Raw genomic sequence first — 61,673 nt, forward strand, 5'->3', positions numbered from 1 at the left:
CAAAAGTGGAAGCTGGGATTGCACCACCAAAAAATGTGCGGGAACCTGCACTATATATGGGAGTGGTCACTACAGCACATTTGATCAGCAGACATATGGGTTTCATGGAGATTGTGCCTATGTTGCTGTTAAGGTAACCAAGCATGTTAAAATCATTGGAATGACAGGCTGTGTCCAAAATCACTCCATGCTTCACTCACTCACTAATACCTGCCTACACTACTCAGTAGTGAGCAGTAAATGGAGATTTAAGATTTTGAGATTTTAGATTTATTAATTTTTTTTAGATTAAATTTCATATGTCTACTTACCAGCATTTTGCATCATCACTGACAGCTGTCAAGGTGGTCAACTCTAACTTTTGCATACAGTTTTCGGACACTTAAAAAATTTGCAGACACTAAATTTACATCAGTGCACTATGTAGCAGAAGTGGGAACAAGTCATTTTTTTTTGCAAGTACCAAGTGTTTGCACTGAAGTCCCTAATTAAGTTCCAAGCACTCTTCACAAAGTGTAATGCCAATATCAAATTTACACAAACCATGAATGCTTTTTTAAAAAATTGCATTTATTTGTTAAAACAAGTTTGCTAGAAATACTCAGATGTTAAGCCAATGTTAGCTAAGCATTAGCTCGCTAACTGTGTTAACTATGTTAATATTAATCTTAACTTACTGCTGTTTGTGCAACTTCAAATGGAAAACAAAGTTTGAAGTTCTTGCAAATTTGTTTGGAAATTTTAAGATAAGATGTTAATTTTCAATGTATGAAACAACAAATGTCAGTCTGGTGATTCTCCAGCAGCAACTTAAACAAAACATAAAATAAATAAGTTAAGACTAAAAAACACTAAAACCAATTCAAAGTGGCCAGTCCATGTATGTGTGCATGTTACTGCTCTCTGCGGTCAGTCTTTTTCCAACTAGTGCTTAGTAATACAAGTTTAGTTCTTCATGGTTCTTTCCTGGACCTTCATTGGGTGCAGTCATATTGGTTCAAATTAAGTGAATTTGTGACTTGAGTCTCAAATTCATCTCTGAAAGTCACAGATTTGACTAAACAAAATTCTAATTTTAAAAATCAGAAGTTGAAAGTCAATGTTCAGTATTTTTATGTACATCCACTTAAAGATGATCACTAGTCTTAATAAGAAATCTGAATGCAAAATGCAGCTAACTTTATGCTCTGGATCTCCTGGTCATCAGTAACACTTTTATTTCATGGTCTAGCTTTTTTTTGTTTTTTTTTCTTTAAATATTGTGGATTAGTAAAGGCCAAGCTGAAGTTTGATTTAATCACTGGTCTCTGACCACAATAACAGAGGCATGCAAAATGTTTAATGAATCCCTCTCTTCACAGAACAATTGTGGCAGTAAAACTGCACAGAAATACTTTGGAGTCATCACAGAAAATGTACCATGTGGATCTACAGGCACCACATGCTCCAAAACTGTCCGAATCCAACTGGGGGTAAGACCTTATACCGACATCCATTATGCGTTTTAACCTGAAATATTGAACAAACTCAAATAAATTAGCTGCAGTTTTTACATTACAATGAAAGCATAAAAAATCTCTCCATCATTACAGCGGATGGAAGTCAAACTATCAAAGGGTAAATATGAAGAGGTGGAGCTGGGAGGTGGTGCTGAGATTCAGTACACAATAAGGAAGGTTGGCTTGTATTGGGTGATAGAATCTGCCGTTGGTCTGGATGTGATGTGGGATGGCAAAACAACTGTTCGCATCCTCCTGAAACCAGAACACAACGTGAGTGACAGTAATTGTTCAAATGAAGATGACTGAAATCTGTTCCATCAAGAGTTTAATACAATGTACCATTATTTTTATCTGTAGTCAAGCTGTCTTAGTCACAAATATAAGACTCTGAGACAACAAAATTATATATGTACAGTGTCTTAAAGGTTCCATTTTGTAAAAAGTCAGATTTCCATGTCTTTTTTAATATAAGCAGGTGTAGGTGATTTATAAATACTGCAAAAGTATCAAAACCACAAGAGAAAAACAATCAGGTCTTCCATGGAGATGTGATCCCACAACTATGCTATATAGACTGAATCACAATGTTTATTTACAATAACTTTAATGCAGAAAACCCTTGTGTTACATACATGATATCTTAGGGCACGAAGCAAACACTGCAATAATTGATTTGTTTTTAGGAATCCAAAAAAGGGCCAACAAAATAATCAGTCTCAGTTTAAGTGTAAACTATGTATAGAATATTTCGTCCACTTTACCTTGCCGTCAGATAGCCTTTTCCTAAAAGCAACTGAAGTTGCTCTATCAAAGGAACCTGACTCTGTTGACAAAAACAGTAATTTTACTAAGCAGAACACTGAGGCTGCTGGGCTACTGCAGTCTCATTTGGTTAGTGCTGATGGAGCAATTATATTAAATATAACTAACATTTACACTGATATTGATTTTTCTATATGGCTAAAATATGTCTTGCAGCAGCTTCAGCACAGCACTCCTTAGCTTCTGTGCCTTAAGATTTAGTTTTTCAAAGATGATATCAAAGCATCAAATTACATAAAATAAGCACAGGAGAAAAGTCAGATATGTTGGACCAAGATATGAAACAGTTAACTTTAAATGGTACAGTTATGACTTAAAATGACAACAGAAATAAACAAATCTCTGATTTTACATATCTCTGCCATTTAAATTAGTTGTCAGTTGTCTACTGGGAAAGGATTATTCCTGTTAGTGCAACATCACTGTAATTAGTTCAATATTGATCATTTCAAACTTGAAACAAAAATTCTAAATGGGTTCATTTGTATTTCCTGTTGGCTTGTTTTGCAGTAAATGTGAAGGACATCAGCTGACAGGAAGTAAACATGGAGTCAGACTATTGCCTGGTAATACATTTCCAGTGAAACAGATAAAAGGATAGAGAGCGCTGCTAAAGGAAATACTGACCAGCCAGTGCAGACTAGGCTTGTTTTCGGCAGGAAGGCTAATAAAGAAAGGCTCTAAAATTGAGCATTTCAGACAGAGGGTGAATACAGGTATAATCAGGCAGACAGTGTGGGGAAGATAAAGTGTTGATTTAACATTTAAGCATGTTAACATGTTCTAGTAAAAACGCAAACAACATGTATAAACCAGAAAATTAGCATAATATGGGACCTTTAACGTCACTGAAAACATGTTTTTAATATTTATTACAATAGTCATTATATATGAAGTAAATTTTGTCTTTGTCAACATGAGACAACCATATTTATAACTGGGAAAAAACATGTTTCTTGTACTGCCAAAAAGTATTTATATGGAATTACCCTGACTGATTGTAATTTCATTTTTTAAACAAAGTTTAAAAAAAACAAAGTTTTTTTAAACAAAGTTTAAAAAATGACTTTTTAAACTTTGTTTAAAAAATGACCAACAAATCTACCTTCTACCTTCTCTCTTTTGGTCTTACAGGGAGAAGTTTGTGGCCTGTGTGGAAATTTCGATGGTGATGGAAAGAACGACTACACAACTCAGGGTCAGCTGGTGGTGAGCAATCCATTAGAATTTGCAAACAGCTGGAAAGTGTCGAAGGAGTGCCCAGATGTGGATAAAAATGCTGACCCTTGTGGAGCAAGACCCAATCGACATCACTGGGCAAAAGAGATATGCAACATTATATATGGAGATAAATTCGCTCGGTGCCGCCTTAATGTAATGACACATTTCAATTCATTATTATTTAAATATTGTTGGTTAAAAAACACATTTAACTTAAAAAAATAATGTGTAATATATTTTGATAACTGAACAGGTAGAACCTGATCTATTTTATGACAACTGTGTGAGAGACTCATGTGCCTGCGACTCTGGAGGAGACTGCGAGTGTTTCTGCTCTGCAGTCGCAGCTTACGCTCAGGCTTGTAATGAGGCTTCTGTCTGCGTTGAATGGAGGACTCCAGAAATCTGTCGTAAGTTAACACATTTACCTCCATATCACACTGAGTTTTTTTAGGCTTTTTGGCATTTAGCACCCAATGTTTCTTATGAGCCCAGCATTTAGACATTTAGAGATTTATCATGCTACGTATGTAAGTATGGTTTGCTATTCGTTTATTTATTTGCACGACATCTATTCCACCCTGTTTATTTTTTATAACGAGTTTAACTTTAAAACGGAACCAAATGCGATTGAAGTATATTATCTTATATTATATTATATTATTGTAATGTATATTATAGAGATTATATGGGCATCATTACATCTGTTGAAGTTGAAGTTTGAGGTCTCTTTCACTATATGACACATCTATTTTTTATTCGATTTGTATTTTTGTTCAGTATATTGATCTTTTATTTATTATATGTTATTCCATTTGATCTTTGATGCATTCAGCTTTTACCCTTGTACTGCTGCAACACTTGAAATTCCCCTCTGGGGATCAATAAAGGATGTCTTATCTTAACATTTCCTTGATTTAAAACATAACAAACCCTGTATCTTTCCTGCCTAGCTATCTTTTGTGATTACTACAACGGCCCAGATGAATGCACATGGCACTACAACCCTTGTCACAAACCTTGCTACAAGACTTGTTTGAATCCCAATGGAACTTGTAGCGAAACTTTACCCAACCTGGAAGGTAAGAGGTTAACTCACCCTCACTATGTTCACATGCATAAAAAAAAAAGTTTTGCATGTATTCCAGGAAAGATAATATTCCTACTGATCTGTTTACATAGCTAATGAGAATGAATGTTCCACCAACACTTACAGCAAATCTGCATGCTCTGATTAATTAAACAGTGGAACGACTGTAACAGGCTATCACTTTGCTTCTTTGCCTGAAAATATGATTTATTTCTGAGCTTTCTTACCGGTCTGAGACTAGTTGGGCTGTGTGAACACAGCTTCTCTGTCATTCCTTTGTTGACCTTCTTAAAAAGATAGATGATGAGATATAACGGCAAATTCAAAAGCTTGCTGATGTCCAAGTCTTTTATAATGTTTATATATCCTTTATTTAACCAGGTAAAAGACTCATTGAGATTTAAAATCTCTTTTTCAAGAGTGACCTGGCCCAGAGGGCAGCTTTAAACAAGGTGCCCTCTGGGCCAGGTCACTTTTTTAAGTAGTGTGTGTGTGTGTGTGTGTGTGTGTGTGTGTGTGTGTGTGTGTGTGTGTTTCATCCTCTTGTTACAAATGTTGCCTTTTTTTCATTTCTGGCATGCATCTCTACCCCTGCCTTGCAAATTGTTGAGAGTAGGTCTAGCTGCAGCTGGAGCAGCTATGTGACCCCCTGTACCTACACAGTAGTCCACAATCAACCCCCATCTCCCCTTGGTCCAGAAATAAAGCCCTGACAAAAATGCTAGTTAGCTAGCCACAAAGTGTTACATCAAAAACAACAACAATGGCACAACATGGTAATAACAATTTGGTGCTGTTGCTACCTCCCGTGGCAGATTAAAGGCGAGACAACTCTGCCCCCCTATTTCCGCGAACATACCTTACAAACGGAGCAGGGAGACAACATAACCACGCAGTATACCTGCATTGAACAAGTAGTGGAAAAAGGGCTATTGTCTCAAGTGTTGGTGAGTTGGTTTGTGTACAATGTCTCCATGACAACGCACAGAGCTGAGCAAAAACAGGCAAGAGGGTGTGTGTTGCAAACTGTCATAAAAACCCCAGCAGAGACAAATATTCTTAATGTGCTGTATAAATGCTTAAACAATGCTATTAAACCCCAAATGATAATGGTATATCCCACATGCCTTCATCAGGAAATGCTAAAATAGGTTAAAGGCAGAACTTGAAAATTCAAACAGGATATGTTGTTACATGACTTGCATCAAATGCAGACTACTGTCATATTTGGAACAAAAAGGGAATTTTAGTGTACATCTAAACATACCCAATGTTTCACCTTACTTCTTATTAATGTACTACTTAAAATCTTAAATGTTGCACTGATCCAATTTGTCATACTATACTGTACCTGGCAACACAACTGAAAGACCACTTGGCTAGCTTCAGTATCCAAGATTTAAAAACAAAAAAAAGACAAAAAGAAAATAAAAGCTTTTGCTGCCAAAAAGTAATGTATTGTATTTTATGCTTTGATTTGTACAGGCTGTTACCCTAAATGCCCTGAAGATAAACCCATATTTAATAATAAGACCGGGTTGTGTGTGGAGACGTGTGGCTGCCTTTACAACGGCACTCTGTACGATGAAAATGAAGTTATTTACAATGTGTCTGACAATATGGGAAAGTGCTACTATGCAATATGCAAGGAAAACTCAACAATAATATATGGAGATTACATTTGCTCCACAACATCAAAACCAACAACTACTCCAAAAACGACTACACCGGTAACCACAACAACTACACCCACGACTACAACTGAAACACCAACTACAACCACAACTACAACTGAAATACCAACTACAACCACAACTACAACTGAAATACCAACCACAACTACACCCACCACTACAACTGAAACATCAACTACACCCACCACTACAACTGAAACACCAACTACAACCACAACTACAACTGAAATACCAACCACAACTACACCCACCACTACAACTGAAACATCAACTACACCCATGACTACAACTGAAACTCCAACCACAACTACACCCACCACTACAACTGAAACACCAACCACAACTACACCCACCACTACAACTGAAACACCAACCACTACACCTACGACAACACCCACTACTACAACTAAAACACCAACCACAACTCCAACAGCTGGATCCACTACACCTTGTATTCGAAGGTGTGAGTGGACAGAGTGGTTTGATGTACATGACCCACGAGTGGACCAAAGTGACTGGGAAACATACGAAAACATAACGAAGCATAATAAAACAATATGTAAAGACCCCTGGTACCTTGAGTGTAGAGCAGCAGATTATCCTGACAAAGACTTCAATGACTTTGTGAGTCAAACTGGCCAAATTGTTGCTTGTGAACTGGAATTTGGTTTAATATGTAAAAAAGAAAACCAGTTAAGACCTCCACGAAAGTGCTTCAACTATGAGATCAGAGTATGTTGCGAGGAAGTGATATGTCAAACCACAACTACACCCACGATTACAACTGAAACATCAACCACAACAACTACACCCACTACAACTGAAACACCAACCACAACTACAACCACTGCCACAACTGAAACACCAACTACAACCACTACAACTGAAACACCAATCACAACCACGACCACTACAACAATTGAAACACCAACCACAACTACACCTAAGACGACAACCACTACTATAACTGAAACACCGACCACAACTACAACAGCTGGATCCACTACACCTTGTATTCGAAGGTGCGGGTGGACAGAGTGGTTTGATGTACATGACCCACGAGTGGACCAAAGTGACTGGGAAACATATGAGAACATAACAAAGCACAATAAAACAATATGTAAAGACCCCTGGTACCTTGAGTGTAGAGCAGCAGATTATCCTGACAAAGACTTCAATGACTTTGTGAGTCAAACTGGCCAAATTGTTGCTTGTGAACTGGAATTTGGTTTAATATGTAAAAAAGAAAACCAGTTAAGACCTCCACGAAAGTGCTTCAACTATGAGATCAGAGTATGTTGCGAAGAAGTGATATGTCAAACCACAACTACACCCACGATTACAACTGAAACACCAACCACAACAACTACACTCACAACTACAACTGAAACACCAACCACAACTACTCCCACAGCTACAACTGAAACACCAACTACAACCACAACTACAACTGAGACACCAACCACAACTACAACAGCAACTTCAACTGAAACACCAACAACTACACCCACAACTACAACTGAGACACCAACTACAACTGAAACACCAGTCACAACTACACCCACGACTACAACCAAAACACCAACTACAACTGAAACACCACCAACAACCACATCCACTACTATAACTGAAACACTAACTACAACTACACCCACGACTACAACTGAAACACCAACTACAACCACTACCAGAACTGAAACACCAACTACAACCACTACAACTGAAACACCAACCACAACCACGACACCCACTACTACAATTGAAACACCAACCACAACTACACCTAAGGCGACAACCACTACTATAACTGAAACACCGACCACAACTACAACAGCTGGATCCACTACACCTTGTATTCGAAGGTGCGGGTGGACAGAGTGGTTTGATGTACATGACCCACGAGTGGACCAAAGTGACTGGGAAACATATGAGAACATAATGAAGCACAATAAAACAATATGTAAAGACCCCTGGTACCTTGAGTGTAGAGCAGCAGATTATCCTGACAAAGACTTCAATGACTTTGTGAGTCAAACTGGCCAAATTGTTGCTTGTGAACTGGAATTTGGTTTAATATGTAAAAAAGAAAACCAGTTAAGACCTCCAAGAAAGTGCTTCAACTATGAGATCAGAGTATGTTGCGAAGAAGTTATATGTCAAACCACAACTACACCCACTACTACAACTGAAACACCAACCACAACAACTACACTCACAACTACAACTGAAACACCAACCACAACTACTCCCACAGCTACAACTGAAACACCAACTACAACCACAACTACAACTGAGACACCAACCACAACTACAACAGCAACTTCAACTGAAACACCAACAACTACACCCACAACTACAACTGAGACACCAACTACAACTGAAACACCAGTCACAACTACACCCACGACTACAACCAAAACACCAACTACAACTGAAACACCACCAACAACCACATCCACTACTATAACTGAAACACTAACTACAACTACACCCACGACTACAACTGAAACACCAACTACAACCACTACCAGAACTGAAACACCAACTACAACCACTACAACTGAAACACCAACCACAACTACACCTACAACAACAACTAAAACACCAATCACAACCATGACCACAACTGAAACATCAACAACTACAACCACTACATATGAAACACCAACCACAACTACACCTACAACAACAACTAAAACACCAATCACAACCATGACCACAACTGAAACACCAACAACTACAACCACTACAATTGAGACACCAACCACAGCTACACCTACGACGACACCCACTACTACAACTGAAACACCGACCACAGCTACACCTACGACGACACCCACTACTACAACTGAAACACCGACCACAACTTCAACAGCTGGATCCACTACACCTTGTACTCGAAGGTGTGAGTGGACAGAGTGGTTTGATGTACATGACCCACGAGTGGACCAAAGTGACTGGGAAACATATGAGAACATAATGAAGCACAATAAAACAATATGTAAAGACCCCTGGTACCTTGAGTGTAGAGCAGCAGATTATCCTGACAAAGACTTCAATGACTTTGTGAGTCAAACTGGCCAAATTGTTGCTTGTGAACTGGAATTTGGTTTAATATGTAAAAAAGAAAACCAGTTAAGACCTCCACGAAAGTGTTTCAACTATGAGATCAGAGTATGTTGCGAAGAAGTGATATGTCAAACCACAACAACCCCCACAACTACACCCACTACGACAACTGAAACACCAACTACAACTGAAACACCAGTCACAACTACACCCACGACTACAACCAAAACACCAGCTACAACTGAAACACCAACTACAACTACAATTGAAACACCAACAACTACACCCACTACTACAACTGAAACACCAACAACAACAACTACAACTGAAATACCAAATACAACTACACCCACTACTACAACTGAAACACAAACCACAACTACAATCACTACCACAACTGAAACACCAACTACAACCACTACAAATGAAACACCAACCACAACTCCAACAGCTGGATCCACTACACCTTGTATTCGAAGGTGTGAGTGGACAGAGTGGTTTGATGTACATGACCCACGAGTGGACCAAAGTGACTGGGAAACATATGAGAACATAATGAAGCACAATAAAACAATATGTAAAGACCCCTGGTACCTTGAGTGTAGAGCAGCAGATTATCCTGACAAAGACTTCAATGACTTTGTGAGTCAAACTGGCCAAATTGTTGCTTGTGAACTGGAATTTGGTTTAATATGTAAAAAAGAAAACCAGTTAAGACCTCCACGAAAGTGCTTCAACTATGAGATCAGAGTATGTTGCGAAGAAGTGATATGTCAAACCACAACAACCCCCACAACTACACCCACTACTACAACTGAAACACCAACCAAAACAACTACACTCACGACTACAACTGAAACACCAACCACAACTACATCTGAAACACCAACTACAACCACAACTACAACTGAGACACCAACCACAGCTGAAACACCAACAACAACTACACCCGCGACTACAACTGAGACACCAACTACAACCACATCCACTACTACAACTGAAACACCAACTACAACCACTACCACTGAAACACCAACCACAACTACACCCACCACTACAACTGAAACACCAACAACAACCACATCCACTACTACAACTGAAACACCAACCACAACCACATCCACTACTACAACTGAAACACCAACTACAACTACACCCACTACTACAACTGAAACACCAACTACAACCACTACCACAACTGAAACACCAACTACAACCACCACAACTGAAACACTAACCACAACTACACTTACAACAACAACTAAAACACCAATCACAACCATGACCACAACTGAAACACCAACAACTACAACCACTACAATTGAAACACCAACCACAACTACACCTACAACGACACCCACTACTACAACTGAAACACTGACCACAACTCCAACAGCTGGATCCACTACACCTTGTACTCGAAGGTGTGAGTGGACAGAGTGGTTTGATGTACATGACCCACGAGTGGACCAAAGTGACTGGGAAACATATGAGAACATAACAAAGCACAATAAAACAATATGTAAAGACCCCTGGTACCTTGAGTGTAGAGCAGCAGATTATCCTGACAAAGACTTCAATGACTTTGTGAGTCAAACTGGCCAAATTGTTGCTTGTGAACTGGAATTTGGTTTAATATGTAAAAAAGAAAACCAGTTAAGACCTCCACGAAAGTGTTTCAACTATGAGATCAGAGTATGTTGCGAAGAAGTGATATGTCAAACCACAACTACACCCACAACTACACCCACTACTACAACTAAAACACCAACCACAACTACTCCCACAGCTACAACTGAAACAACAATTACAACCACAACTACAACTGATACACCAACCACAACTACAACAGCAACTTCAACTGAAACACCAACAACTACACCCACAACTACAACTGAGACACCAACTACAACTGAAACACCAGTCACAACGACTCCCATGACTACAACCAAAACACCAGCTACAACTGAAACACCAACTACAACTACAACTGAAACACCAACAACTACACCCACTATTACAACTGAAACACCAACAACAACCACAACTACAACTGAAATACAAACTACAACTACACCCACGACTACAACTGAAACACCAACCACAACTACAACCACTACCACAACTGAACCACCAACTACAACCACTACAATTGAAACACCAACCACAACTCCAACAGCTGGATCCACTACACCTTGTATTCGAAGGTGTGAGTGGACACAGTGGTTTGATGTACATGACCCACGAGTGGACCAAAGTGACTGGGAAACATATGAGAACATAACGAAGCACAATAAAACAATATGTAAAGACCCCTGGTACCTTGAGTGTAGAGCAGCAGATTATCCTGACAAAGACTTCAATGACTTTGTGAGTCAAACTGGCCAAATTGTTGCTTGTGAACTGGAATTTGGTTTAATATGTAAAAAAGAAAACCAGTTAAGACCTCCACGAAAGTGTTTCAACTATGAGATCAGAGTATGTTGTGAGGAAGTGATATGTCAAACCACAACTACACCCACTACTACAACTGAAACACCAACCACAACAACTACACCCACTACTACAACTGAAACACCAACTACAACCACAACTACAACTGAGACACCAACCACAACTACAACCGCCACTTCAACTGGAACATCAACAACTACACCTATGACTACAACTGAAACACCAACTACAACTGAAATACCAACCACAACTACATCCACGACTACAACTGAAACACCAACAACAACCACATCCACTACTACAACTAAAACACCTACAACAACTACAACTGAAACACCAACCACAACTACAACCGCCACTTCAACTGAAACACCAACAACAACTACACCCACTACTACAACTGAAACACCAACAACCATATCCACTACTACAACTAAAACACCTACCACAACTACAACTGAAACACCTACCACAACCACAACTACAACTACACCTACTACAACAACTGAAACACCAACCACAACTACAACCACTACCACAACTGAAAAACCAACTACAACCACTACAACTGAAACACCAACCACAACTACACCTACAACATCTGAAACACTAATCACAACCACAACTGAAACACCAACAACTACAACCACTAATACAGTTGAAACACCAACCACAACTACACCTACGACGACACCCACTACTACAACTGAGACACAAACTACAACCACAACTACAACTGAAACACCAAACACAACAACCACACCTATGACTACAACTAAAACACCAACAACAACTACAACCCTATCAATGGCAACCCCTACTACGACAACTGAAGAGCCAACCACTACCCCCTGTGTCTGCATTGTTGATGGACATCAATATAAGCCAGGTAAGAAAAGACACAACAATTATCTCTTTGACAGTGATGAGCTTTGAGTCCTCTTTTTTTTTTTTACTTTTAATTCACAAATATATAACAACATTTACATAATAAATACATCTTTTTTTCTCACCTTTAGAGGAGACAATATTCCACATGAAACCAATTGGATCAGGTGTATGTCTCACAATGATGTGCTCTTATATTTGTGAGCTTCAAAACAAGACTGCACCTTGCCCGACCACGACTACGACCATGCCTACAACCACACCCAAACCTCCTATATGTCCCGATTGGGCTGTAGAAGTATGTATTTAGCACATTAAAATATGTACTTGCATTAATTGCAAAATATATCAAAAAACTGATTTTCCTCCCTTTTTTTTCTTCTCATCAGCAAAATGAGACATTCATAATCTGCAACTGCACCATGGCCAAATGCATAGAGAACAACACAGTTGTAATAGTTCCATATGAATGTCCACCACTCAAGAACATCACTTGTGCTAATGGGCTGCAGCCAGTTCTTGTGTCGGATAAGTACAACTGCTGCAAGCATTACGCTTGTGACTGTAAGCCATTTTGTGGTTAAAAAGATGTTTGATGTGTTTATGGATTGCTGTGTTTTTCTTTGAAATACATACATGGTTTTAATGTTATTTATATTTCTCTTCAGGTGTATGTGAAGGCTGGGGAGATCCTCATTACATCACATTTGATGGACTCTACTACAGTTATCAAGGAAACTGTACTTATATTTTGATGGAAGAGATTCAACCAAGACGTCATTTGAGCATTTATATCGACAATGTCTTTTGTGATCCCCGTGAGCCTGTTTCTTGTCCCCGATCAATAATTATATTATATAATTCAGAAGTTATCACACTCATCAATCACAACCTTCTTGGAGCTGTCAAGTTGGAGGTAAAACAATATATGGTCACATGGAAGTTTTATTATAAGTTCTGAAAAAGTCATCATACTCACCTTCAGAAGATTACAATCAATGTAGATGGGATCACAATGACGGATCCTTTTATCATAGAGTGATATATTTTTTCATGTCATATGTTGTATTAACTTATTTTCCCCTTTAGGCACTGAAAAACGGACAACGTCTGAAACTACCTTATTCACAAAACAATGTTAAGGTTTTGGATTCTGGCATGAACTTGGTTTTTGAGATCCCTAGTCTTGGCGTGGTCATTACATTTGGAATAACTGGCTTTAGGGTTTTCCTTCCGAATCAAAACTTTGGCAGTAACACACAGGGTCATTGTGGTAAGAGCATATCTTTCTCCAGTAGCCAATTGGTAAATGATTTGTTTGAGGTGAGAATGTAATATTAATTGTATGTTTACTCCGTTGTTAGGAACCTGCACTAACAACCGAGATGATGACTGCATGTTGCCTGGAGGCCGGCTGGTGAAGAGCTGTGCGGTGATGGCCGACTATTGGCCAGCTAGACACATTTACCAGCCCAAGTGCCACATGCCATCTGTGCTGCCCACCGATGTACCTGAACCTCCACCAACCTTAACTCCATGCAAGCCAGACTCCATATGTCACCTGCTTAGGAGCAGGTAGACACAATAAGTAGTCTATAAGTTTGATACATTGCAGTTAAAACAATTTAACTTTTCATAATTTGATTTTCATTTTCTTTTTTTTGTGTGTTTTACTTTCACAGTCTCTTTGCAGCGTGCCATCCCTTTGTCTCTCCTGAAAATTTCTACCAAGGTTGTGTTTTTGATAGCTGCCATGTTTCCAACCCGGCAGTTGAGTGCACAAGTTTGCAGACTTATGCGGCTGCTTGTGCCCAGGCTGGAGTTTGTCTGCACTGGAGGAACCACACAACACAGTGTGGTAAGTAAGCCCTCGTTATTTTTACTGTAAATGCTGTAAATGGGATCAGTGAAATCAAGAGGGGCAGCTCATTGATTTTACTTTTTTTTGCATCTACTGCAGCAAGTTAGAAAGCAATACTCATAACCTGTTTATAAAAAGCCTTGAAATGATTTGTAATGTTAAATCTGTAGTTAAGTTAACCACCTGCATCTGTGAGTTAAAGTTCACAAGGATTGACTAAAATCATTAAATTATGTAAAATTGTTTAAGTCAGTCACATGGTAAAAGTGCTAAATAAGCTGGTTATATTGTTTACTTTGTTTTTCATTGATACATTTTTGATGTAAAAGTGGTTTATTTGTGCTTTACAAGGTGATCTTAATATAAGATCCTGTTCCTGATTTATTATTTTTGTCTCGGTCCTCATACCTGAGGATTTGCTGCGAAAACGTCACTGAAGTATTTTATTATCAGTCTCCTTATTTCAGGGAGGCAACACTAGTACACACTGAGCAGGCTGCTGCAAATCTTTTTTATATATAGTCGGAAGGCAGTGTGTATTTTAAAAACAACCAATTAAATTATTTTTTTTTTTTCACCAACAGAAAGTGACTGCCTATCTAACAAAGTGTACAAGCCATGTGGTCCTGCTGAACAGCCAACCTGTGAAGACAAGTAAGTTTAACCCTTTGAAACCGGAACAAATTTGTTCGATTTCTCTCAAAAACATGGGGAGAAGGCAACACCAACTTAACAAGACATGGCTCAAAAATTTTGCAAAAAAATAAGGCAGAAAGATACGAAAAAATTACCTAAAAATAAGCACATAAATAAATAAATAACCACAATAAAATAATATTAGAACTGAAAAACACACACACACACACACAAATATATATATATATATATATATATATATATATATATATATATATATATATATATATATATATTTATAATCTATCAGATTTTAAATCTAAAACTGTTATGGTTTTATTAAAATTTTCTGGTCATTTGTCCCTTTTTTGAAAAAATGTAGATAATCCTCCCCTTTTTTTGAAACAATTTTTTTAGATAATTTTCTTGTCACGTTATAATGATTTCTTGCAATTTTTGGGACATCTCTTGCCAAGTTGGTTTTAAAATAATTCAAACCAATTTGCTTAGGTTCAAAGCTCAAAATGCTTGTGAAAGGTGTTTGAACACAGCACAACAGATCTGACAATAAATTTAAAAAATAAAGTTTAATTTTACAGTTCATTTTGCACATTTCCTGAAGCAAAGATAACAGTGAATAGTGGCAAAAAACGTGAAAAAACTGAACAGCATAGTGGCAATAAGTGGAGTAGAGTAAAATGTATTATATTAACTATGTTTAAGAGATCTGAAAGAAATAATGCAAACTATGTGCTCTCTCGATGATTCAACATTACAGTCCAAATGAACCAACCATGAACTTCACCACTGAGGGCTGCTTTTGTCCAGATGGAATGAAACTCTTCAACAAAGAGTCTGGCATATGTGTTGATAAGTGTGGTAAGTGTGGGATGTATTCTTAAGACTTATCATTGACTAATATATATATATATATATATATATATATATATATATATATATATATATATATACATGTGTGTGTGTGTGTGTGTGTGTGTGTATAACATATCAATCATGAAGTGCTCATTTTTTTTTAACAGGATGTCTTGATCCTGAGGGCAATCCTCGTGAGGTGAGTCTTCAGTTCATGTTCAGCTAAAATCCTAATCTGTGTTTTCTGAAAGGAGACAATAAATCACAACTGTTTTTATTTTTTTAGTTTAATGAGAAGTTTGAGTACAAATGCCAAAACTGCATCTGTCTGGAAGCCACCAAGACTGTGACATGCCAGCCGAAGACGTGCCCAATACCGCCTATAATAAGCTGTACTGGTGATGGGTTCATCCTTGTCAGCAAGCGGATCCAGCAGACTCCTGCTGTTATACCTTTGTTTGCCGTAAGACATGCAGCATCAACGCACATTTGCTTTTTTGATTGCTTCACGTTGTTAACGATATTGATGGCTCTTAAAAATTGACTATCACCGTTTATCATCTCAGAATGTCACAGCAACATTTGTCCACCCATTGACAAGAAGTGCGGGGCAGGATATGAGTCAGAGGACCGTGTTCCTGAGGGAAAATGCTGTCCAGAACGCACATGCGGTGAGCTCATTTTTCACTTTGGTTTCATATTAAACCTAATGACAGTACTGACACTTTTACCTGATTTCCATCATCTTACCCTTTTCTAGTGGCCAAAAAAGTTTGTGTTCACAAAGAAATTGAATACTTGGTAAGTAAGAAATAGTATTCTGTAATAATTACATACATATATATATATCATGATTTGTTAATATACAATTCTTGTCATTTAACAATATCTGCTGCCCAAGTTGTGTATGGCTAAAAACACACATTTCTTTTTTGATTGCTAGCCTGGATCTCCAGTTCCTGGGCCTGAATGTCAGGAATGTTTCTGTACCCGGGAGGTGGATCCTGAAACTAGTCTATTTAAAATACGTTGTGATTTTGTGAAATGTGACGAAAACTGTGACCTGGTGAGAAAAATGACACCTGTTATACTCGCGATACAATTTGTTTTTCTCCGCAAATGTTTTCTGGGAAAGTTAACACATAAACATGACTTGTCAACTTCATTCCCCACATTTCTTTCAGGGATATGAATATCAGGAAGAGACTGATTCAGATGCATGTTGTGGGAAGTGTGTACAGACTCACTGTGTTGCCAGTGTTAATGGAACCAACAAGCTCTTGAAGGTAAACTGAATCATCTCTGTTGGCTGTGATTCTACATGATAATAGTTAATAGCAGAAAGAACCTCATGATTTCAACACATCTGTGTGTGTGTGTGTGTGTGTGTGTGTGTGTGTGTGTGTGTGTGTGTGTACATCCATGTCACCACTCTCCAGCCTGGAGATACCTGGGCACCACCTGAGAATAAGTGTCTGCATTACACCTGCATTAAGATCGGAAACACTTTAACAACATTCAATTCTCACATTGTCTGCCCGCCGTTCAACCCCAAAAACTGCCAACCTGTAAGTATCATTTTTGACTCCCAGCAGATGAATCTGGACTGTGTGTGTCTTTGAGAACATTTGTTAGAACAAACTATGTTGATATTGTGAATTTTCCTCCTTAGGGCACTATTCAGACATCAGCAGATGGCTGCTGTAAAATTTGTGAGTATACCATTTACTTTACTTTTTGGCAGAAGGCATTTAAATGAAAACAAACTAACTGTGCGTCTGTTCTGAAAAGGTATTGAGAAGGAGAACGGCTGCAAGTTAGTCTCCATGAAAACACGCATCGCACACAATGGCTGCCAGTCTTACAACGAGGTGGATGTGCCATATTGTGAAGGATCCTGCAACACTTACACCATGTAAGGGTGATATTATGCCTATTTCTCATCTCTCTGAATACTCACAAACCATGAGGATGAGGAAATTGAAAGTTATCTAGATGCAGTTTGTGCAGATTTTGAGTTTATTAATCAGTCCTGCTTCTACTTTCTTCAGGTACTCTGCAGCAGCAGCTGCTATGGAGCATTCCTGCACCTGCTGTAGGGAGACACGCTCCAGCCGTCGCACCATTGACCTGCACTGCCTGAATGGAGATGTGGTTGCCTTCTCGTACATCCACGTGGAGCAATGTGGCTGCGGCAAAACAGCCTGCACCAAACCTGCTGCACCACCTGCTCGCAGCAGGCGAAGCTCCAAACGGGGTTGATATAAACACCTGTCATCACAGTCATGGATGCAGGACGTATACGTTTCTGTCAATATTGTCTTAACAATCATTACATCTCTTACCAAGGAATTGCCTTTGTAGAGAGAATATTTACCAATTGATCAATTAAAATCATGCAACTCAGTTTGTCTTATCTCTTCTATTGTCTTGTTTGCTAAAAAACAACTTTTTTGTTTTGGTGTTATTGATACGTGTTTGATGTTATTTATACGCACAAAAATAACAGTTGTAATTATTTAAAAAAGCATTTATTATAAATTCACGCAAACCCAAAAGTTAAATCTTATGTGTTCCTTCAAAATAAAAGTATACTATCATTTTGTATCAAATTAAGCATGTTTGGCAAAATGAACAATGCAACTGAATCCAACAGGATGAAGCGTCATGACTAGTTTGGTAAAGAGGATACGGTGAATATAGGTACAGACATGAGAGTGCTGTCCAAGGTGCTAAAGATGGAGAGAGATGGTTATCCTCTTGCATCGACAATACAGCCCTCGCTCTCTGTGCACATTACATTGTTTATTTGTGTAGATATAGATTTGTGAGTAATTGGCCTTTAATAGCAAAATGATTTTGTGGGGACGAGGTCTGCTCTTTGAGGGAGCTCTCAATGAATCCCAGCAGTAAAGAAGATTCTGCCAGAGACCTAATAGACAGATACATTATCATTTAAATTTAGCTGTGAGCAGTGAAAAATGTTGTGATGCTTTTTTAAAGTGTTTTCTCTTCAGTGGATTTTATGTTTAAAAAAACCCCAACATATTCCAAACTAATGTTAGCCTATAGATATTTTGTATTTTTTTTTTGTTTTTGTTTATTTACTTTTGGCTCAAGAGCATTTCACATGGTATGGAGTACAAACATTAAATACAAAAATAACAAGGGTATACGGCATGCACAAAATACAGCTAATGGCAGGACATTCTTCAAAAAAAGCACCTAGTTTACAGATAACTTTTGGCTTATCTAATTGTAAAAACCAGGGGCTCCATGGATCTATGAAAAGTCTTGAAGGGCACTGAATTCATTATTCTAAAAATACTGCCTTATATGTTTTTTGGGGGGGGTCAGTGTAGGTTATTGCAAAATTGGTCTTAAATTTGATTCTGAGGGGAATTATGGATGTTTTAAATTGAAATTGCTTTAAGCAGGGGGAATCCTGTTACCTACAAAATTAACTTAAAATAGATTGAATAGATTGGTAGTTTAAATAATACTTTGGCAAATGCCTTTCACTTAAATTCATTAATCTTATATTCTGAAATTCAAATACAATATTATACTCATCTCTTATCTCCTACACAATCATTATTACAGTGGTTGCAGATCCTCTGGTTTCTATCCAGCCTTTTATATCTTTTATATCTTCTAGTGACTTTAGGAAATCTGCTGTTGTTTACCCACAAATTACAAAGAGCCAGCCTGTACTTTTGGTTTTCATGTGACAGATACTTTTCCAGTTTAAACACGTGTTTAAATTCTTCATATGTATGACATGATGTTGTACTTCTGAGCTCACTTTCCATTTTTGAATGGACTGATCTTATCAGCTTGCTCCATTTCTTCATGTCAACACAGTGAAAAACCAAACCCTTTTTATGGCTGCACCATCCCTTCAAACAGAAATATTTTAGATATGTTGTCGTTCACAATTTTATACATATTTTCACCTAAATTCAGGCTAAGGTATTTGCAGCAGGGGGTGTCACCCTGTCTGTCAGAACAACATTGAGGTCAGAGGTCAACGACAGCTTCCTGGAACCCAATCAATGCAGCCTTGCTGGAAGGAAAAGTTGATGAGTAATGTTTATTTTTAATGGATTATTCTAATAACCTAATGTAATGTTGTTTTTACAAAATGGTGGTCAGTGGCATTGTTGACTACAACCACAGTTTGTAAGTGTCATGTAATGTTAAGTTACTATTAAAATTCGGGATATTTTTTTCCAACTGTTAAGCTAAAGCTAATGTTAGCATGAGCACATTTGCATTAGCTAACGTTACATTCATAATGTTATACGTCCGTTATTTCACAAATTTTCCTACATTATAAATTACTTTCTTTCTGTATGTGATAAGAAAGAAAATTATGTGACACTGGAATCTTTTACAGCGGGCAGCATACAGGATATATCTCTGTGGTTCTGAAATTACATGAAATGATTAACGTTAGCTAAATAACCAACATTAGCTATCGTCATTCGGCTTTTATCTTTTTGAAAAAACTGATGCTCGTGTTAGTTTTGAGTCTACAATAAAATACACGAGAGGCATGTACAGACTATTTTAACGCAGAAGTTCAATATGCCAAAATGACAAAGAAATATTGAAGTTCGGCAGTGGGAGCTCATAAACTTGAAAAATGATAGAAACACATATGAATGACAGTGTCAGGGAATATTAGTGCTTGTGTGTATTTTTTATTTGTCTCGTGTACAGCAAAAAGAGATTTATGCATATTTATGTATGTGAAACATGATAAGGAAAGTACACTATTTTCTTTTTAGTGAATATTTATTTTTAATCTAATATTGTTAATTTCAGGATATTTTCCATTGTCCACATGATCCAGATTTGTGCTGGTGTTGCACATAGTTATGGCTGGGCAATATGTACATCAATATTATATTCATATCATGATATGAGACTAGATATCATCTTAGATTTTGAATATAATAACATCAAAAGTATTGTCTTTTCCTGGTTTTAAAGGCTGCATTTACAGTCAAGTATGATTTTCTGAAGTTGTTTTAGCTGTTCTGTTATCAAGCTTAATCTTTAAATTCACATTACGAGTGATAGTCCGGCAGGAGAAATAGATTTTGCGTCATTTTTGGTTTACCTTTTCTTCATGTGCTGTTTCTTGAGAGGGGAAGATAAGTATTTCTGTATACCTCAACAAGAGTTGTGCATTTTTCTCAATAAACCATAGCCTTTTAAGTCTAGCAGGAGAAATAGGTTCCTGTATACCTGACTGACATTTTTTTAAACCTGTTTTATTAGGACCCTAATGGTGTCAAGCCGAGAATTTTCCTTGTTGCTTAGGTCAACTCAGTGCCCATGGGGTTTGTTTGGCGACCATGGTGAATTGATGTCCACGTGTATGGCTAAACCTTGGTTTTCATAGCTTCTGAACCAGACAACATACAGAGAAAAAATGAACCCACTTTTTTATATAATTTTGACATTAGGAATCAAATGAAAAGGTCATTTACATAATACAACCACTCTTTATTGGTAAAAAAAAAAAATAAAAAATCCCAGCCAAATCACACATTTAAGGCCCATAACAATAAAACTGTTATTCTGTTTCGCAGTAATTGCAGTAGCCAAATGAAATAAGTTTATGCTCTCATATCAAATGCAAGGTTATTAAATGGATGAGGTTTATGTGCCAGGATGAGTCATTTCATTTTGGGGAGAAAGACCTCAGGTACCAATTGCACAAACCAATAGCACCTTATTACAACCTCAATCCCAAAAAGTTGTGATGCTGTGTTAACCTTAAAAAAATCCAAATGCGGTAATTTGTAAATCCATTTCAACCTATATTCAGTTAAATCCAGCATAGACAGGGCCATTCAAGTACCTGCACTTTCTTACTATGCAGCCACGTTGTTGGGGCATGTGCAGAATGGGGTTCATCGTCTTGCTGCAATAAGCGGGGGCGTCCCTGAAAAAGACCTTGTCTGGATGGCAACATATGTTACTCCTAAACCTGTATCTACCTGTCAGCATTTATGGCACCTTCACTGATGTGCAAGTTACCCATGAGGCCATGGGCAATAACAACCCCACATTTCATCACAGATGCTAACTTTTGAAATTTGAGCTGGTAACACTGTGGATTGTTCTGCTGCTCTTTGACCGCTTAGTCATTATATCCATGTAACTGATGGTTGTTTTTCAAAAATCTTAGGGAGGGAGTTGAAAAAATGTGATTGATGCCAATGCCATTATTAATCCTGCTTACTGCCATCTTTTCAGCATCAAAGAAACCTTTTTATTTTCTTTGATTCTGAACACAGTGTAGATAAAATGAGAGAATATTTGCACAGCATTTCTTTTCTTTTAGGTTTCCTTACATCTGCCTGGCCTGCCTGTTTGGCACTCATGTTATAATAACAGGATATGTACCCTTAGCAACAGGCGAGCTGCTCGCTTGGAAGCAATAGCACTGGTGCATACAGTGTCAAATACACAGCTTCCTTGGAATTAAAGTCCATGTTGTGTGGAAAGATGTCTGTCATAAAAACACACCCACACTGATGAAGGGATATAAGTTTAAAGGTGTATGATTTCGATGGCGCTAATACTCAACTGAAAACATTTCTTTTCCCATCCCAAATTCTCATTTTAGCTACCTTAAGTTAAATTTATTAGCACATCCACAAGGGACATTGTGAGCCAATGCTCTTTTTCAAACTTTAGCTGTATATAGAGATGGCATCTATAAATACTAAATTAGTATTTACAGTGTTGGTATTTAGAGGTGGCATCTTTACATACAGTCAGGTCTGAAGAAGAGCGTTAGCCCGAAACAATCAATTGTGGATGTGCCAATAAATTGCATTTAAGTGCATTACATTGTGCAGACCTTATTTTTATGTTTTTTAAACCTACTTTTCCCCCCAAAGAAAACTGATCAGTCAGCCAGTCATAATCAGGATTGATAATGGCATTGGCATCAATCACATTTTTTCAAGTCCCATCCCTAAGATTCAGAAAAATAACCATCGGTTACGTGGATACAATGACTAAGTGGTTAAAGACAAGCAAAGAGCAGCAGAACAATCCACAGTGTTACCAGCTCAAATTTCAAAAGCTAGCATCTGTGATGAAATGTGGGGTTATTGTGCCCATGGCCTCATGGGTAACTTGCACATCAGTGAAGGTGCCATGAATGCTGACAGGTAGATACAGGTTTAGGAGTAACATATGTTGCCATCCAGACAAGGTCTTTTTCAGGGACGCCCCCGCTTATTGCAGCAAGACGATGAACCCCATTCTGCACATGCCCCAACAACGTGGCTTCATAGTAAGAAAATGCAGGTACTTGAATGGCCCTGTCTATGCTGGATTTAACTGAATATAGGTTGAAATGGATTTACAAATTATTGCATTTTGATTTTATTTAAGGTTAACACAGCGTCACAACTTTTTGGGATTGAGGTTGTAATAAGGTGCTATTGGTTTGTGCAATTGGTACCTGAGGTCTTTCTCCCCAAAATGAAATGACTCATCCTGGCACATAAACCTCATCCATTTAATAACCTTGCATTTGATATGAGAGCATAAACATGTTTCATTTGGCTATTGCAATTACTGCAAAACAGTTTTATTGTTATGGGTCTTAAATGTGTCATTTGGCTGGGATTTTTTTTACCAATAAAAAGTGGTTGTATTATGTTAATGACTGTTTCATTTGATTCCTGATGTCAAAATTATATGAAAAAGTGGATTCATTTTTTCTCTGTATGTTGTCTGGTTCAGAAGTTATGAAAACCAATGTTTTTGCCATAAGTCAAGTCAAGTCAAGTCAATTTTATTTATAGAGCCCATTATCACAAAACATGGTTTGCCTCAGAGGGCTTTAAAGCGTACAACATCCCTCTGCCCTTAGACCCTCACATCACCCAGGAAGAGTGGTAGAGGATGATGAGGGATCCCTCTTCCAGGACGGACAGACGTGCAATAGATGCTGTAAATAACAAATGATATGCAATCATGGCAAAAAGGAAAGAGAAAGAGAGAGGGAGAGAGGGGGAGAGAGGCACAGCAATAATGTAAACAGATGCATGTCATAATACAATAATGATAGGAGCAAAATTATCAAATGCACTCTATGGTGATATTGTGGGTCATTGTGGGTCTGTGATGATATTGATAAAAGTCTCAACCAGGACCGAGAGCACGATCAGGGCGAGCGGGGGGTACAGTATCAGTAGAGCCACAGCACGAGCACAACCAAAGGCATGACAGATATCACCACGATCAGGCACAGCCAGGGTTGCAGCCGGGATCCAGGAAAGCTAGGAAACAAGGGAGCAGGAATGCTCCAGAAAGCAAGGGGATTAGCATAGTTCAGTTCAACAGAACCAAGGTGGTGAGCAGTAAAAAGGATCTCAATGAGGATCTTAGAGTCGCTGATCAGCAATTACAACTTAAATATGAATGCCAGAGAGCAGTAACAGAGCCAGAAAGAAAGAGAGAGGAAGCAGAGCCAGAAAGAAAGAGAGAGGAAGCAGAGCCAGAGTGGCAGGTCTGAACGGACTCAAAACCATCCCCGCCGGATCGGGCTGAAAGCTCTGCCACCTCTCCCTCCTCCCTGTCACACGGACGGGGATTTCAACTCCACAAGTGGACATGAATTCAACATGACATGAGCACTTTGGTCAACCTTTGTTGTTTTTAATTGTGCTATATGAATAAGTGTGACTTTAAACTTGACCTTGGACAAGATGCTTTGTGACACAGACATATAAAGAGGAAATGTTATCATAAGCAACCTCTTCATGGGTGTGATCATAATGGAGATAAAAAACCATGATGGTTGACACCCAAAAAGTCTCTCCTACCCCTCCTAAACTGCAAACACTTAGTGAGCTATATTACATGTCAGAGGTGATGTGGGACCAGTTTGCTCAACCATCTCTGTCAGGACAGGGTCGACTCGAGGATCATGAGAACAGCCAGGATGTTACTTGAATGGGTGATACCGTGGCTTACCCTCTACCTTGGACTATCTGCAGCCAACATGGGTAAGTATGCTTGATGGTCCACAAAGAGAGCTGCATATATTAAATCCAGCTGGACATCGAGTGTGAAGGAACCTATCCGGGGAAGACAATTTTACAATCTTAACCTCAATATCACGCTTTTGTCTGACATTATTAATAGTGTCTTTGTTTTTGCAGTCATGGTTCAGACGATGACCAAAATTCCAGTAATTAAAGGTAAGATTGTTTTCCAAAGTTGAAACATAACAAACAAAAAATCATATACAGTTTGATCTACAGTTTATTATTATTATTATTATTATTGTAAATATTAATAAATAATAATAATAATAATAATAATAATAATAATAATAATCTTTTTTTATATAGCAATTTTCAAGTTTAAGCACAAAGTGCTTCCCAAATAAAAAGGTTTACAGAATAAAATAAATGTCCGAAACTCATGCCACTGCCTCCCTGCCCTGTAAGTTATTTTATTAGTCTCCACAAACTAGAAGTGGGACCCGCTAACAATGACCAGATCTGCAGTACATGGGGAAACTATCACTTTAAGACTTTCAATGAAGATTTCTTCCAGCTGCCCTACACTTGCAACTACATCTTTGCGTCTGAGTGCGAGGAAAGCTATGATAGTTTCAACATTCATTTCCAATGGCAGGAGACGGATGGGCACGCCACTATTGAGAAGGTCACCATGAAACTGGAGTCATGCTAGTCCAGTAAACATGGTGTTTCAATCATGTTTACTGGACTAGCAAAAACAGACATCCTGTCTGGTCTATGTCACAGGTACATTCGGTTGCCACTTTAGGATGTAAACATCAGGGGTCAGCCATACTGGTTTTTCAGGGCCCAAACGAATAGAGACCGATAACCGATATTTGGAACCAATATGCATTTCCAATAAAAATGAAAATCTTTCAGTCAATATCTAGAATTTGTACAATAACAAACTCCAACACAAAACTTTGTTTAAATGCCTTTAGCGAATGTTTCATCAAAACTGAAACATTTCACATTGTAAACAACAAGTTCCCAGCAACTTTTCTTTGTAAAATCAACTGAAAATTGAAATAAAAAAATTAATAAAAATAGCTCCCTAAGGTTTTACAGAGTTTAAATTCCCCCATGCTGACAGTTCCTTTGACAGTACTTTTTAATTAATTAATTTTATCTGCAATCATTTAAATAATATGCTGGTACAGATAACTGGAAAAATGCCAGATATCGGCCCCAATAAGCAGCCAGGCTGATAATCTGTCGACCCCGAGAACACATACCTTAATCCATGCAGCTTTCATGAGAAGGTTATAATACTAAGGTTTTGTTGTTTATTCAAATCTTATTTTAAGACTCATCTTAATTATAGAGATGACCCTCAGTTTCAATGATGCAGAGTGTGAGCAAGGACATAAAAATAATCATTAAGCAAAAACATGCAACCCAGTTAATATAAAAATACAATCTTACAAAAACAACAAACATTGAATAAACAAGTATTGAATATCCACAAGTTATAATACCTGGTAATAAATATGCTATGGTGTAGATGTGTAGTTAAAATGCATTTACAGTCAATAAAACAAGAAATAAGGAGTTTAAAAAGTGATTATAGTGGCAGAAATTCAACTTTATTGTCACTTTGCAGACTTTATTGTGTGGTGATGTTAAATTCTAGAATGTTATATTGATAGATATTAAAATTCTGTCCAACCCATATACTCTTCATCAATAAGGGTCAACGAAAAAGTTCAAGAATGTTGTATTTAAAAAAGCTTGGTGGGTATCACAAAAAAAAGCTTTATCATGACTTGAAAGTTGTAATTCTGAACAGAAAGTTTGGCTCTCTGACATGTAACGTTAACGTCACCTCCCACATTGGAACCGGCACCTCTTTAATTGGATCCTTCACCTTCTGTGTTAATATAAAATATGTCTGTGCATTTTTGTCTAATATTTAATGTTACCTGTCTTGTCAGCCTTTATTTCCCACTGAAGTTGCACAGTGTTTGCCAATTTTAGATGTAGAGAGATGGAGCAGTTCAGGCACCAGCACGTGGAGCTGATGATGTGATTTGAAACTGCGGTTTGAATTAAGATAGCCTGCCATCAGCGGCAAGGAGGAAATTGGTAAATAGCAAAAAAGACCACAGAGTTTGTTTAATTTCCTCAAATTAGCTGACCAGTCGGATCTTAAGCAGGCTAAAGTCATTTCAGCGGATCAACGGTGTGGAGACCCGGCGCAGTGATTGCTAAAGGACAATGAACTGGCAATGGGTGCTCCCAGTGCCCTGATGTATTTATTTATGCTAATCAAAATGTCATATAAATGACAATTTCATTTTATATTGTTACTATTTTACATTTTTTATCAGTTATTATCACGGTTATTATGATCATAATACATGCTGTAATACTTACTGAAAATGAAGTTTTGTTTTCATTCTGCCTTGTTGACACTGGGGCTGTTCATACGTATGTCTGTAATCTATACCTGCCTATCCTGTGCTGTGTTGCGTCTTCAAGCATATCCCAGCTGACTCTGGGTGTGACAGGGTTGGACAATAATCCTGTCATAAAAACATATACTTATTTGAACATATTATAATGTAATTCATGTATAAATATAAAAGGCTGTCATGTGCAGTCTGACTATTACCTGCTGTGGTGAAAACAAGCCAACAGCGGCAACCATGAGGTGGCCAAGCATGTGGTTGTGTTTCCTTGCTTTGTCTGTTGTCAGTGTAACCGATGTCCAAGCCAGACAGGGTAAGACTTGGGTTGCTATTGGACATTGTCTCAGTGGGTCATTTTATTAATACATATACATCAATAATCTGTATCACTGTCTTCGATGTCTGTCACTTAGAGCATTTAGTAACTCAGATTGTTTTTTTACGCTTTGAAATCTTCTCCAGTTCGCAACCATGTCAGCAGCATCTGCAGCACTTGGGGCAGAGAGCACTTCAAGACGTTCGACGGCGACGTGTACCAGTTCCCTGGAATGTGTGAGTACAACCTGGTGTCCGATTGCCACGAGTCCTACCAGGAGTTCTCCGTGCACATGAAGAGGACGGACAAAGATGGAAACCCTACAGTCAGTTATGTGGTGGTCACCATCAATGACCTTTTGTTCCACATCACCAAGGACGTTGTCACTGTCGACGACAAACCGTAAGTTAAATACAATATATAACCCATGAAAGCAACTGTGCTTCTCTTCTCTGCGATGATTGTGCATTATAATAATTCGATTTTTTTTTCTCCAGTATCAAACTGCCATACTACAATGCAGGGGTGCAAGTGGAAAAAAATGCTGTTTACATCAAGCTCCAATCTAAAGTCGGCATCACTGTCATGTGGAACGGGGACGATGCAGTCATGGTATGATACACCAGGCAATAATAATAATGATAATAATAAAAGCTAGGACCAAGGTAGCGCTTTTCTAGGTACTGAAAGAGGCTTTACAGAAAATGCAAAATAGAGAATACAAAATACTGAAAAATGCTGACACGAACAAAACAGACACTAATAAAGGAACAGAATACAAAAGCAAAATTTTGAGGGTGTGACATTTCAGATTTGGGGAAGCAGTGGGAGACATGTATTGTAGGCTTCTTTGGAAAGGTGGATTTTGAGCACACAGCTCTCATTAAAGTGTCTTGCATGAGACACATTCAACATACTGTATGAAATTTATTGTAATACTTGAAAAAAAATGGAAACTCCTTTATGATCATTTATTTTTGAAGATTAGAGCATATTTGTCTTTTTTTAGTGTAACAGACTGACCTCACACATAAAATAATATCTATATATTTCTCTTATGGATAATGGAATTACATCAGCTCAAACTATGATAATATCAAATTCCAATCACAATGTGTATTTGTGATTTTATGAGGCAAATACAGCTTACTAGTGTTTTGCTTGCTTCAGTTTTATTTAAATTGTAAGAAAACACTCGTTCCAAGCTCTCGCTGTGTTGTAGGTGGAACTGGATACTGATTATGCAAATCGTACTTGTGGACTTTGTGGAGACTTCAATGGTGTTCCCGTCAAGAATGAGTTCATTCATAATGGTATGTATGGTTATATTCTGTTAATGTACTAATGCATTTTTACAGTCATCCACTCTTTCTTTGATTTAACACTGCAGTTACAATCACATGCAGGTCGCAAAATCAGCCCCATTGAGTTAGGCAACAAACATAAAGTCCATCGTCCAAACGATGATTGTGAGGACCCTGATGAAGAGGACAATGAATCAACTGAGGCTGTGCAGGATTCATGCAAGGAGTTTGTGAGTTTATCGTCTCCTGAGTGTTAGCAGCAGTGCTGTTTGAGAATATACACAGGTAGCATCTGTAACTTTGTCTCTTTTTTTACTTTTAGCGAACGACCTGCAGCCAGATGCTGAGTTCACAGCCGTGGAGCTCCTGCACCAGTCTGATTAGCCCTGAACCTTACATCCAGGCCTGTGTGCAGGACATGTGTGGCTGCACCAACAGCACCAATGACGTCTGTGTCTGCAGCACACTGTCTGAGTTCTCCCGACAGTGTTCCCATGCAGGAGGACAGCCTCCCAACTGGAGGACACCTCAGTTCTGTGGTAACGTGTCATATTCTCTTTGCTGTTATGTTACCTTTTTTTCATTTTATACAGTACGAGAAGGTACAAAAGCACTGCAGTCAGCTCAGTGAAAAGCTAATTGTTCTTTGTATAAAAGGTGTAATGCAGTTCAAGCTTAAGAACAATATATTCTACTAGGAAAACAAAAGCACTTCAGAGCTGTTCAAAGAAAGGCCAGATATGTCTCCTTTTTTGGCCGACTTTAATTAATGAGATTTAAAATGTAGCAATAAACACATCAGTGTGGTTAAACCTGCATAAGTGCAATAAAATAAGTACAGAAAAAAATATATTACTGTTACACTCAAGGAGAAAATCAATTGAGTTAATCCCCCCTTGATAAAATTTTGAATAATTCACATAAACTCCCACCTAGACCCTTCTCCATTAACACTCTTTGGTGTGGCCCCAGCAGATGCTCCTCTCAGTGGGTGTAATATACTGATGGCCTTTTGCTCTCTGCTGGCCAAAAAGATGATATTAGCCAAATGGAAAGACTCTGTTCGACCATCTTATTCCCAAAGGATAAGAGAGGTTTTGTGTTTTGTCCATGTAGAGAAAATCAGATACATGAATAGAGGGTCCACTAGAATATTCTTTGCCTCTTGGCAACCATTTCTTTTTTTTGTTGAAAATATGGCAGCTACCAGCATATCTGTGTGACTCCTTTTTTTAAATAAAAAGCTTTATTATTATTATTATTTATTTGTTGTTTAGTTATTCTTTAAAATGTGTTCCATTGTTGTTATTTTTATTTAGCTTTTTTTCTCTCATTTTTCCCCTTTTTTGTCTGGTTGTAAAGTCATTAATGATCCATTTGGTGGGACGTGGGAGGTTGGGTAGGAACTTGTTTCAGATATATAATGTTCAAGCTGTATTTCCTTTCTTTTTTTCATATATATATTTGGAAAATAAAAAAGACCTTGATCAAAAAAATCCTCACACCTACCTCCATTTATTTAAATCATACCTTATCTTTACAGCTAAGCAGTGCCCTTTCAACATGGTTTATGAGGAGAGCGGCTCGCCTTGCATGGATACGTGCTCACTTCTGTACACAAGTTCACTTTGTGAGGACCACAAAATGGACGGCTGCTTCTGTCCTCATGGTTAGTGCTGTCCACATGTTTCACTCTCTCTTTATTAAAGACTCTTTAATGCTTCAGCTTCTTAGTCTGTGAATGTTCATGTCACATGTCTTTTTCAGGAACTGTGTTTGATGATATTTCCATGAGAGGATGTATTGCTCAATCTGAATGTCAGTGCAGACACAACAAAATCTACAACTCTGGTGAGGTTTACAGAAAGAACGAAGAGGAATGGTATGTCACATATTTCATCAACATATTATTGAATGTGATTTTCTGAATTGTGTTTTTCTGTTGTTAAGTGAAATTATTTGGGTTGTTTCAGTACATGCCGTATGGGTCGATGGGCTTGTAAGAACCTTGAAGCACCTGCTACATGTGCAGTTGAAGAGGGCTCACATGTAACTACCTTTGATGGGAAAACGTACACCTTCCATGGAGACTGTTACTACACGCTCGCCAAAGTGGAAAGCAAGGTGAATTAGCTCAAGTCTTGTACAACTAATGACTGAAAAAATCATCAGCTGATGTAAAACCAGACAGGATTTATTAATTTCATTGCTCTCACTCTGTTTATTTCAGGATGGTTCAAGTCCGAAGTTTACCATCCTGGCTCAGATGGTACCATGTGCAAGCCAAGAGTCTGACACTTGTCTTAAGAGCCTTAAAATTCTGCTGAACAACGACAGAAACAATGTGAGTCAGTGTCTGTCAGTAAAGAAGCCCATAGTCAATAATAAATTCTCACCGACATTGACGCTCAAATGATTGATTCTTTTTTTATTCAGGTATTAATGTTCACTTTCGACGGCACAGTAAAGCAGAACATGCAGACCATCAGTTTGCCATACCACTCAGGTGGGTCAGACACTAAAAATACTATCAATGAAACATGTTATTGTCATCATTCATTCATGCAGTGACACCAGCAAATGATCTGACTGTTTTGTTTTGTTTTGTTTTTTTGTATTTGTCTTTATCAAGGTGACATCAACATTTTCCATGCTTCATCTTTTCACATCATGCTCCAGACCAGTTTCGACTTCAGATTCAAATCCAGCATGTTCCTGTCATGCAAGTCTACGTCAGCCTGGATAAAAGCTACAAAGCAAAGACACGTGGTGAGCTTTTTGTCTTAACATAAAGATTTTCCAAACGTAGTATTTCAGAATACAGTACAATTATCTGGCAACTTCATCGCCATATCATAATAATAATAATTGCAATATTGATATAGCAGTCTAGATCAAAAAGATAGATTGACCAACTAACATCTCTGGAGCCTAACAAAAAACCCAAATCATGTTGAAACTTAAACAAGGTTCAATAATAATGTTACATGTCATCCAACTGTATTGATATCCGTACCAAAGTGGTAGGTTTGGGTTTTTTAAACTACTGTCTTGGTTTTAAAATTTAAGTTATTTTGGCGTTCGGTGTTGGTACGTGATGACGTCCCCGGCACAACTTTTGATACTTCTTATTATCATCGGACTCCTCTCGCCATGCCAAACATTTCCCACACGCGGGGGAAATAATGTGGCACTCAAGTATAGCAGAGGCACTGCTGGCTCTCCAAACAGCAGGTGTCTCGCCGTCCCCTGACCTGCCCGAGGACATTACTCTACCAGCGCCGAGGACACGGCTTCGGAGGAGATGAAGAAGAGGAGGAATCCGACAGCGTCTGCGACAGAGAGGCAGAAGGCCCTCCTTGCCCTCCATGATCCTCAGCAATGTGAGGTCGCTACAGCGGAAAATGGACGAGCTGCGCATCAATGCCAGAGTGTGCCATGAGTACCGTGAGTCATCCATGTTGGTTTTTCAGACCTGGCTTCACCAGAATATTCCTGAAGTCTGTGAACTGGAGGGCTTTTCTCTCATTCGCGCCGACAGAAGTGAAACTTCGGGGAAAGGCAGAGGTGGGGGAGTGTTTTTATTAATGACAACTGGTGCAGACAGTACACACTCCGTAAGACTGTATGTAACCCTGATGTCAAACCATTGTGTTTGAGCTTGAAGCCGCGGTTTTTCCCCTGCGAGTTTGGGAGTATCATTCTCTGCACTGTGTACGTTCCACCCAGCGGTAACGCTGCAAGTGCAACAGCCCAGATTACTGACTGTGTTCAAGAACAATCACTACACACCCCAGAGGCCCCAACTTTTATTTTAGGAGATTTGAACCTTTGCAAACTTGAGCTGTCACATACGGGCTTTCAACAATATGTTAAATGTGGTACACGAGAAGACAGAATATTGGACAAAAGTTATGTGAACAACGCTTGTATGAGCAGAGCCAAACCCCCATTGGCAAACTCGAACCACAACACAGTGTACCTCATTCCCACGTACAGATCTGCACTCAAAAGCAGCAAACCACTAACCAAGATAAAGATCTGGACTCATGACAGCACTGAGGCTCTGACGGGATGTTTCCGCTCTACTGATTGAAGCCTCTTTCATGAGATGGATGTGAATGATGCTGCTGAGACTGTTACTGATTACATCAAGTTCTGTGTGGATAGTGTTATTCCCCAAAAGGAAAATAAAGTAAAATAACTGTGTATCCTAATAACAAACCATACATAACTAAAGAGGTGAAAGAGTGCATTAATCATTAAAAAAAAATAAATCTTTTAAGAATCAGGACAGACTGCAACTGAAAAAAGTGCAAAAGGAACTTAACTTTATGCTTAGAGATGCTGGGAATAGGCACAAGGAAATTATGGAACAGGACTGCAATGCGATGAACTCTAAAAAGCTGCGGGACACTATGAAAGCCATCACTAATTTGACCCCAGCCAAGAAAGGTCTTTGTACACCTGATGATCTGCAAAAAGCAAATGAACTAAATGAATTCTTTCTGAGATTTGAAACCCATGATTTCTCCTCTGAATGTAATGATGTTTCACAGTCAATATGTGTCACTGACCAGGATCCCAGAGTGCTGGTTGATCCCTTTCAAGTCCAATCACTCTTTAAACACAGTTGTGCTAAGAAAGCCACAGGGCCAGATGGCATCTCAGCATTCCTCCTTAAAACCTGTGCAGAGGAGCTGACACCAGCATTGTGCCCTGTTTTTCAAAAATCAGTGGACCTGCACACCGCCCCACCCTCCGGAAGAACTCAGTTATAATACCTGTTCCTAAAAAATCCTGTCCAAAGGAAAGTAATGATTTTCGTCTCGTTGCATTAATGTCTAACATAATGAAATTCTTTGAGAGAATCATGGTGTCATCACTCAAGAAGGACGTTGATTCATTGCTAGATCCATTTCAGTTTGCATATAAGCAGTAGCGTGGCACAGATGATGCTATGAACAGCATCACTCACTTGGGCACTAAACACCAAGAAGACCCCAAAGCTTATGCTCGGTTACTGTTTGTAGATTTTAGCTCTGTCTTTAACATGCTGCAGCCATATTTGATGATTAAGAAACTGGAAGACATGAATGTTAATCCTTTTATCCTGAACTGGATTTTATCTTTTCTAACAAACCGTACACAGCATGTCAGAGTTAATAATGCCCTCTAAACGTCTAGGTCAATTAGCACAGGTGCCCCCCAGGGCTGTGTCAGCTTCCCTGTGCTCTTCACATTGTAAACAAACAACTGTATAAGAGTCCACCCTGATAATTACATCATCAAATTCTCAGACGACACTGCTATTCTTGGCTTACTGCATAGAGACAGTAGCCCAGTGGCATATCACTCTGAAATAGAGGAATTTGTTCAGCGGTGTGACTCAAACTACCTTGTGTTAAAAGTGAAGAAAACAGAGGAGATGGTGTTCCACCTCAAAGCAGGAGATGATGTGAGGCCAGTGATTATTCACAATATTATTCACAACAATACTTTTTTCATAGACTGAGGGTCTTTGGTGTTGAGCAGAAGTTCATGCTGTTGTTTTATCATGCCGTGTTTGAGAGTATAATTACATATGGAATTTCAGCCTGGTATGGTAATCTATCTGTACAGCTGGAGGCACAGATTGGCCGTATGGTATTACATGCAATGAAAATCATAGGTGTTAAAGATAACCCACCCCTCCAACTCATTTATGAGCAGTCTATAGGCAGTATAGAAGTTATTCACCTGTATAGATTATGGATGTTAGAGAGCTGCTCACTGTCATACTGTCACTGTCATAACTACCAAATAGCATTGTGGGATATTTATGCTGCCATAGTGACAGGCGTTTGTGTAATTTTTCACCGAAATAGCATACAATTCACATACTTTTAGTTTCATACTATACTATACTATATTATACTATACTATACTATACTATAAGGTTTTGGACACACTAAGATATCTTACATATTGTTTTAGCCTAGTAAATATCATGTTAGTGAGGAATTTTGGATGCAATAACAAATAAATGAACCACCCACAATAGTTGTTTGCCAAATACTGCTTAACAGAAAGACACATATGTGCATGATGATATTTGGTAATAATTTATTGGTTATTATCCATTACAGTATTCGCGATAAAGAAGCATACTATATCTATAGCTGTGACCCCCATCGACTTCCCCTCCATTCCTGAATTCCTCCAATTAAAAATAAATAAATAAATAAAAAGGTACATGAGTAAATGGATATTGTAATAGGAGGTGGGGTGGATTTTGCTTTAATATTGTATCTACCCTCTTCTTCTCTCTCTCCATGAATAAAACTGGGATCTCATGTATTACTTCAAATTGCATATTTTCAATTGTCAGTGTGTAATATCTGTTGTTTTTTTTTTTCATTATCTGATTTTATCTCAGTTCAAACTAATTCTCTAAATTCTGATCCACTGAGTTATCATCTCATCACAGTAATTAACACCTTTCATATTCATATTTGTGATTTCAGTTGCTTGTTATCTGTGTGGTGATAAAAGTGCTGATAAAATTCAAATGTAATTCTAAAATATTTTGTTTCTTCAGGTTTATGTGGTAACTACAACATGATCTTGTCTGATGACATGAAGACTCCTCAGGGGATCGTCGAGGGAACAGCATCAAGTTTTATTAACTCCTGGAAGGCTAACCTCATGTGTCAAGACAGACAGGGAAGACTTGAGGACCCCTGTTCTCTCAGTGTGGAAAACGGTAAAAAGCACTGATGATTAGTTTTCTATATATCTCTGTTAGTATGTTATGTTTTACTCAGTTAGATAGCTAAAAATAAAAGGTAATTGTTTCTTCAGAGTGGTACGCTAAGCACTGGTGCGCCTTGCTGCTGAGTCCTGACAGCAACTTTGCACAGTGCCGTTCAGTGGTGGATCCTCTGAAGTACTACAAGGTACGACCAAACTTTTCTGTATGTTTGTCATTGAATTTGATTGCACTGTAATTCACTGTAATATGTGTTTGCTGGCTCCTGCAGCGATGCACGTATGCCAGCTGTAACTGTGAGAAGAGTGAGGACTGCCTGTGTGCCGTCTTCTCCTCTTACGCTCGGGCTTGTGCATCAAAGGGAGTGTTCCTGACAGACTGGAGAGCGAACGTGTGCGGTAGGGATTTCTCTCATTACGTTGTGGTCAGGTTGAATGATGATTTCAAGAGTTTGAGCTTCTGTTTGATGAGTCATAACTCTGTTAAGTAACCGTCCTCGCACCGTCCTGTGCACAAAACAGATAAATACACAAAGAGCTGCCCAGCATCTCAGATCTTCTCCTACCAGCATCAGAGATGCCAGCTGACCTGCAGATCACTGGGCACAATGCAGTCAAGTTGCACTTCTGACTTCTTGCCTGTGGATGGCTGCTCCTGCACTGAGGGTCTCTATCTAAATGAAAACGGCGTCTGTGTCCCCATGGCAAAATGTCCCTGCTACCATAACGAAGTCTACATCAAGTCAGGAAAGTCCATCAGCATCAAAGATGAGCACTGGTGAGTCAACTGCAGTTTAAACCAAAGATTTAACATGATTGTGATGGCTGCAGTATTAAAGGGCCAGTGTGTTAGATTCAGGAAAATATACTGGCAGAAATCGAATTTAATATAATGAGTATGTGCCCTGTAGTGCATAATCAAGTGAAAAGAAGAATCATTGTGGGTTTTTTTATTACCTGAGCTGTTTATTATACTGCTTAATTCAGTTTTTTTTTTTACCTTTCTTTTAAAGAGAATGAGACCTCTGCAGGTAATCCAGCTCCGAGTGAAAAGCTCCTGAAAGTCTTAATCTTTAATCTGTATTAACTGGGGAAAAAAGTGAGCGCACATTAGCAAGTGCTGGGCTAACAGTCTGTCTCTGACGGTTCAAATACAGTAGAGGAAGCACTAATTTTTAAGGTGTAACCACTTTATTCAGTGTTTTTATTGATTTTGTTCACCTGCTCTGTTTGTTTACGAGAGAATGGGACATCTGTTGATAATTCAACTCTTGGTAAAAACCTCCAGAACAATGATCAGTGAAAGAAGTCTATCCAGGAGAAGTTTCAGCTGGTTGCAATGTGCAGTCCTCACTGCTAGGTGCAACCAAATTCCCCTAAATCTTACACACTGGAACTTAAAAATGCCATTAAATTAAATTGTTAGTGTTCTCTTTGTTTTGCATCTGATATTTTTGATGTACTTTTAGTGTGTGCACTAATGGAGCACTTCACTGCCATTCTTGGAGAACGCGTCCATCAGGTACATTTTTGTTTGTTTGTTTGTTTGTTTTTACCACAACACAAGCATTTGGCTGATATTTGTCTCGTTAATATTTAATATCTATATTGAATCAGTTTTTACTTGTGTTTCAGCATGCCCTTCTCCAAAAGTGTTCTTCAACTGCTCCGCTGTGACCACAGGAGAGCTTGGACTGCAGTGTGCTCGAACTTGTTTAAATCTTCACAGTGATGATTGTGTGAGTACTCCATCCCAAATAACTGGATCTAATATCTGTTTTGTGAATTTAAAGTCACAAAACAGTGGTTTGTGGAGAGTTTGGAGCAGTAACTTTAACTGTATCAGTAATGTTTTCCTGTTTTCGGTCACTGTGATCTTCCCAGGTCTCCACAGAGTGTGAGTCTGGCTGTCGGTGTCCAAATGGCCTCCTTGATGATGGCAAAGGTTCCTGTGTGCAAGAAAATCAGTGTCCATGTCAGCACAATGGGCATATTTATGCCCATGGAGCACAAATCCCTGACCAGTGCAACACCTGGTATGTCCTTGTTTTCAACCAGCCATATTATGTAGTGTAAATCTTATCCTCTTTGCCTGGATAATGTACTTGTTTGCAATATTCAAAACACTTATATTTAACCATTTCTCATCCAGTACCTGCAAAAGTGGAAGCTGGGATTGCACCACCAAAAAATGTGCGGGAACCTGCACTATATATGGGAGTGGTCACTACAGCACATTTGATCAGCAGACATATGGGTTTCATGGAGATTGTGCCTATGTTGCTGTTAAGGTAACCAAGCATGTTAAAATCATTGGAATGACAGGCTGTGTCCAAAATCACTCCATGCTTCACTCACTCACTAATGCCTGCCTACACTACTCAGTAGTGAGCAGTAAATGGAGATTTAAGATTTTGAGATTTTAGATTTATTAATTTTTTTTAGATTAAATTTCAAATGTCTACTTACCAGCATTTTGCATCATCACTGACAGCTGTCGAGGTGGTCAACTGTAACTTTTGCATACAGATTTACATCAGTGCACTATGTAGCAGAAGTGGGAACAAGTCATTTTTTTTTGCAAGTACCAAGTGTTTGCACTGAAGTCCCTAATTAAGTTCCAAGCGCTCTTCACAAAGTGTAATGCCAATATCAAATTTACAACAGCCATGAATGCTTTTTTAAAAAATTGCATTTATTTGTTAAAACAAGTTTGCTAGAAATACTCAGATGTTAAGCCAATGTTAGCTAAGCATTAGCTCGCTAACTGTGTTAACTATGTTAATATTAATCTTAACTTACTGCTGTTTGTGCAACTTCAAATGGAAAACAAAGTTTGAAGTTCTTGCAAATTTGTTTGGAAATTTTAAGATAAGATGTTAATTTTCAATGTATGAAACAACAAATGTCAGTCTGGTGACTCTCCAGCAGCAACATAAACAAAGCATAAAATAATACAAATAAGTCCATCCATCTTCTTTCGCTTATCTGGAGTCGGGTCGTGGAGGCAGCAGCCTAAGCAGGGAAGCCCAGACTTCCCTCACCCCGGCCACTTCGTCCAGCTCTTCCCAGGGGATCCCGAGGCATTCCCAGGCTAGCTGAGAGACATAGTCTCTCCAGCGTGTCCTGGGTCTTCCCCGGGGCCTCCTACCGGTGGGACGTGCCCTTAACATCTCATCAGGGAGGTGTCCGGGAGGCATCCTAATTAGATGCCCGAGCCACCTCATCTGGCTCTTCTCAATGCGGAGGAGCAGCGGATCTACTCTGAGCCCCTCCCGGATGACCGAGCTTCTCACCCTATCTCTGAGGGAGAGCCCAGCAACCCTACAGAGGAAGCTCATTTCGGCCTCTTGTACCCACGATCTTGTTCTTTCGGTCACTACCCAAAGCTCGTGACCATAGGTGAGGGTAGGAACAAAGATTGACTGGTGAATCGAGAGCTTTGCCTTTTCAGCTCAGCTCCCTCTTCACCACGACAGATCAGTACAGAGTCCGCATTACTGCAGACGCTGCACCGATCCGCCTGTCGATCTCCCGCTTCATCCTTCCCTCACTCGTGAACAAGACCTTAAGGTACTTAAACTCCTCCACTTGGGGCAGGATCTCATCCCCGATCTGAAGGGGGCACTCCACCTTTTTCGGGCTGAGAACCATGGCTTCAGATTTGGAGGTGCTGATTCTCATCCCGGCCGCGTCACACTCGGCTGCAAACCGATCCAGTGAGAGCTGGAGGTCACAGCCTGATGAAGCCAACAGGACCACATCATCTGCAAAAAGCAGAGACCCAATCCTGAGGTCACCAAACCGGACCCCCTTAACACCCTGGCTGCGCCTAGAAATTCTGTCCATAAAAGTTATGGACAGAATCTGTGACAAAGGGCAGCCCTGGCGGAGTCCAACCCTTACCGGAAACGAGTTCGACTTACTGCCGGCTATGCGGACCAAGCTCCGGCACCGGTCATACAGGGAACGGACAGTCCGTATCAGGGGGTCTGAAACCCCATATATCCGGAGGACCCCCCACAGGACTCCCCGAGGGACACGGTCAAATGCCTTCTCCAAGGCGGACCGCATCCATCCCCGGGGCCCTGCCACCGAGGAGCTTTTTGACCACCTCGGCAACCTCGGCCCCAGAGATGGAGGAGCCCACCCCCGAGTCCCCAGGCCCTGCTTCCTCACCCAAAGGCATGTCGGTGGGATTGAGGAGGTCTTCGAAGTATTCCTTCCACCGATCCATAACATCCCGAGTCGAGGACAGCAGCGCCCCGTCCCCACTATACAAAGTGTTGACAGAGCACTGCTTCTCCTACCAGGGGCATAAGGCCCCTGACATCTGAGCTCCTAGGATCACTGGGACACGCAAACCCCTCCACCATGATAAGGTGGTAGCTCAGGGAGGGGTGCAAATAAGTTAAGACTAAAAAACACTAAAACCAGTTCAAAGTGGCCAGTCCATGTATGTGTGCATGTTACTGCTCTCTGCGGTCAGTCTTTTCTGTCAATATGGGGAGGGACATAATGACCTGATCCAACTAGTGCTTAGTAATACAAGTTTAGTTCTTCATGGTTCTTTCCTGGACCTTCATTGGGTGCAGTCATATTGGTTCAAATTAAGTGAATTTGTGACTTGAGTCTCAAATTCATCTCTGAAAGTCACAGATTTGACTTAACAAAATTCTAATTTTAAAAATCAGAAGTTGAAAGTCAATGTTCAGTATTTTTATGTACATCCACTTAAAGATGATCACTAGTCTTAATAAGAAATCTGATTGCAAAATGCAGCTAACTTTATGCTCTGGATCTCCTGGTCATCAGTAACACTTTCATTTCATGGTCTAGCTTTTTTTTGTTTTTTTTTTCTTTAAATATTGTGGATTAGTAAAGGCCAAGCTGAAGTTTGATTTAATCACTGGTCTCTGACCACAATAACAGAGGCATGCAAAATGTTTAATGAATCCCTCTCTTCACAGAACAATTGTGGCAGTAAAACTGCACAGGAATACTTTGGAGTCATCACAGAAAACGTACCATGTGGATCTACAGGCACCACATGCTCCAAAACTGTCCGAATCCAACTGGGGGTAAGATCTTATACCGACATCCATTATGCATTTTATACCTGAAATATTGAACAAACTCAAATAAATTAACTGCAGTTTTTACATTACAATGAAAGCATAAAAAATCTCTCCATCATTACAGCGAATGGAAGTCAAACTATCAAAGGGTAAATACGAAGAGGTGGAGCTGGGAGGTGGTGCTGAGATTCAGTACACAATAAGGAAGGTTGGCTTGTATTGGGTGATAGAATCTGCCGTTGGTCTGGATGTGATGTGGGATGGCAAAACAACTGTTCGCATCCTCCTGAAACCAGAACACAACGTGAGTGACAGTAATTGTTCAAATGAAGATGACTGAAATCTGTTCCATCAAGAGTTTAATACAATGTACCATTATTTTTATCTGTAGTCAAGCCGTCTTAGTCACAAATATAAGACTCTGAGACAACAAAATTATATATGTACAGTATCTTAAAGGTCCCATTTTGTAAAAAGTCAGATTTCCTTCAGATGTCTTTTTTAATATTAAACAGGTGTAGGTGATTTATAAATACTGCGAAAGTATCAAAACCACAAGAGAAAAACAATCAGGTCTTCCATGGAGATGTGATGTCACAACTATGCTATATAGACTGAATCACAATGTTTATTTACAATAACTTTAATGCAGAAAACCCTTGTGTTACATACATGATATCAAAGGGCACTAAGCAAACACTGCAATAATTGATTTGTTTTTAGGAATCCAAAAAAGGGCCAACAAAATAATCAGTCTCAGTTTAAGTTTAAACTATGTTTAGAATATTTTGTCCACTTTACTTTGCCGTCAGATAGCCTTTTCCTAAAAGCAGCTGAAGTTGCTCTATCAAAGGAACCTGACTCTGTTGACAAAAACAGTAATTTTACTAAGCAGATCACTGAGGCTGCTGGGCTACTGCAGTCTCATTTGGTTAGTGTTAAAGGTAAAATGGAGCAAGTATTTAAATATAGCTTACATTTACATTGATATTGATTTTTCTATATGGCTAAAATATGTCTTGCTGTGGCTTCAGCACAGCACTCCTTAGCTTCTGTGCCTTTAGTTAGTTCAAAGATGATATCAAAGCATCAAATTACATAAAATAAGCACAGGAGAAAAGTCAGATATGTTGGACCAAGATATGAAACAGTTAACTTTAAATGGTACAGTTATGACTTAAAATGACAACAGAAATAAACAAATCTCTGATTTTACATATCTCTGCCATTTAAATTAGTTGTCAGTTGTCTACTGGGAAAGGATTATTGCTGTTAGTGCAACATCACGGTGATTAGTTCAATATTGATCATTTCAAATTTGAAACACAAATTCTAAATGGGTTCATTTGTATTTCCTGTTGGCTTGTTTTGCAGTAAATGTGAAGGACATCAGCTGACAGGAAGTAAACATGGAGTCAGACTATACTGCCTGGTAATACATTTCCAGTGAAACAGATAAAAGGATAGAGAGCGCTGCTAAAGGAAATACTGACCAGCCAGTGCAGACTAGGCTTGTTTTCGGCAGGAAGGCTAATAAAGAAAGGCTCTAAAATTGAGCATTTCAGACAGAGGGTGAATACAGGTATAATCAGGCAGACAGTGTGGGGAAGATAAAGTGTTGATTTAACATTTAAGCATGTTAACATGTTCTAGTAAAAACGCAAACAACATGTATAAACCAGAAAATTAGCATAATATGGGACCTTTAACGTCACTGAAAACATTTTTTTAATAATTATTACAATATTCTTTATATATGAAGTAAATTTTGTCTTTGTCAACATGAGACAACCATATTTATGACTGGGAAAAAACATGTTTCTTGTACTGCCAAAAAGTATTTATATGGAATTACCCTCACTGATTGTAATTTCGTTTTTGTTTAAAAAATGACCAACAAATCTACCTTCTACCTTCTCTCTTTTGGTCTTACAGGGAGAAGTTTGTGGCCTGTGTGGAAATTTCGATGGTGATGGAAAGAACGACTACACAACTCAGGGTCAGCTGGTGGTGAGCAGTCCATTAGAATTTGCAAACAGCTGGAAAGTGTCGAAGGAGTGCCCAGATGTGGATATAAATGCTGACCCTTGTGGAGCAAGACCCAATCGACATCACTGGGCAAAAGTGATGTGCAGCATTATAGTTGGAAAAACGTTCACTGCGTGCCACCATAAAGTAATGACACATTTCTAATATGTCATTATTGAAATATTGTTGGTTAAAAAACACATTTAATTAAAAAAAATAATGTGTAATATATTTTGATAACTGAACAGGTAGATCCTCGTCCATTTTATGACAACTGTGTGAGAGACTCATGTGCCTGCGACTCTGGAGGAGACTGTGTGTGTTTCTGCTCTGCAGTCGCAGCTTACGCTCAGGCTTGTAATGAGGCTTCTGTCTGCGTTGCATGGAGGACTCCAGAAATCTGTCGTAAGTTAACACATTTACCTCCATATCAAACTGAGATTTTTTAGGCTTTTTGGCATTTAGCACCCAATGTTTCTTATGAGCCCAGCATTTAGACATTTAGAGATTTATCATGCTACATATGTAAGTATGGTTTGCTATTCGTTTATTTATTTGCACGACATCTATTCCACCCTGTTTATTTTTTATGACGACTTTAACTTTAAAACAGAACCAAATGCGATTGAAGTATATTCTATTCTATTCTATTCTATTCTATTCTATTCTATTATCTTATATTATATTATATTATATTATATTATATTATATTATATTATATTATTGTAATGTATATTATAGAGATTATATGGGCATCATTACATCTGTTGAAGTTGAAGTTTGAGGTCTCTTTCACTATATGACACATCTATTTTTTATTCGATTTGTATTTTTGTTCAGTATATTGATCTTTTATTTATTATATGTTATTCCATTTGATCTTTGATGCATTCAGCTTTTACCCTTGTACTGCTGCAACACTTGAAATTCCCCTCTGGGGATCAATAAAGGATGTCTTATCTTAACATTTCCTTGATTTAAAACATAACAAACCCTGTATCTTTCCTGCCTAGCTGTCTTTTGTGATTACTACAACGGCCCAGATGAATGCACATGGCACTACAACCCTTGTCACAAACCTTGTTACAAGACCTGTTTGAATCCCAATGGAACTTGTAGTGAACCTTTACCCAACCTGGAAGGTAAGAGGTTAACTCACCCTCACTATGTTCACATGCATAAAAAAAAAAGTTTTGCATGTATTCCAGGAAAGATAATATTCCTACTGATCTGTTTACATAGCTAATGAGAATGAATGTTCCACCAACACTTACAGCAAATCTGCATGCTCTGATTAATTAAACAGTGGAACGATTGTAACAGGCTATCACTTTGCTTCTTTGCCTGAAAATATGATTTATTTCTGAGCTTTCTTACTGGTCTGAGACTAGTTGGGCTGTGTGAACACAGCCTCTCTGTCATTCCTTTGTTGACCTTCTTAAAAAGATAGATGATGAGATATAACAGCAAATTCAAAAGCTTGCTGATGTCCAAGTCTTTTATAATGTTTATATATAACCTTTATTTAACCAGGTAAAAGACTCATTGAGATTTAAAATCTCTTTTTCAAGAGTGACCTAGCCCAGAGGGCAGCTTTAAACAAGGTGCCCTCTGGGCCAGGTCACTTTTTTAAGTAGAGTGTGTGTGTGTGCTTCATCCTCTTATTATAAATGTTGCCTTTTTTTCATTTCTGGCATGCATCGCTACCCCTGCCTTGCAAATTGTTGGGAGTAGGTTTAGCTGCAGCTGGAGCAGCTATGTGACCCGCCCCCCGTACCTACACAGCAGTCCACAATCAACCCCCATCGCCCCTTGGTCCAGAAATAAAGCCCTGACAAAAATGCTAGTTAGCTAGCCACAAAGTGTTACGTCAAAAACAACAACAATGGCACAACATGGTAATAACAATCATTTACCTACTCAGTTATGTGGCAGCTGATCTCACCCGCTACCTGTAGGGTAAGAAATGCCCAAATCTCATCGTTTTCCCAATTTGTGGAGGTCTACAGTTGCTGTTCTTCTTCTTTGAGTTAGCTGCTAACTGCTCTTAGCTGCTTTTTAAATCTCCCACTGTGGGTCGCACACATAGAATATCGTCACAACATCTCACCCATCACGCCCAAGGTCCCATTCTGCTGGCTGTCCTGTTACACAGACACTATTTTGGTGCTGTTGCTACCTCCCGTGGCAGATTAAAGGCGAGACAACTCTGCCCCCCCCATTTCCGCGAACATACCTTACAAACAGAGCAGGGAGACAACATAACCACGCAGTATACCTGCATTGAACAAGTAGTGGAAAAAGGGCTATTGTCTCAAGTGTTGGTGAGTTGGTTTGTGTACAATGTCTCCATGACAACGCACAGAGCTGAGCATAAACAGGCAAGAGGGTGTGTGTTGCAAACTGTCATAAAAACCCCAGCAGAGACAAATATTCTTAATGTGCTGTATAAATGCTTAAACAATGCTATTAAACCCCAAATGATAATGGTATATCCCACATGCCTTCATCAGGAAATGCTAAAATAGGTAAAAGGCAGAACTTGAAAATTCAAACAGGATATGTTGTTACATGACTTGCATCAAATGCAGAATACTGTCATTTTCGGAACAAAAAGGGAATTTTAGTGTACATCTAAACATACCCAATGTTTCACCTTACTTCTTACAAATGTACTGCTTAAAATTTTAAATGTTGCACTGATCCAATTTGTCATACTATACTGTACCTGGCAACATAACTGAAAGACCACTTGGCTAGCTTCAGTATCCAAGATTTAAAAACAAAAAAAAGACAAAAAGAAAATAAAAGCTTTTGCTGCCAAAAAGTAATGTATTGTATTTTATGCTTTGATTTGTACAGGCTGTTACCCTAAATGCCCTGAAGATAAACCCATATTTAATGAGGAGACCGGGTTGTGTGTGGAGACGTGTGGCTGCCTTTACAACGGCACTCTGTACGATGAAAATGAAGTTATTTACAATGTGTCTGACAATATGGGAAAGTGCTACTATGCAATATGCAAGGAAAACTCAACAATAATATATGAAGATTACATTTGCTCCACAACATCAAAACCAATAACTACTCCAATAACAACTACACCGGTAACCACAACAACTACACCCACAACTACAACTGAAACACCAACTACAACCACAACTACAACTGAAACACCAACCACAACTACACCCACCACTACAACTGAAACACCAACCACAACTACACCCACTACTACAACTGAAATTCCAACCACAACTACTGTATCCACTACACCTTGTATTCGAAGGTGTGAGTGGACAGAGTGGTTTGATGTACATGACCCACGAGTGGACCAAAGTGACTGGGAAACATATGAGAACATAACAAAGCACAATAAAACAATATGTAAAGACCCCTGGTACCTTGAGTGTAGAGCAGCAGATTATCCTGACAAAGACTTCAATGACTTTGTGAGTCAAACTGGCCAAATTGTTGCTTGTGAACTGGAATTTGGTTTAATATGTAAAAAAGAAAACCAGTTAAGACCTCCACGAAAGTGCTTCAACTATGAGATCAGAGTATGTTGCGAAGAAGTGATATGTCAAACCACAACTACACCCACTACTACAACTGAAACACCAACCACAACAACTACACTCACGACTACAACTGAGACACCAACTACAACTGAGACACCAACAACAACTACACCCACGACTACAACTGAGACACCAACTACAACTGAAACACCAACAACAACCACATCCACTACTACAACTGAAACACCAACAACAACCACATCTGAAACACCAACTACAACAACAACTACAACTGAAACACCAACAACTACACCCACGACTACAACTGAGACACCAACTACAACTGAGACACCAACAACAACTACACCCACGACTACAACTGAGACACCAACTACAACTGAAACACCAACAACAACCACATCCACTACTACAACTGAAACACCAACAACAACCACATCCACTACTACAACTGAAACACCAACTACAACCACTACCACTGAAACACCAACCACAACTACAACTGAAACACCAACCACAACTACACCCACCACTACAACTGAAACACCAACAACAACCACATCCACTACTACAACTGAAACACCAACTACAACTACACCAACTACAACAACTGAAACACCAACTACAACCACTACTGAAACACCAACTACAACTACAACTGAAACGCCAACAACTACATCCACAACTACAACTAAAACACCAACCACAACTACACCCACTACTACAACTGAAACACCAACCACAACTACACCCACTACTACAACTGAAACACCAACTACAACCACACCCAAGACTACAACTGAGACACCGATTACAACCACAACTACAACCGCCACTTCAACTGAAACACCAACAACAACTACACCCACGACTACAACTGAAACACCAACTACAACAACTGAAACACCAACTACAACCGCTACCACTGAAACACCAACTACGACCACTACCACTGAAACACCAACTACAACTGAAACGCCAACAACAACTACATCCACAACTACAACTGAAACACCAACCACAACTACACCCACCACTACAACTGAAACACCAACCACAACTACACCCACTACTACAACTGAAATTCCAACCACAACTACTGTATCCACTACACCTTGTATTCGAAGGTGTGAGTGGACAGAGTGGTTTGATGTACATGACCCACGAGTGGACCAAAGTGACTGGGAAACATATGAGAACATAACGAAGCACAATAAAACAATATGTAAAGACCCCTGGTACCTTGAGTGTAGAGCAGCAGATTATCCTGACAAAGACTTCAATGACTTTGTGAGTCAAACTGGCCAAATTGTTGCTTGTGAACTGGAATTTGGTTTAATATGTAAAAAAGAAAACCAGTTAAGACCTCCACGAAAGTGCTTCAACTATGAGATCAGAGTATGTTGCGAAGAAGTGATATGTCAAACCACAACTACACCCACTACTACAACTGAAACACCAACCACAACAACTACACTCACGACTACAACTGAGACACCAACCACAACTACATCTGAAACACCAACTACAACAACAACTACAACTGAAACACCAACAACTACACCCACGACTACAACTGAGACACCAACAACAACTACACCCACGACTACAACTGAGACACCAACAACAACCACATCCACTACTACAACTGAAACACCAACGACAACTACACCAACTACAACAACTGAAACACCAACTACAACCACTACCACTGAAACACCAACTACAACTACAACTGAAATGCCAACAACTACATCCACAACTACAACTGAAACACCAACCACAACTACACCCACTACTACAACTGAAACACCAACTACAACTCCACCAACTACAACAACTGAAACACCAACTTCAACCACATCCACTACTACAACTGAAACACCAACTACAACTACACCTACTTCAACAACAGAAACACCAACCACAACTACAACTACTACCACAACTGAAACACCAACTACAACCACGACCACAACTGAAACACCAACAACTACACCCACTACTACAACTGAAACACCAACAACTACAACTGAAACAACAACCACTGCCACAACTGAAACACCAACAACAACTACACCCACTACTACAACTGAAACACCGACTACAACCACACCCAAGACTACAACTGAGACACCAATTACAACCACAACTACAACTGAAACACCAACTACAACTACACCCATGACTACAACTGAAACGCCAACAACTACACCTACAACTGAGACACCAACTACAACCACAACTACAACTGAGACACCAACAACAACTACACCCACTACTACAACTGAAACACCAACTACAACTACATCCACTACTACAACTGAAACACCAACAACTACACCTACTACAACTGAAACACCAACAACTACATCAACTACTACAACTGAAACACCAACCACAACTACACCCAATACTACAACTAAAACACCAACTACAACTACATCCACGACTACAACTGAAACACCAACAACTACACCTACTACAACTGAAACACCAACAACTACAACTGAAACACGAACAACCACTGCCACTTCTACAACTGAGACACCAACAACAACTACACTTACAACTACAACTGAAACACCAACAACAACCACAACTACAACTGAGACACCAACAACAACTACACCCACTACTACAACTGAAACACCAACAACTACAACTGAAATACCAACAACCACTGCCACTTCTACAACTGAGACACCAACAACTACACCTACACCTACAACTACAACTGAAACACCAACAACAACCACTACTACAACTGAGACACCAACAACAACTACACCCACTACTACAACTGAAACACCAACAACTACAACTGAAACACCAACAACCACTGCCACTTCTACAACTGAAACACCAACCACAACTACACCCACTACTACAACTGAAACACCAACTACAACTACATCCACTACTACAGCTGAAACACCAACAACTACATCCACTACTACAACTGAAACACCAACAACTACAACTGAAACACCAACAACCACTGCCACTTCTACAACTGAAACACCAACTACAATCACAACTACCACTGAAACACCAACAACTACAACTGAAACACCAACCACATCCACTACTACAACTGAAACACCCACCACAACTAAGCCAACTACTACAACTGAAACACCAACTACAACCACTACTACAACTGAAACACCAACTACAACCACTACTACAACTGAAACACCCACCACAACCACACTTACCACTACAGCTGAAACACCAACTACAACAACCACACCTACGACTACCCCTACTACGACAACTAGGGAGCCAACCACTACCCCCTGTGTCTGCATAGTTGATGGCCATCAATATAAGCCAGGTAAGACAAGACAAAAAATTATCTCTTTGACAGTGATGAGCTTTGGGTCTTCTTTCTTTTTACATTGTACCACTGTTAAATTATTAGCAACAACATTTACATAATAAATAAATCTTTTTTTCTCACCTTTAGGGGAGACAATATTCCACATGAAGCCAATTGGATCAGGTGTGTGTCTCACAATGATATGCTCTGATATTTGTGAGCTTCAAAACAAGACTGCACCTTGCCCGACCACGACTACGACCATGCCTACAACTACACCCAAACCTCCTATATGTCCTGATTGGGCTGTAGAAGTATGTATTTAGCACATTAAAATATGTACTTGCTTGAATTGCAAAATATTTCAAAGCACTGATTTTCCTCCTTTTTTTCTCTTCACATCAGCAAAATGAGACATTCATAATCTGCAACTGCACCATGGCCAAATGCATAGAGAACAACACAGTTGCAATAGTTCCATATGAATGTCCACCACTCAAGAACATCACTTGTGCTAATGGGCTGCAGCCAGTTCTTGTGTCGGATAAGTATGGCTGCTGCAAGCATTACGCTTGTGACTGTAAGCCATTTTGTGGTTAAAAAGATGTTTGACGTGTTTATGGATTGCTGTGTTTTTCTTTGAAATACATACATGGTTTTAATGTTATTTATATTTCTCTTCAGGTGTATGTGAAGGCTGGGGAGATCCTCATTACATCACATTTGATGGACTCTACTACAGTTATCAAGGAAACTGCACTTATATTTTGATGGAAGAGATTCAACCAAGACATTATTTGAGCATTTATATCGACAATGTCTTTTGTGATCCCCGTGAGCCTGTTTCTTGTCCCCGATCAATAATTATATCATATAATTCAGAAGTTATCACACTCATCAATCACAACCTTCTTGGAGCTGTCAAGTTGGAGGTAAAACAATAAATGGTCACATGAAAGTAGATGGATAGATGGGATCACAATGACGGATCCTTTTATCATAGAGTGATATATTTTTTCATGTCATATGTTGTATTAACTTATTTTCCCCTTTAGGCACTGAAAAATGAACAACGTCTGAAACTACCTTATTCACAAAACAATGTTAAGGTTTTGGATTCTGGCATGAACTTGGTTTTTGAGATCCCTCGTCTTGGCGTGGTCATTACATTTGGAATAACTGGCTTTAGGGTTTTCCTTCCAAATCAACACTTTGGCAGTAACACACAGGGTCATTGTGGTAAGAGCATATCTTTCTCCAGTAGCCAATTGGTAAATGATTTGTTTGAGGTGAGAATGTAATATTAATTGTATGTTTACTCCGTTGTGAGGAACCTGCACTAACAACCGAGATGATGACTGCATGTTGCCTGGAGGCCGGCTGGTGAAGAGCTGTGCGGTGATGGCCGACTATTGGCCAGCTAGACACATTTACCAGCCCAAGTGCCACATGCCATCTGTGCTGCCCACCGATGTACCTGAACCTCCACCAACCTTAACTCCATGCAAGCCAGACTCCATATGTCACCTGCTTAGGAGCAGGTAGACACAATAAGTAGTCTATAAGTTTGACACATTGCAGTTAAAACAATTTAACTTTTCATAATTTGATTTTCATTTTTTTTTGTGTGTTTTACTTTCACAGTCTCTTTGCAGCATGCCATCCCTTTGTCTCTCCTGAAAATTTCTACCAAGGTTGTGTTTTTGATAGCTGCCATGTTTCCAACCCAGCAGTTGAGTGCACAAGTTTGCAGACTTATGCGGCTGCTTGTGCTCAGGCTGGAGTTTGTCTGCACTGGAGGAACCACACAACACAGTGTGGTAAGTAAGCCCTCGTTATTTTTACTGTAAATGCTGTAAATGGGATCAGTGAAATCAAGAGGGGCAGCTCATTGATTTTACTTTTTTTTGCATCCACTGCAGCAAGTTAGAAAGCAATACTCATAACCTGTTTATAAAAAGCCCTGAAATGATTTGTAATGTTAAATCTGTAGTTAAGTTAACCACCTGCATCTGTGAGTTAAAGTTCACAAGGATTGACTAAAATCATTAAATTATGTAAAATTGTTTAAGTCAGTCACATGGTAAAAGTGCTAAATAAGCTGGTCATATTGTTTACTTTGTTCTTCATTGATACATTTTTGATGTAAAAGTAGTTTGTTTGCGCTTTACAAGGTGATCTTAATATAAGATCCTGTTCCTGATTTATTATTTTTGTCTCAGTCCTCATACCTGAGGATTTGCTGCGAAAACATCACTGAAGTATTTTATTATCAGTCTCCTTATTTCAGGGAGGCAACACTAGTACACACTGAGCAGGCTGCTGCAAATTTTATTATATGTAGTCGGAAGGCAGTGTGTATTTTAAAAACAACCAATTAAATTCTTTTTTTTTTCACCAACAGAAAGTGACTGCCTACCTAACAAAGTGTACAAGCCATGTGGTCCTGCTGAACAGCCAACCTGTGAAGACAAGTAAGTTTAACCCTTTGAAACCGGAACAAATTTGTTCGATTTCTCTCAAAAACATGGGGAGAAGGCAACACCAAAACCTTAACAAGACATGGCTCAAAAATTTTGCAAAAAAATAAGGCAGAAAGATATGAAAAAATTACCTAAAAATAAGCACATAAATAAATAAATAACCACAATAAAATAATATTAGTACTGAAAAACACACATATGTATATATAATCTATCAGATTTTAAATCTAAAACTGTTATGGTTTTATTAAAATTTTCTGGTCATTTGTCCCTTTTTTGAAAAAATGTAGATAATCCTCCCCTTTTTTTGAAACAATTTTTTTTCGATAATTTTCTTGTCACGTTATAATGATTTCTTGCAATTTTTGGGACATCTCTTGCCAAGTTGGTTTTAAAATAATTCAAACCAATTTGCTTAGGTTTCGAAAGCTCAAAATGCTTGTGAAAGGTGTTTGAACACAGCACAACAGATCTGACAATAAATTTAAAAAAATAAAGTTTAATTTTACAGTTCATTTTGCACATTTCCTGAAGCAAAGATAACAGTGAATAGTGGCAAAAAAAACGTGAAAAAAAAATTGAACAACATAGTGGCAATAAGCGGAGTAGAGTAAAATGTATTATATTAACTATGTTTAAGAGATCTGAAAGAAATAATGCAAACTATGTGCTCTCTCTCGATGATTCAATATTACAGTCCAAATGAACCAACCATGAACTTCACCACTGAGGGCTGCTTTTGTCCAGATGGAATGAAACTCTTCAACAAAGAGTCTGGCATATGTGTTGATAAGTGTGGTAAGTGTGGGATGTATTCTTAAGACTTATCATTGACTAATATATATATATATATTTATTTATATATGTGTGTGTGTGTGTGTGTGTGTGTGTGTATAACATATCAATCATGAAGTACTCATTTTTTTAACAGGATGTCTTGATCCTGAGGGCAATCCTCGTGAGGTGAGTCTTCAGTTCATGTTCAGCTAAAATCCTAATCTGTGTTTTCTGAAAGGAGACAATAAGTCACAACTGTTTTTTATTCTTTTAGTTTAATGAGAAGTTTGAGTACAAATGCCAAAACTGCATCTGTCTGGAAGCCACCAAGACTGTGACATGCCAGCCGAAGACGTGCCCAATACTGCCCATAATAAGCTGCACTGGTGATGGGTTCATCCTTGTCAACGAAACGGATCCAGCAGACTCCTGCTGTTATACCTTTGTTTGCCGTAAGACATGCAGCATCAACGCACATTTGCTTTTTTTATTGCTTCACGTTGTTAACGATATTGATGGTTCTTAAATATTTACTATCACCGTTTATCATCTCAGAATGTCACAGCAACATTTGCCCACCCATTGACAAGAAGTGCGGGGCAGGATATGAGTCAGAGGACCGTGTTCCTGAGGGAAAATGCTGTCCAGAACGCACATGCGGTGAGCTCATTTTTTCACTTTGGTTTCATATTAAACCTAATGAAAGTACTGACACTTTTACCTGATTTCCATCATCTTACTCTTTTCTAGTGGCCAAAAAAGTTTGTGTTCACAAAGAAATTGAATACCTGGTAAGTAAGAAATAGAATTCTGTAATAATTACATACATATATATATATCATGATTTGTTAATATACAATTCTTGTCATTTAACAATATCTGCTGCCCAAGTTGTGTATGGCTAAAAACACACATTTCTTTTTTGATTGCTAGCCTGGATCTCCAGTTCCTGGGCCTGAATGTCAGGAATGTTTCTGTACCCGGGAAGTGGATCCTGAAACTAGTCTATTTAAAATACGTTGTGATTTTGTGAAATGTGACGAAAACTGTGACCTGGTGAGAAAAATGACACCTGTTATACTCGCGATATAATTTGTTTTTCTCCGCATATGTTTTCTGGGAAAGTTAACACATAAACATGACTTGTCAACTTCATTCCCCACATTTCTTTCAGGGATATGAATATCAGGAAGAGACTGATTCAGATGCATGTTGTGGGAAGTGTGTACAGACTCACTGTGTTGCCAGTGTTAATGGTACCAACAAGCTCTTGAAGGTAAACTGAATCATCTCTGTTGGCTGTGATTCTACATGATAATAGTTAATAGCAGAAAGAACCTCATGATTTCAACACATCTGTGTGTGTGTGTGTGTGTGTGTGTGTGTGTGTGTGTGTGTGTGTGTGTGTGTGTGTGTGTACCACCCTCCAGCCTGGAGATACCTGGGCACCACCTGAGAATAAGTGTCTGCATTACACCTGCATTAAGATCGGAAACACTTTAACAACATTCAATTCTCACATTGTCTGCCCGCCGTTCAACCCCAAAAACTGCCAACCTGTAAGTATCATTTTTGACTCCCAGCAGATGAATCTGGACTGTGTGTGTCTTTTAGAACATTTGTTAGAACAAACTATGTTGATATTGTGAATTTTCCTCCTTAGGGCACTATTCAGACATCAGCAGATGGCTGCTGTAAAATTTGTGAGTATACCATTTACTTTACTTTTTGGCAGAAGGCATTTAAATGAAAACAAACTAACTGTGCGTCTGTTCTGAAAAGGTATTGAGAAGGAGAACGGCTGCAAGTTAGTCTCCATGAAAAAACACATCACGCACAATAGATGCCAGTCTTACAGTGAGGTGGATGTGCCATATTGTGAAGGATCCTGCAACACTTACACCATGTAAGGGTGATATTATGCCTATTTCTCATCCCTCTGAATACTCACAAACCATGAGGATGAGGAAATCTAAAGTTATCTAGATGCAGTTTGTGCAGATTTTGAGTTTATTAATCAGTCCTGCTTCTACTTTCTTCAGGTACTCTGCAGCAGCAGCTGCTATGGAGCATTCCTGCACCTGCTGTAGGGAGACACGCTCCAGCCGTCGCACCATTGACCTGCACTGCCTGAATGGAGATGTGGTTGCCTTCTCGTACATCCATGTGGAGCAATGTGGCTGCGGCAAAACAGCCTGCACCAAACCTGCTGCACCACCTGCTCACAGCAGGCGAAGCTCCAAACGGGGTTGATATAAACACCTGTCATCACAGTCATGGATGCAGGACGTATACGTTTCTGTCAATATTGTCTTAACAATCATTACATCTCTTACCAAGGAATTGCCTTTGTAGAGAGAATATTTACCAATTGATCAATTAAAATCATGCAACTCAGTTTGTCGTATCTCTTCTATTGTCTTGTTTGCTAAAAAACAACTTTTTTGTTTTGGTGTTTTACTGTTTGATGTTATTTACACGCACAAAAATAACAGTTGTAATTATTTAAAAAAGCATTTATTATAAATTCACGCAGACCCAAAAGTTAAATCTTATGTGTTCCTTCAAAGTAAAAGTATACTATCATTTTGTATCAAATTAAGCATGTTTGGCAAAATGAACAATGCAACTGAATCCAACAGGATGAAGCGTCTTGACTAGTTTGGTAAAGAGGATACGGTGAATATAGGTACAGACATGAGAGTGCTGTCCAAGGTGCTAAAGATGGAGAGAGATGGTTATCCTCTTGCATCGACAATACAGCCCTCGCTCTCTGTGCACATTACATTGTTTATTTGTGTAGATATAGATTTGTGAGTAATTGGCCTTTAATAGCAAAATGATTTTGTGGGGACGAGGTCTGCTCTTTGAGGGAGCTCTCAATGAATCCCAGCAGTAAAGAAGATTCTGCCAGAGACCTAATAGACAGATACATTATCATTTAAATTTAGCTGTGAGCAGTGAAAAATGTGATGATGCTTTTTTAAAATGTTTTCTCTTCAATGGGTTTTACTAAAAAAAACCCAACTTATTCCAAACTAATGTTAGCCTAAAGATATTTTGTATTTTTTTTGTTTTTATTTATTTACTTTTGGCTCAAGAGCATTACACATGGTATGGAGTACAAACATTAAATACAAAAATAACAAGGGTATACAGCATGCACAAAATACAGCTAATGGCAGGACATTCTTCAAAAAAAGCACCTAGTTTACACATAACTTTTGGCTTATCTGATTGTAAAAACCAGGGGCTCCATGGATCTTTAAAAAGTCTTGAAGGGCACTGAATTCATTATTCAAAAAATAATGCCTTATATGTTTTGGTTTTTTTTGGGGGGGTCAGTGTAGGTTATTGCAAAATTGGTCTTAAATTTGATTCTGAGGGGAATTATGGATGTTTTAAATTGAAATTGCTTTAAGCAGGGGGAATCCTGTTACCTACAAAATTAACTTAAAATAGATTGAATAGATGGGTAGTTTAAATAATACTTTGGCAAATGCCTTTCACTTAAATTCATTAATCTTATATTCTGAAATTCAAATACAATATTATACTCATCTTATATCTCCCATACAATCATTATTACAGTGGTTGCAGATCCTCTGGTTTCTATCCAGCCTTTTATATCTTTTATATCTTCTAGTGACTTTAGGAAATCTGCTGTTGTTTACCCACAAATTACAAAGAGCCAGCCTGTACTTTTGGTTTTCATGTGACAGATACTTTTCCAGTTTAAACACGTGTTTAAATTCTTCATATGTATGACATGATGTTGTACTTCTGAGCTCACTTTCCATTTTTGAATGGACTGATCTTATCAGCTTGCTCCATTTCTTCATGTCAACACAGTGAAAAACCAAACCCTTTTTATGGCTGCACCATCCCTTCAAACAGAAATATTTTAGATATGTTGTCGTTCACAATTTTATACATATTTTCACCTAAATTCAGGCTAAGGTATTTGCAGCAGGGGTGTCACCCTGTCTGTCAGAACAGCATTGAGGTCAGAGGTCAACGACAGCTTCCTGGAACCCAATCAATGCAGCCTTGCTGGAAGGAAAAGTTGATGAGTAATGTTTATTTTTAATGGATTATTCTAATAACCTAATGTAATGTTGTTTTTACAAAATGGTGGTCAGTGGCATTGTTGACTACAACCACAGTTTGTAAGTGTCATGTAATGTTAAGTTACTATTAAAATTCGGGATATTTTTTTCCAACTGTTAAGCTAAAGCTAATGTTAGCATGTGCACATTCACATTAGCTAACGTTACATTCATAATGTTATACGTCCGTTATTTCACAAATTTTCCTACATTATAAATTACTTTCTTTCTGTATGTGATAAGAAAGAAAATTATGTGACACTGGAATCTTTTACAGCGGGCAGCATACAGGATATATCTCTGTGGTTCTGAAATTACATGAAATGATTAACGTTAGCTAAATAACCAACATTAGCTATCAGTCATTAAAGCTTTTATCTTTTGAAAAACTGATGCTCGTGTTAGTTTTGAGTCTACAATAAAATACACGAGGCATGTACAGACTATTTTAACGTAAGTTCAATATGCCAAATGACAAAGAAATATTGAAGTTAGGCAGTGGGAGCTCGCAAACTTGAAAAAAAGATAGAAAAACATATGAATGACAGTGTCAGGGAATATTAGTGCTTGTGTGTATTTTTTATTTGTCTCGTGTACAGCAAAAAGAGATTTATGCATATTTATGTGTGTGAAACATGATAAGGAAAGTACACTATTTGTCTTTTAGTGAATATTTATTTTTAATCTAATATTGTTAATTTCAGGATATTTTCCATTAACCACATGATCCAGATTTGTGCTGGTGTTAACACATAGTTATGATTGGGCAATATGTACATCAATATTATATTCATATCATAATATGAGACTATATATCATCTTTTGCATGTCATAATATTACTATAGTTTAGTCTTTATCTGGTTTTAAAGGCTGCACTACAGTCAAGTGTGATTTTCTTTTCTACCTGTTTTATTATTTATGTTAACTACTTAATCTCATAAACCCAAATTACGAATGATTGTTTATAGAAAATCTTGTGAATATTTTGTGAAAGTACCAATATTCAACCCAACAATACAATATCATTGGAATATAGTTTTTCCATATTGCCCAGCCCTGTATACAGAGTGTGTGCATAAATCTCAGTCCATAGGTTGTTCAGGCCAGGGGCAGTCTGGAGCACAAGGCAATTTCTTGTCAGAAGGCTTTTCGAGCTAATAAAAGTAAAATATCTGCGGGCCAAAGTGTAAGATACAGTGCTGTGAGATTGTAAAACCCTTTTTCGACGTGTGCAACATATTTATTTTGTTTTTCTTTTACAGGATGCCCAAAAAATACCACCCAACATGAGTGCATCTTCAGAACATGTGAAGGTGTTCACTTTGTTTGCAACAGCTGTGAGGAGGCAAAAGTCAAGATGAGGTGAGTTTGTTTGCTGATTGTCTTTTCACTTTAGTCTGTCATGTGTTTTCTGTGTACCCATTCAGTGTGTAGCACGCTGCTGGCAGGGGGTTAGGAAAGGTCACATCCCTCCACACGCACACAGGCACAGCTTGTGTTTGTGAGTTTGGCCTCAAATTCAGCATGTAAACAAAGTTCCAGTTCTGTAGGTATGAGATCTCCACACAACATTTCAAAGTAAGTTTTACTTTGAATACGAAAAATCAGTCAGTGTGATCCTCTCTTACAATGTGCGGATGTGTGTCACGTGTTGGTTGCGCAACAAAAGCATAAATTGTCAGTTTCCATGATGTAGGGACCTCCTGATGTCTCCTGGAGTCTTTGCAGGAGCTCTGTTGTGGTACAGGGTACCATAAACGAGAGGAGGACCCAAGACCAAACACAGACAAGGTGTTAAATCATATAACGACGATTTCAATGTGTATAGCATATGAATGAAGGGAATGGTGTTGAGGAAATGGATCCAGTGGCTGAGATGGCCTTGGAGGCTGGAGTTGCTTGGAGGAATGGAGAGGCGAGGCAGGTGGTGAGGGCTGGTGAAGCTGGAGGGAATGGTGGAGCTGGTGGAGCGGTGCAGACCTTGTAGGCGAGGTTTCATACACAAAGGCGGAGGGGGCCGGGTGGCGAGGAGCTCTGAGGCGGCAGGTACTGAAACAAGCATAGAAACATGATAAGCTCAAAAATCTCAAAGTAGTTGCGGTTTCTAGAAGGATAGGAAAAAGTATTCATGAGAGTAGGCCGATATACCACGGGTAAGATGGAAAGACAATCTGGCACCGAACAGGAGAGAAGCCGCGGTATATATGCTGCAGAGGGTTGATCACTGATGAGGAGCAGGTGAGGAAGTGAGCCATAAGCTCCAGCACCCGGTAGCCACGCCCAGCCCCTGAAACACAGCAGAACAAGGAGAAGACACAACAAGCACACAGACAAACAGTCACAAGCACGCCCAGACAGCACAAAACCACCACAAGCTCAGTTGACAGCTCCTTGCCCCAAATGAGTCGCAAGTTAACTCAAACTGTGGGTCGGGCAATAAAATCTGTCGCAGTTTAGTTCTGCTTAGCAGAGTCCAAGTTCAACAAGGCAGTTAGGTCCGTTGGCTGACCCCGAGGGTCATCTAAGCATTCTCCAAAAGAAGTTTCTGTTTTGTTTAGGCATTTGAATATCTTCTCATCAAGAGTTGTCCTCATCATCCACTACAACAGAGTATTCACTTTGTTCTCATTTTCTCCTTCCATTAAGGAGGAGCCACCACTCCACACACACTGTCAAGGCTGTAGCCAAAGATGCCTTTTATACACTAATTATTATATTATTATGGTTAATTATGTTAACCACACTACAGTGTGGTTAACATAATTACCACAAAATTATCCTGAGACAGTTTAATTAGAGGCAGGACTGTTTAATACACTCTTAAACATACTGGCATGACTTCCAACACTTGTCATCATTGCACAAACAAACTGAAGTAACTCACTGACGCAGTTTAAACAAAGTATTGTCAGAATACTGCACAGGTTTTAACACAGGAGCAAAACAGAAATATAACATTTAACAAAGAAGTTATAAAATATTTAAATATACAGCTGATTTTTAAAGTAATATTTTTTATTCATTGAAACAAAGCAATAATTCAGCAACAGCCCAAATATGATTTCTTACTAAATGGTTAACAAATAGTAAAAGAACAATGTGAAGACATAACCTCATGAATTATTTATAGTGTTATTATTTATGTGGAAAAGCTAGTGCTGACCTATAAACAGTACAATTAGAATACTTTACCATATCTTATTTGTATTTTCAAGAATTTCATACAATTTCACTTTCAATAATACATATGGAGTTAGCCATAGTTAGTTATACTTGATATACTGTTCTAGACTGTTTAAATAATTAACGTAACTACTGTGATTTAACCCTTTGATCGCAGTCTTGTTTTTTTGGAAACAGAAGGGATCGTATTTGGAAGAGGTTGGGACTGTGGAGTAGAGAGGTGTGGATCTAAATCATAGGCTATAGTGACGCCTTGCAGGCAGCCTGTCCTTAATTATGGGTAACCAAGCCATTCAATATGTATAACACTGTGCCATGATAGAATGGAACAGGTGAGTAATTAAAAAAATAATTAAATTCAGACCCTGTACAGTTGTCATGACATTTGCCATGGAGACCAAAACCGTTTTTTGGTACCAGGCTGTTTCTGTTGTAAAATTGGGAATTTTAACATGGTATTGACTCAGTTTTAGAGCCAGCTTCAAGTGGCCATTGGATGAAGTGGAGTTCTTGCACTTTTGCATTGGCTTCATTTTATAGCCTCGGAGGTAGCCACTAGTATGGATAGAGAACCTCAGAAACATGTTTGAGGTTGGGGTCGACTGATATTGGTTTTTCAGGGCCGATACCGATGCTGATTATTGTAGCTGATAAGGCCAATAACTGATATTTGGAACTGATATGCATTTACAACCGAATTAAAAATCTCTCTGTCACTATTTAGAATTTGGAATATAACAAACTACAACACCAAACTTTGTTTAAATGCCTTTAGCACATTTTTTAATCAAACCTTAAACTTTTAACATCATATACAACATGTTCTCAGCAACTTTTTATATCAAGTCAGGTGAACATTTGAATAAGAAATGAATAAATAGAAAAAGCTCCTGGTGGTGTTACAAAGTAAAAGTTCCTCCCATGCTGACACTTTCTTTGCACTTTTTAATTAATTAATATTATGATCAATTATTAAAATAAAACGCTGATACAGATAATTGGCAGAATGCCAAACATTGGCCCCAATAATCGCCCAGGCTGATAATCTGTTGACCCCTAGTTTGAGGTTATCATAAAGATCCTCTCCTCTACTCACAATCCAACCCTGTGACCTAGAAATTACATTTGTGTGTTGCCAAACTGCCTTCTTTATCATGTTTTTGTGTCAGCGTAACCGCTTCCTGGTTA

At 38.7% G+C, this 61,673-nt stretch overlaps 2 protein-coding genes across 2 annotated transcripts in view; both read left to right on the top strand.

Moving 5' to 3' along the window:
- LOC148189231 (uncharacterized) overlaps positions 1-18,516 on the top strand; it is a 31,890-nt gene extending 13,374 nt beyond the window's left edge. The window contains 29 exon segments of the mRNA XM_088080507.1: positions 1-133; positions 1,362-1,472; positions 1,593-1,772; positions 3,459-3,698; positions 3,799-3,955; positions 4,499-4,627; positions 6,121-6,328; positions 6,626-7,341; positions 7,639-8,181; positions 8,479-12,741; positions 12,872-13,038; positions 13,130-13,304; positions 13,409-13,656; positions 13,830-14,013; positions 14,105-14,315; positions 14,423-14,598; positions 15,186-15,255; positions 16,016-16,116; positions 16,278-16,309; positions 16,397-16,526; positions 16,529-16,573; positions 16,677-16,781; positions 16,871-16,911; positions 17,054-17,176; positions 17,295-17,396; positions 17,550-17,678; positions 17,783-17,822; positions 17,902-18,025; positions 18,162-18,516. The exon segment at positions 1-133 is cut by the window's left edge and continues 6 nt beyond it. Of these exon segments, the coding sequence (XP_087936633.1) occupies positions 1-133; positions 1,362-1,472; positions 1,593-1,772; positions 3,459-3,698; positions 3,799-3,955; positions 4,499-4,627; positions 6,121-6,328; positions 6,626-7,341; positions 7,639-8,181; positions 8,479-12,741; positions 12,872-13,038; positions 13,130-13,304; positions 13,409-13,656; positions 13,830-14,013; positions 14,105-14,315; positions 14,423-14,598; positions 15,186-15,255; positions 16,016-16,116; positions 16,278-16,309; positions 16,397-16,526; positions 16,529-16,573; positions 16,677-16,781; positions 16,871-16,911; positions 17,054-17,176; positions 17,295-17,396; positions 17,550-17,678; positions 17,783-17,822; positions 17,902-18,025; positions 18,162-18,372 (9,094 nt within the window). The 3' untranslated portion in view covers positions 18,373-18,516.
- A 6,509-nt stretch (positions 18,517-25,025) lies between these two features.
- On the top strand, positions 25,026-52,410 carry LOC121939395 (uncharacterized). Its single transcript, XM_088080505.1, is given in 35 exon segments — positions 25,026-25,157; positions 25,314-25,352; positions 28,055-28,310; positions 28,406-28,520; positions 29,131-29,221; positions 29,315-29,442; positions 29,535-29,751; positions 30,756-30,881; positions 30,980-31,094; positions 31,186-31,336; positions 31,443-31,556; positions 31,649-31,718; positions 31,845-31,898; positions 31,901-31,981; positions 35,793-35,957; positions 36,056-36,150; positions 36,235-36,361; positions 36,485-36,740; positions 37,432-37,484; positions 37,598-37,701; positions 37,847-37,998; positions 38,115-38,253; positions 40,933-41,043; positions 41,165-41,344; positions 42,976-43,215; positions 43,317-43,473; positions 44,082-44,210; positions 45,931-49,947; positions 50,080-50,246; positions 50,338-50,512; positions 50,617-50,864; positions 50,988-51,171; positions 51,263-51,473; positions 51,577-51,752; positions 52,337-52,410. Coding segments are annotated over 35 exon segments (8,796 nt in total). The 5' UTR covers positions 25,026-25,078.
- The last annotated feature ends 9,263 nt before the right edge of the window (positions 52,411-61,673 follow it).

This window comes from Plectropomus leopardus, chromosome 7, assembly GCF_026936395.1.
Source record: "Plectropomus leopardus strain MGB_pleo_1.0 chromosome 7, ASM2693639v1, whole genome shotgun sequence".
Classification (NCBI taxonomy): Eukaryota; Metazoa; Chordata; class Actinopteri; order Perciformes; family Serranidae; genus Plectropomus; species Plectropomus leopardus.